Raw genomic sequence first — 72,089 nt, forward strand, 5'->3', positions numbered from 1 at the left:
TAGATATTACTAGGTATATAATAATAATAGTACCATTAATTGACTTCAGATTTAATAAGTAATTTTTAATTTAATCTTCAAAACAACCCGAGGGACTGGATTTTTTTCCACCTACATTTTACAAATTAAAGAAAACAAAAACCTGAGGCTTAGAGTGTTTGCAACTTGAGTGTCTGAGCCGTCTCTCTGCACTCTGTGCTCTTAGCCCTGCTTCACTGTAATATTAAAGTTAACGGGTTGTGTGTTTAATTTATATTCAGATTGACTGAATTTTAGGATTTAGAGAAACGTGCATTTGAATTTCAAACTGTGTTCTTTATTCCCTGTTGCACACTACCCAACAAATCCCCTATTGAATTTCAAAGAATAGTCCAGAAACAAGAGTCTCAAATGACTGCCAGAAGAATTTGTCAAAGGAAGATTAGAAGGCTCTATTAATATTGTTGCATACATTGTATCATATAGCATACATTAAAAATTGTTTCACCTTTTTCAGAATTTCTTATATAAAAAAAGATTTCTAGGAGCTTCTAGAAATACATAATTTTTAAAAATACATCAGATAAATATAAAAAATATAATAGGTATACCTATTATAGCCACAATAACAAAAATAAAAAGATGGCTTATTTTCCTCTTTCAAAGCCACAGAGAAATATACTCATGAGCTATATTTTCTCAACAACACAGCTCAGCTGACTCTGTAATAAAAAAAATCATTAAACTATGATTGATGACATACCGAATAAGCTTATGAACAATACTGAAGCATTTCTTCAGAATGAAGACGTGTCCTTGAAAAATGGAATCAGACCATAAAATATCCTCAGAAAACTACATATGATACACATAATTGAAGAAAAATAAAACAGACCCTGTCTTATAAAAAATACCCTATGTATGGCATGTTTTTATTAGCTCAAACAATTACCCAAACCAGGCAACACTGATCAGTTCTGTAGTTTTTTTCCTTCATGCAATAAATCAGATCAACCCCAGGAGAGAGTGTGTTCATTTTGGTTTCTGTCCATTATGGTGGCAAGAGTCACTCTTCTTGTTTTGTGGTAGTATGTTTGCTTCTGTGTGCAAGTGACAAAAGCCAAAGAAACAAGCCACACGGAGATGTGTGCTTTCACTTGGACCACAGATACTGCTTCTCTCCGTTGGAATGACGAGCTCCTTCTGCACTCATTCCGTTGAGCGTGTGTTTATCTGAGGCTTCACTGGGATCTTGCAGGGGCTTATTGGCATCCAGTTTTTCGAAGTATTTCCATCGGTAACACACACAAACACAGTCTTTCTTAGCCGAACTGTTAGTAGCACCCAAACATTCCAATATTACAGAGGATAATGAGACCAGCCCACGGCTGATTCCCACGCGGCAATCAGCCGTATCTCGACTCTCTAATCTTGTTATCAATTCTTACACCAGCTGTTCCTGCTGCAGTCCTCCGCTCCACTTTTCTTCTGGGTTTGATTATCCCTGGCCAAGACCACACAGAGCTCACAGGCCACACTGGGAGTTTTGTGGTTTATTAAGAAACAAGCTACAACTTGGGAACACAATCAGCAGACTACTCGTATAACTCAAGATCAGGATCAGTAGTACAGAGGCAAGGCCCTCCCTTCTCCAGTGCAGGATAGCTTTCAAAGCGCCTCGCAGTCATGTGGGTCTCTGCTCAGCGCCACCTGGACCAGCCTCTTGTCTGTTAACCCTCAGGCGATGATTATCTGGGTCCTGCTATCTGTCACCACTGGCTCTGCTGCTGGGCCCATCCCAGAGGGTAACACTGTCTTACTGTCTTCGGTGCTCCCCCCTGGATCTGTCCTTCCCGCCTCCCCTCTCTCTGCTTCTTTCCCCTCCTTCCTCCTTCTATCTGCTCCTTTTCTGCCTGTCTTTGCCTAAGTCTCTGTGGGACTAGCTGCACTGACACAACTCCTTGTCAAGTTCAAGGGATGATCTCCAGGCCCAGAAGAGCCACAAGCTAACCAATCCCCTCTTGGTGGGCCACAGACACTTCATTTGCATAGTTAACGATGTTTACCTCTCATACCTTACAAATTATATAAGTGCTTTTCGCAGGAAAGTTCCTGGTAATGACTGCAAAGGAACTTTCATATGGAAAGTGGAATGCCCGTTGGAAGATGTCATCCTCTCTGGTCTATTGCAATCATAGTTAAAATGGTATATGAATCACGAAGACAATGATGGTCTTGATTCCTGCAGTGATGGAAACTTTCCCTGGGTTGGCTGGTCTAGCCGTAGTCTTGATTAATTCCCACCAACTGACTCAGTGGGATCATGCAAATAAGGTATTGAGGAGTCTAGCTCAGGGATTACTCAATTTTGCCATTTCAACAAATATAATTGAGCCACGTTACATAAAGAACAGAAAGAAGTGCCATGAATAGAGCTTGTGTAAGATCCAAGCCTAAATGGCAACTGCCCTGTGTGAAGTGGCAGTGGCACCAAAGACCATAGCACACGACCCTTAAACAAAGCTGTGGGCTTCGCAGGTCACAGGAAGAATAAGACTGCCTTCGTGCAAGAGGCTGGCTTGCAGAACAGAGTGCTGATTGGACATTTATCAGTGCTAAAGAAGCTTTGTAACACTGGCCAACCAGGGCAAACTCAAGCCATGCGAATGAGAGGCAAAGGATCAGAGAGAAATGTTGCTGATGGCGTGGCTGAGAAGTATTGTGGACAAAAGAACTGTATCCTCAATGTTCTTTTATACTAACTTGTAAACTGTTGCCTCTGTTAATGGGCTCCATAATAATGAGTACTATCTGTTAGTTCTATGTGGTTATTACAATATATTATGGACCCCAGCAGAGAAGTAGGATGCCATGGGAAGGATGGTTAGTGTCAGAAGAGGAAAAGAAACGTTGGAAGGTGAAGGCATGTCTGAGCTCTGAGTTGGGTTGTCCTTCCCCCTTGTACAACCAGGGGCAGTCAGATGTGACCCCAACACCATTTAATCTGCTCCAAGTCCTCAGGCATTGTATCCAGTGCTTAGAGTAGCTGCAATATAAGACTCATCTAACTTGAATATTAAATAATAAGTCTCAGATGTTAGTTGTAAAATATGTGTGCTATAGAGCTCTTTGTTGACAACTAAGAAGCTTCCCAAAGCAAGCTTGTATCTCTGAAAACAATGGTTATCAAACGTCATGTTGCATATGAATCACTAGAATAATAATATAAAAATCCTACCCCAAAACTAGTTAACATAACAAAAAAACACTTTCAAAAAGTAAAATTCCTGCAAATCTTGGAATTGTTAGGTTTCTCGGATGAGAAAACCGCCTGAAAGAATTCACGCCGAAGCCTGGTTTGTGATGTAAGTAGGTTTTTATAAAGGACAGAGCAGTTTCAGGCGTCACAGTAATTGAACACAGGCAGTCTCGTGGCACCCACTGCGGCAGCTGCGGGCAGAGAGAGAGAGAGAGAGAGAGAGAGAGAGAGAGAGAGAGAGAGAGAGAGAGAGAGAGAGAGAGAGAGAGAGAGAGAGAGAGAGAGAGAGACAGACAGACCAAGGCCTGACCAGAGGAGCAGCTGGATAAAAGCCCTGAGGGTCTCAAAGTTCTAGCTCTGGGGGCCTTCCGCTGGGAAATGTGGGAACACGACTGCGTGACCCCATTGGCTGAATTAAGCCCACCTGGCCTAGATTGGGGCCCACCCAGGTGTACTGGCTTCCCGGCTCAAGAGCCTGAGTTTGTGCTTGTCCTCTAGCCGTTTCAGCTTCCAACTGCCTGTAGGGGGGGTGGGGGTTGGCATGCAGAGGGACGGGCCCTGGTTTCTGCCGCTAGCTACGTAACAGAATCATTCTCAAGAATCACAAATTCTCAACTGACCTTTATCTAGGTGCCTTAAAATGGTGAATCTTTCCTTGTGATAGGCTGGCATTCTGGCTTTTTGATGTTCAACTTATACTGTCTCCCTCCACAATGATTTTTCAAAAAATTTTCACAAGATTTTGCATTAAAGAACATGTCTTACAGAACACTGGCAGACAAGAAAGGGTTAGAGACAGAGGCATGGTTATGAAGTTGAAGTGAACTATAAAACAGGTTTGCAGGAGACACTAATAGTTACTTATGCCTACACTTTGTTGCTTTTGTATTTTAATTTATGAACAAGTGCTGGTAAGGGGCTAGAGATTATCACCAGGCTGAGATTCTTTCCTGTTTGAATTTGGAAAGATTCAAAGCCCATCTTATTTTTAAGACCATACTTAGAAGCCACTGAAATAATTTCAAATGCCCCCAGTGGTGACACATTTTGGGCACTATTACTTTTAAGTGTTTGGTTTTCCGTCGCGTTTTTCCTTCTGTAGATCCTCCATGTTACTTGGCCTGGGTGATGAGAAGAAACATTAAAGAAATAATATCGTTACCATTTCTCTCCCTGTGGAATCATACTTCTGACATTATTTTTCTGTTGATTTCATTACTGGGAACAAATTTAAAGTGCTGATTAAATGAATTTATTGAGACAGAAAACCAAAAGTGCATGTCCATTGTCGTCAGGCTGATGTGGCTCCCCTATGGAACAGAGTAGAATACCCCCCCATCCTCCCCCCCCACCCCCCGTAGGCTTCCCGAGGCTGTGCTCATTATGGAAGCAGCCTGGCATGTCTTTCTCCTGCAGAACAGCTGGGAGGTTTGAACAGCCGACCTTCCAGGTAGCAGATGTGTGCTTTAACCACTGTATCCCCAGAGCTCCTCATCAAGGCATGAGGTTGAAAAGAAGAAAAAAAGTAGGATGCTAATTCCTCCTTAATCATTCAAGATTTCGTGATCTGAAAGTATGGGGGGAGGGGGGGATCACCTGAGCGATAAAGCGTGCATCGTTTGAATGGATTAAAGTTCAAATCGCTGCAAAGCAGCTTATTTTTCATCCATCACCATGGATACAAAAGGACAGCTGAAGTGCAGGCATCTGACATCACAAGCATGCCCAAACAGGCCGAGAGGGAGCGCATGCAGCCCACAAAGGACAAGAGAGAAAAGCAGCAGAGGGGACAGCATCTTCAGGAGGATGAGCCTCCAATTCAGTGGGGGGTGGATACAATAGGACGAGCAAGAAGGCCCGCTGAGACGCTCAAGACTTCAGGCGGTGTTTACAGACCTTTTAATACCTTCTTATCCAGAAATAGCACTCAGAGGGAGACTGAGAGAGAAGGTATATCAGATTAGGCAACATTCAAAGGGCAGTGCCAGCAGCTTCTTTTAGCTTCTTATTTTATGCTCAGGCTTGAATTTTAAATAATGTTTTAAAGTTTTGACTTGCCTGGCTCACCTAATATTAAAAATTAACCCATCCTCACTTTCGCTGAAGACTCCAGTAACCACTTGAAAGAATCATAAAGGACCGTATCGCCTGGGCAAAGGATGGATTTCCAGGAAACTGATAGCCGGGGAATTAAATGGTTGTTTATGTTCCCATACGATTTCTACTCCGGCTTATTTTTAAATTGTCTTTAAAATGTTATTTCCTATCAAAAGGCATGACCTTTACCAGAAGGCTACTGTGTTAGTACATAAAGACCCGGATTCAGGAACACTGGGCAGGGGGTACCGATGGAGGTTGATAACCAGCTCTCTGGGAAAGGCCTAGATTTGTAACGCTTACTGATTTTCATGGTGTATATACTCCCACCTTGGCCGATTTTGTGCTCCCAGTGTGATGTGACCGGATTGCCCCACTCCTGGAAGCGTCACTCTTGCCAGCCTGCAAGAGTAGTTTCCACCAGTTCATCACTGACAGGCTCAACGCCAGTCCTGACATCAGTGCTTGGTGGGACTTTGAGCATCACATGGAGCTGCAGTTTCTGCATCTGAAGGGGTAGTCACTGCGCTTAGTCTTTGGTTGCTAAAACTGCGTCACAATTAAGACACGTGACTTGAGGGCCACTTGCCAAATGTGGATAAGTGGGAGATGCTGAGCTGTCAGAGTTCTGCAGGACCTCGTGTCCACTTTGACCTTGCAGAGCTGATCTTAACTATCCTAGAGCATCGAAGTTTTTGTGTAAGGAGCCACTTAAAGCGAAGGATCCATTACTGGGGGGGAATTGGAAACCACCTAACTAATTTATCTTCAAGGCATTCTTTCATTTATAAAAATTCATAATTGAATGAAACTAACATGTGAATGAAACACCAACATATTGATGTGCTCACTGTACTTAAAATAATTTTCTGACTTTTTGATGAAATCTTAAACTATTAAGGTTAGGGTTAGGGTTAGGGAAAAAAGGAAAAACAAAGAAATCTTAAACTAGAGAGACACTGACTGAAAGTTAAATTGTATCCATCAACACCATAGACTTTTTTTTTAATTATAGAGATCTTAGAAATAACTACTGCAAGGGTTCATAACAGCTCTGTCAGAGTGCATGCATGCATAAGTGTGTGGTGTGTGTGTGTAGGCAGTCAAACAGGCTGTAATCCACTTATAGACAAGTGCCTCTGCTTCCTGTTTTATTTGAGTCTTCATTTGAAGAAATAATTCTGATATATTAAAAAAAACTTTAATGCAATTTTCTTTGCACAAATCCTGAAGCCAAACTCTAAAGAAGAAAAGTAACTTGCCCCACTACCAAGAAAAGCCGGAGTCAGAATTAGGTTTCTAGATTTCTGGCTTCTAGTTTGCCTGGAGTAACTTCTTGCTACTCGGTGTCTCTGGGTAAATCATCTCAGCCAGCACTTTCCAATGGGCCAACCACCACCTCCTGTGACCCCTGAGCTTTCAAAGGGGAGCTGCTCTGAATTGAGAAGTGTTGTAGGAGTAGGTTTTGAAATCTTAGTAGAAAAACAGGGTGTGCAGAAAAATCTCATTGATAATTTAAAACTGGTGACTAGATCTTAAAATGATAAGTTTGAATAGACTGTGATATGTAAAATGTATTATAAAAATTAATCACACCTGCTTCTTATTTTTATTTAGTTATGAGAAATGATTGTCTCACAAAACTGACCACCACTTACTTGTCTGTCAGTTTGTCCTCCTGTGGTGGCCTGTGCTCCTGTGCTGCTGGAAGCTGTGTCACCCTTATTTCAGTTTCCAGCAGGGTCACCCAAAGTGAACAGACTTCAAGAACACAGAGGACTCCTTTGGAGGAAGAACCCGCTAAACACCTTCTGCACAGCGTCGAAGCGTTGTCAGATCGTGAAAGCCCAAACAAAGGAAGCAGAGCATTATTGCAGATTGTGCCAGAGTATGAGCCCTTCAATCCGAAGGCGCTTGGATTGTGACTAAAGAGGAGCTGACCCTAGGGAGTCGAGTCTGCCCTGGTGATGAGAGCAGGTAAAGTCTGTGGGATAGAGTCTTCAGGACCTGCATTTGCTGACAGGGCCCGACTCCAAGCAAGGAGAAACAGAACTAGGAATGGGTGAGTGTCAATCTAGGAAAATTGGAAATCATCAAACATGAAACAGAACACATAAACATCATGATCCCAGGTTCTAGTGAGCCGCGATAGACTGATATTTGCCATTTTGAATCAGAAAATCACCTCATTTACTATGCTTGGGAGAAACTCAATCAAGAGGAAAGGTGTGGCATTCGTTGTCAGAAAGGATCTTGCTAAACCATTCATGAAGTACAATGCTGTCTGTGATAGGATTATATCTATTCATTTTCAAGGATATCCCATCAACACAACTACTATTCAAATTAATGCAACAACCACAAAAGCTAGTGATGAAGAACTTGAAAGCTTCTACCAACGACCTTAGCCGGAACTTGGTCAAACATGCCATCAAGATGCATTGATAGCAAAACGTAAAGAGGGTCACCTCTGGTGACCTAACACCCCCGAGAGACACGCTAATATGAACAAGCAAAAACAAAACATACCAAAAATACAGAAAATGTTGAAAAACAAATCAAGTCCAGCATGCATCAGAAGGTGGATCAACTGACAAGGTTTTAACTGTTCGAATCAGATTTATGCCTTTGATCACTTGAAATTCTCTTAGGCGGTTTTCTGTGTTTTTGTATATGAAACCCAGGATTGATGATAGAGACAGCAAGCAGAATAAGGGTTTTGGTGGTGGGGTGGGGTGGGGGTGGGAGCTGTGTACAGTTATGGTGGGTGGAGGGTACAAAAGGAAGGCGATCTCAAGGAGTCCATGAAGAGAAAAAATGTTTGGAAACCGATTGTGGTAGCAATTGTACAATTCTGCTTGCCATGATTGAACTATGGAACTATTGGGTAAATGTTATAACTCCCAATTAATAATAGATTTTTCTGGGTCAAGAGGTAGTTCTGGAACAGAACAAGGGCACTCTGCATGGTTTAAAATCAAGAAAGGTGTGTGTCAGGGCTGAATACTCCCACCACACTCGTTCAATCTAAATGTTTAGCAAGTCATCTGAGAAGCTGGATTATATGAAGAAGAATGTGGCTTATTGACATCATGAGATATACAGATGACAGAACCTTATTTGCTGAAAGTGGGGAGAACTTGAAGCACTGGCTGATGAAGATCAATGATTGCAGCCTCCAGGATGAATCACAGCTCAACGTAAAGATGAACAAACTCCTCACAACTGGACCAAAGGTAACATCGTGGTCAATGGAGAAAAGGTTGAAGTTGTCAACACCTTTGTCTTGCTTGGATCCATGATCAATATTCACGGAAGCAGCAGTCAAGAAATCAAAAGACCTATTGCATTAAGTAAATCTGTTGCGCAAGCCCTCTTTTGAGAATTGAAGAGCAAGGATATTTCTTTGAGGAGTAAGGTGCACCTGATCAAGCAATGGCGTTCTTCATTGCCTCACCTGCACGTGTAAGTTGGAATTTGAATAAGGAAGACGGAAGAAGCATTGAATTAGATTACTGAAAGGTCAAACCGATCTGTATTGGGAGAAGTAACACCAGAGTGCTCCTTACGGGCAAAGATAGCAAGACTTCGTTTGAAATATTTTGGACATATTGTCAAGAGAGACTAGTCCCTGGAGAAGGACACGTTGTTCGGTAAAGTAATTGATAGCAAAAAAGGAGGCCCTCATGAGACGGATTGGCTCAGGGGCTGCAACAATGGGCCCAAGCGCAGGACCAATTGTGAGGAAGGCGCAGGCCTGTGCAGTGCTTCAGTCTGTTGTGCAGACGGTCACAATGGGTTGGAGCCAACTTGATGGCACTTAAAAACAACATGAAAAAATGTTAGAGTAAATATGATAGAAATTATATTTCTATTGGATACCCCTGATCTAGCCTTAGGGTCAGTTTAACCTATTAAAAGTAGCAACATATCTACCCTTTCATATTTTTGGGGCCTAGTAAGTATGGTGAGTTTTGTTGAAGTGAAATTCTACAGAAGTATGAGACCGTATCTCAAACTATACTGATGCCTGTTTGGTCACCAACTGTTTCAGTTGCCCACTTGGAAGAAGTAAAGTTTTGTAGAGGTTTTAAAATTTGTGGTTCTACTCCGTACTATAAAGTCATTGTGAGTTAGAATCAACTTGATGGCCAGTGACTAAGGGCAATACAGGGGACGGCACCGGAGACACAGTGTGGGAATTGCACCTGACCTGATTCCACCACACCGAGGCAAAGCACTGGGGGAATGCAGTGGAACAGCAGGGGAATGGAGTGGCAAGGTCCCCAGGGAATGCTGAAAGTGGACTTTGGGGCCAAGGCGTTGTGCCCCAACAGACTGGACTGGAAAACGCTCCTAAGGGCCAGCAAACGATCCTTGAACGAACTACAAGCCTTTCTTTTGTGAAGTGTTTTGTTTTGTTCTTTGTCAGTGGTTTGTTTGTATTGTTTTATTCTCTGGTTGTATACTGTTGCTTTGTTTTCCTCTGTCTTGATTTCGTGCATGTTAGTGTCTCCACAGGTCTGTCTGAATAGGACAGGCTGGATGAACTATCTGGAGGAAAAACAATAGGACAGACAGTTCCGGGGGGACAGACAGATCCGGGTGGGGGAGGGGGAGGAGGGTAAGGAAGTGGTGTTAATAAACACAGGGACAAGGGAACAACATGGGACCCAAAATGGTAGTGAGGGGGGAGTGACATGCCTGATGGGGAACGATCAAGGGTAAGGTTGCATAGAGAAGAGGTATAGCTGTAGCCCAGGTGGAGACGGAGCATGGTGGTGGGGCAGGAGGAAAGTCAAGGGAGAGGGAGGAAGGAGCTGGGAGTCAAGGGACATTTATGGAGGGCTAGACAAAGACGTGTACATGCAAACATATATATGAGGATGGGGAAATAGATCTAATTATCTACATTTATAGGTTTAATATTAAGGTGGCGGAAGGACCTTGGGCCTCTACTCATGCACTCCCTCAATGCATGAATACTTTCGTTAATTAAATTGGTACTCTATGATGCTCACTCTCCCGACACAATTGCTGAAGTCAAAGTGGGTGAACAAGTAAATGTGGTGAAGAAAGCTGATGGTGCCTGGCTATCAAAAGAGATAGCGTCTGGGGTCTTAAAGGCTTGAAGACAAGCGTCCATCTAGCTCAGAAGCAACAAAGCCCACATGGAAGAACACACCAGCCTGAGTGAGCGAGTGATCCCAAAGGGATCAGTTAGCAGGCATCAAAGAACAAAAAAATCATCATATCATTGGCTGCACACCTCCATGATAGGATCGCTGAAGACAAATGGGTGCATAAGCAAATGTGGCGAAGAAAGTGGATGGTGCCCGGCTATCAAAAGAGATAGTGTCTGGGGTCTTAAAGGCTTGAAGATAAACAAGCGGCCATCTAGCTCAGAAGCAAAAAAGCCCACATGGAAGAAGCACACCATCCAGTGCGATCACGAGGTGTCAAAGGGACCAGGTATAAGGCATCATGCAAAAAAAAAAAAAAGAATGTGTGTGTATGTGTATATATATATATGTATATATGTATATATATATTTATATATATGCCACATTGAATGAAGGGGGAAGTGCAGAGTGGAGACCCAAGGCCCAAGAGTCGGCCACTGGAGATCCCCTCATAGAGGGGCTTAGGAGAGGAGATGGGTCAGTCAGGGTGCAGTGTAGTACCGACGAAGAGCACAGTTTTCCCCCAGATCCTGGATGCTTCCTCCCCCCAACTACCATGATCTGAATTCTACCTTGCAGGGCTGGATAGGGCAGAGGTTGTACACTGGTGCATATGAGGGCTGGAGGCACAGGGAATCCAGGGTGGATGATACCTTCAGGACCAAGGGTGTGAGGGGCGATGCTGGGTGAGCGTAGGTGAGTGGGTTGGAAAGGGGGAACTGATTACAGGGATCCGCTTGTGATCTCCTCCCTGGGAGAGGGACGACAGAGAAGGGGGGGAAGGGAGACTCCGGATAGAGCAAGATATGACAAAATAATGATGTATGGATTACGGGGTGCACATGGGGGAGGGGGGAGCGGGGAGGGAGGGGGAAAAAAAAGAGGACCTGATGCAAAGGGCTTAAGTGGAGAGCAAATGCTTTGAGAATGATCGGGGCGGGGAATGTATGGATGTGCTTTATACAATTGATGTATGTATATGTATGGAATGTGATAAGAGTTGTATGAGTCCCTAATAAAATGTAAAAAAAGAAAAGGGAAAAGAAAGAAAGAAAAGAAAATGATTAGGGCAAAGAATGTACAGATGTGCTTTATACAATTGATGTATGTATATGTATGGACTGTGATAGGAGTTGTATGAGCCCCTAATAAAACGTTTAAAAAAAAAAGAATCAACTTGATGGCAATGGATTTAGTTTGGGTTGTTTGTATACTGTGTGTGTGTGTGTGTCCGTGCACACACATGCATGTGAATGCAGGAGTACAGTAATAGTGTAGCCTACAAACATAAAGCTTCCAAAAAACCAGGCTCACTGCTATAGAGTTGAGGCCAACTTACAGTGACCCTGTAGAACAGGATAGACTTGTGAGTTTTCAAGAATGTAGCACTTTATGGGAGTAGAAACCCTGCTTTCTTCTGAAGAGTGGCTGGTGTTTTTGAACTGCTGACCTTGTGGATGACAGTCCAACATGTAACCACTAGTCATCATAGATTCATTTAATCTCCTTGTTTATATGCGTGTATTGAATCCACCCCCTTCGTCTGGACACTGGGCCATCTCCACAGTAGATGTAGATATTACAAGCGGTGAGGAGCTGAGCTTAAACCACAAACTGGAGGATCCTCCTGGGAAAGAACTTTTCTGAGAGGAGAGGAGCCAACCAGAGCTCTTTTGACTGCTTCTCAAATCCAAACAGAGTGGGACTCCTCCATAAGGGTTTCTAGGCTGTAACCTAATTTACTGAAGGATGTCAGCCGGTCTTCTCCGCCTGAGCCACTACTGGATAAGCTAAAACTCTGCTCTGGTGGCTAGCAATGAGTGCTTAACCATCGTACCATCAGCTCCTTATTTCGCCCACAGGACATGAGAAATAAGACCTCTGGTTCACGACATTATATAAGGTGTCCGGGCATAAGTTACACTGCGCTGGGACGCATTAACAGAGGGCATTCCACCTCCACCTATAGTCCCCAAATTTGGCTCTATATAACGAGTTAGTCAGGATCCTGTTAGGGAAATATAAAGCACATGGAGGGTCTTCTATAGAAGGGATTAACACACAGTGCTAAAAGGCTAATGGGGCAAAAAAGAAACGAGAATAACTCGGGTATTTGTAACTGCAGAAATCAGCAACTGCCAAATGACTGAAAGAACAAAGTGGACTCACCAGAGTTTCGGAACTTAGAGAAGGGGCTAAATAAGATTGGTAGGTAGACTCCCTAAGGGGCAATTATTGGAATCTTGCCCTGGGAGCAGCAACGATGTGCTGGATGAGCTGATGTAACTGCTGCTGGCATAACTGATAACAATACGTACATTAAGAAGAAAATCATTTTTTCCCAACTCTTATAGAACAGCCTTTCCCCCATTGTTTCTTTTTGACATAACCTAACAATGAGCCAACTAGTAAGAGAATGTTGCTCCAGCCTCCCAGAAGAAAATACAGGTCGGTGGACTGGCTAGACAGCATCCACTCAACTGTGGCACTGGTGTATGTGAAGGTGCTCCATCAGTTAGCCACCAGTCATTTCTAGGGTCTACCAGTGAAACTAGACAATCTTGTGAGTATGAGACATTCTCTGAAATGTCCCAGATGTTCTTGATGGGGTTAAGTGTACTGGGGTTGGAAGCATTATAAAAGAAAATAAAATTTGGCTGATCCTATCTTTACTTATAGAACAAAAATGTTTGGAAAGCTTAGCATAATCATGTGTTTCTTTTTCTTAAGTGAAATAAAAACCAAGCCATAATCAATGACGACTCTAAGTTTTTACCATCATAGATTAGTTGTTTCTGTTTTAATTCATGGGAATATAGAGACTATGTTCTTTTGTGTTTGACTTCTTTTATCCTATCTTTGAAAATTATCATGTTCATCAATGTATTGGTAATTCCCTCTGCTGATAACTAGCAATACACTATAAGCATAGACTGAAGAGGAACCCGTGAGAGCCTGGGTTTTCTGTCATTGGTGAGACACAGTCTGACCATTCCGTTATCACTTTGTATTAGTGGAAAACATTTGCATTTTCCTTTGCTGACAGGTTTCTGCCTTACACAGGATCCAGCTTACTAGGTTTTAAGGTATTCATTTAAAGCTTCATTCTCATGAAACTGGATAGTTGTTATTTCCTGTTTTGTATAACATGAATGAAGCCTGTATAAACTTTATTAAGTTTTAAAATATATATGTATGTTTTTTATTTCTCCTATGTAAATACTGAGGAATGGAATTTCTGGATTAGGTAAGAAAATGTCCAAATTCATAAGAAATTTTCATCTGCATTTTCATCGGAGAGTTCTGAAACAATTTTATTCCTGGCCTTTACTCAAGGTAAGTGCTTCACACGCATCTGCCCCTCCATGGGAGAAAGAGGAGGTGATCCGCTCCCATAAAGATCTACCACGTCTGAAACCCTAGACAGGGCTGCGATGACTCTGAGTCGACGCGATGACAGCAGGTTTGGGCTTTACCCTCAGTCATGTCTTCTATCGACACTAACTTAGTGAAGAGTGGCAGGTGCCTTAACCAGGCTCCCTCCACGCTTCTTGCTCTTCCATCACTCTCCCAGGTACAGTCAGTTGCTCAGTCCTGTAAATGCTACCTCCCAGAGTGGCTCATGCCACTTTCTTCACTTATTAGACCTGTACTCATTTTCAATTACTTTGACCCATAGTAAAAACAATACATAGCATTCGTGTATAAAACAGGATGCAGTGTAGCAACGGTGAAGCAAACAACTTTCCTCTAGTTCCTAAATGCTTCCTCCCCACCCACTATCATGATCCCAATTCTATCTTACAAATCCGGCTAGACCAGAGGATGTACACTGGTACAGATAGGAACTGGAAACGCAGGGAATCCAGGGCGGATGATCCCTTCAAGATCGGTAGTGAGAATGGTGATACCGGGAGGGTGGAGGGAGGGTGGCGTTGAGAGGGGAAACTGATTATAAGGATCTACATGGGACCTCCTCCCTGAGGGATGGACAACAGAAAAGTAGGTGAAGGGAGATGTTGGACAGTGTGAGATATGACAAAATAATAATTTATAAATTATCAAGGGTTCATGAGGGAGGGGGAAGGGATGGGGTAAAAATGAGGAGTTGATGCCAGGGGCTTATGTGGAGAGCAAATGTTTTGAGAATGATGAGGGTAATGAATGTACAAATGTGCTTTATACAATAGATGTATGTATGGATTGTGATAAGAGTTGTATGAGCCCCCGATAAAATGATTTTAAAAAACAACTGAAATAAAAGTTTCTTAAAACAACATTTATCCTTACTGCACACAATATACTCTGCTATTTCCTACTCTATTCTATATCAATTTTTTGAAAGGTGGTTATAAACCAAATTTTGAATTCATGATTTATTAATGATTCACAACCACAGTTTGATAAGAGGGTAGCTGAAAGTTTTGATCCTGGAATCAGGCAGACAAAGGTTTAAATCTCTAATTTTCTATTTCCTAACTCACCGTAAGCGAAGTGCTTATTTTCTTTAAGCCGCAGCCCTTTTTGTAATGAATAAATAATAGCAATCCTATATTATAAGATTAAATGATTAAAAATGGTGTAGTAAGGAATAAAATTAGTGTGTAAAACCCTGAGCACAGGCTCGGGAATAGAAAGTACTCCACGTTAGCTTTTATCATTACTGATGGGGCCTTCCTGCAGGCGGAACTGGGCCAAACCCAGATTGTCAAGGTCTTTGCTGATCTTTCTGCCTGTAGTCTCACTAGACAGGGTGCCTCTAGGTCATCATTCTCAAATGCGGATCAAAGCAGGCTTGTGTTTGAAAACACAGCAGCCATTCCCAATGGCTTTGAGATGCATCGTAAGCTTCTTAAGATGTTAAGCACCTAGCCTTCTCGTGGCCAGCCATGTTTCTGGGCACTCATGTTCCTGGTAGATCTCCCTTATCACGGCTTCCCGCATTAAGTCTTCTAAAACAACTTATCCTGCTTCACACACACACACACACACACACACTTGATAAAAGGGTAAGTCAAAATTATGTCTACAAAATTGTAGACTTTTTTTTGAACATCGAAATGTGAATTGTTTCTTGACATATCTTCCAAGGAGGTCCACACACTTCGGGAGGTGGTGCTTCCTCCTCCCTCCTCCCTCCCTGGAGAATTCAGTGCTCTCACTTCACACTGTCAGAATGACAGTGTGGGCATCCGGAGGGATTCAAACTACGTTCCTTTTCAATGTTGTTTGCATTTGGGAAACAAAAAGCAGCCTGAAGGGACAAGATCGTGGAAAGTGAATGGGGTCAGTTTTCCCAAGGCATTCTCTCAGGTTAGCCTTGTTACCCTCAAAGAACGAGCAGATGTGCCGTCACAGTGGGGGGCAAATTTCTCATGGAAACTTTCCTGGTCTTTACCTCACTAATGCCGTTTTCAATTTTCTTAAAACGGCTTCATAAGTAATCATGATTGTCCTGTGTCCTTTGAGAAAATCACCCCTTGGGGACCCAAAGGAACAGTTACAATAAGCCTTCTGAGTTTCTTTGCCTTGAACTTCATGGCCCCAGCAGATCCCCTCACAAGCCACTGTTTGGATTGGACCTTCTTTTTATTTGATGGCACCCTAGCAAGACTAATACAAGTGTATTGCTGAGAGATCTTATCTGCAGCCATCCACAGATCACAGACATGTGTATGAACACCTTTGGTATGGAATAAAGCAAGGGTGAGATTGAAATACTTAAACAGCCATTTGCTACCCGAATGACCATCTAAAGTATGAACAAATGATATGCCCAAGGTAGTTTATGAATTCATACAGTTAATACTTAAATAAGAACAATAAGAGGCACACAAAACTAGATTATGAGTTTTTAAATATTAAATAATACCTGACAAAAAACAATAAAATTGTTAAAGATATTTCCAAATTGCTTCTTGATTGGTGCCCTGGCAAACCTCCATTTAGGAGGTGCCTACCTGGGAAATATCCTTCCTTCAGACACAGTCTCTCCTGAAAATGACTCGCACCCAATCTGCATCCCTTTATAATCATAGTACATAGCAGAGTCCGTGGCAGGTGGGACAAACTATTAGCATGCTTAGCTTCTAACAGCAAGGTTGTTAAATTTGAGTTCTCTCAGGGTACCTTGATTGTAAGGCTTGGTGACCTACTTTACAAAATCAGCCATTGAAGACACTGGAACACAATTCTTCTGACACATAAGGGTTTACCATGAGTCTCGTTGACACGACAGTAACTGGTTTTTATTTTCATTTTTTAATACATCACATAGGAAGTACAATCAGGGTGTGGCTTATCTCTTTTGCTCATTAGACAACGAGCTGCCGGAGGACAAGGGCTTTTTGTTTTGTTTTTTTCAATGAATAAATAAAATTTTCTAAATAAAAATTTTCTCATTGAAATTCTGCTATGCCATTTTTCTCTGTATGCTCGAGAGAAAGAGCTGCCTACTTTGGGATTAGGCCTTGGGCTGCTAACTGTAAGGTCAGTGGTTCAAACCATCAGCTGCTCTCAGGGCGAAAGGCAGACTTGGTGCTGCCATAGCGAGTTCTAGTCTCGGAAACCTTAAGGAGCAGTTCTACTCTGTCCTACAGAGCCTCTGAGTCCAAATGGATTTGATGACAGTGAGCTTTATAACAGCAAAGCTAATAAGCATACCTTTTACTCTTGGTAGCTTATTTATTATCAATTAGATATGTAGGCACTAATTTTAACAGAATCCCCAGTGGGTTATTTTCCGGCAAGCCTCTGCTATTAAAGTCATATTGACGTTCTTCCTTCAAATAACCATGGACTGCTATGGTTTCTGTCATGGCTAATCCTGTGCTGGGAAGGATTTGATCTATCCGAAAGACTCCCAGTCATTGAGCTGATTTCCACTCACAGTGACCCTATAGGATAGAGAAGAACCGTCCTTGTGGGTTTCTGAGACTGAACACCTTTACGGAAGAAAAACTTCCTCTTTCTCCTTCAGAATGCCTAGTGGTTTTATCTGCAGCCCAGAAGTCACCAGAACTCCTGATTTGATGTGTAGGTCAATTTATTTATTTATTTTTCTTTCTTTTTTTAAAAAAAAAATCATTTTATTAGGGGCTCATACAACTTTTATCACAATCCATACATACATCAATGTGTAAAGCACATTTGTACATTCATTGCCATCATCATTCTCAAACATTTGCTCTCCACCTAAGGCCTGACATCAGCTCATTTTCCCCTCCCTCCCAGACCCCTTCCCTCATGAACTCTTGATAATTTATAAATTATTATGTTGTCATATCTTGCCCTGTCTGAAGTCTCCCTTCACCCCCTTTTCTGTTGTCTGTCCTCCAGGGAGGAGGTCACATGTAGATCCTTGTAATCGGGTACCCCTTTCCAACCCACCATCCCTCTATGTTCCCAGTATTGCCATTCACACCACTGGTCCTGAAGGGATCATCCGCCCTGGATTCCCTGTGTTTCTGATTGATATCTGAACCTATGTATATCCTCTGGTCTAGCCAGATTTGTAAGGTAGAATTTGGATCATGATAGTGGGAGAGGAGGAAGCATTTAGGAACTAGAGGAAAGTTGTATGTTTCATCGTTGCTACATTGCACCCTGACTGGCTTGTCTTCTCCCCGAGACCCTTCATTAAGGGGATGTTCAGTGTCCTACAAGGTCAATTTATTTTAAAGTGTAATTGTGAACTAACAATATCTGAAAACATGTTTTAAATATTAAGGCAAACCAACATTTGGTTGGTTCCTTTTCATGTAAAACAAAATCAAAACTCCATTTAATTCAAACTAACTTTTAGATGTAATACAGAAACTGTTACTTACCTACTAATTATGAAACAAAACTGTGTTAGTCTGGGTAGACTAGAGAAATAAACTCATAAACACGCATATGTATAAGAGTTTATATACAAGAACAACTGTACATTAAGAAAGCATCCCAATTCAGTCCAGTCTGAGCCCACAAGTCTGCTATTAGGCCATTTATGTCTGATACTGACCTGTAAAGTCCTCTTCAAACTCATGAAACACAAGCAATGACGCTGAATGCTGGATGATCACAGACCATTGGGTAGAAAGTCTTTAGATCCAGTTGCGTTGTAAGCATCTCAGCGCTGGCAGGGGTCTCCACGTGGCTTCTCCAGCATCCAGGCCTGCATCAGTGAAGGTCCATGTGGCTTCTCCTCAGGGATGTCTGGCAGGAAGTAAGCAGAGAGAAAGAAGTCCCTCCTGACTCCAAGGAGGAAACACAGGAGTTGCCAGAATTCTCAGGGGAAGGCCATGCCCACATAAAGGTCTCATTGGTTATATCTTGATTGACAGGCCAGACTCCACCCCTTCACTCATGATCCTCTCAAACTGACACCAGATTATGTAATAACCACACATTACCCAGAAAAGCACAATAAAAGGGTATGTGTTTATACTGTATCAACCCCCCAAAAAGAAAGCAAACTCATGGCCATCTAGTTAGTTGATGCCAACTCGCAATGGCCTTCTAGGACAGGGTAGAACAGCCAAGGGAGTTTCGGAAGCTAGGCCTCTTTGTGAGAGTAGGAGGTTCCAGCTTGCTCCTGTGCAACAGCTGGTTGTTTTGAACTGTGGGCCCTACAGTTAGCAGCCCAATGAGTAACTACCACACCACAAGGGCGCCTTCTAAACTGTACAGGCTGACAGTAACTATCAGATTAGATGAAGTTGGTTTTTAAAAACCAGACCACTCCCTGTATTTCCAGTTTCACTGCTTTTTGCCTAAGCCATCCAGTTTCTTTTAAACAGGTCATATCATTGCTTAAAAGTTAACATGACATACCGACAACATTTTACTTAGAATGAATTAATAAATTTTAAATGTCAAAGAATTTTGGACACCGGTTAGCTTTAAAATGTTTTCTTTTGTTGTCGTTCCACATCACATACATATTTAGAGTCCCTTGGTGGCACAAATAGTTTAGCACACAACTGCATGCCAAAATGTTGGCAGTTCAAGTCTAAGCAGAGGGCACTTAGAAGACAAGTCTAACTATTCACTTCTGGAAGGTGATGACATCTTTGAAAACATACAAAACTGTTCTACTCTGCATCTCTGGGGAGCCCGTGAGTTGGAATCAAGGTGACAACTACTAACAAAAATACCTAGGTAGAACATATTTCACAGCTGTTTTCTTAGAATGGTGTTAAATGGGCAATTGAACTTTAGCTTGTTGCTGTGGGGTGCTGTCAGGTTCATCACGACTCACAGTCACCCTGTCGATGGGACAGAATTTCACAGAGGGTCTCCTAAGTGTCTCTATTCTAAGAGCAGATGGCCAGCGATCTTTTCCTGAGGAGCAGTCATTGGGTTCAAAGCACATTTCAATTAGCAACCTTAACCGATGCACCACTAGGTGTGCCTTCTCAGATGTGATCATTTATCACATGGACATCTTCCTTTTAAAATTATGTCTATTGTAACAACTGGACTACTTACTATTTGTAGTAGACATCCAAGAAATCATTCGAATTCTTTACATCAGGATGTTAAGCACAGTGAGAATAATTCTACTGATGTTTATAGAAAGTTTTAAATTAAGATTACTTGCATTATCACTACATAGTATTATGTAAGATAACCAAAATCTTGCAGATAATGGATAGTGAGCAATATAGAATATTGGAGATATTATAATGTCCTTAATAGATTATTAGGATCATTTATTTCACAAATATAATCTTTAAAAACAGTGAAGCCTAAATCTTCTATTTCAAGTAAAAAACATAAAAATGTGGTTTGTTAGATTTGCTTTCTTCCTGAAAAGCAAAATCTTAAATAATATATAATGAAATGAAATGGCAAATTGTATAATCTTAGAAAATTTTGAACTGATCAAAAATAATTATGTGAAAACAATGTAAACTTATACAAAAACTTCTCATTTGGGGCTAAGCCTTTTACAATTAACTCAATAAACTGTTTTGCTTTTGTTTTTTCATCTTTAGGCAAATTTCTTTTGCCTTTAGTTTTCAGGGTCAAATGAGCTGATAAACCCTATAAAGTTCTTGGAAATGTTAGGTATAAAGACAAATTTGGAAGAATTCTGACTTTTTAATTATCATCTTATCAGCAACTGTACTAGCCTGTAGATAAAATGCCATAAAGGTGTTAGATTTTAATGGTGACTTTCAGAGTTTGGCAGACATAGGTGTGAATCTTCAGAGTGCCATGGACTATTTAAGTGTCTTCTATAAATTCTTTAACCTTCTGAATCTATTTCCTCAAGCATAAACCATGAATAACAATATGTTTCTCTAGTCACGAATGAAGATGGAAGGACATGCCCTGCTTGGCACTTAGTGAGGGCTGAATAAATGTTAGTTTCAATCTCAATTGCTCTCCAGTGCCAGCGACCCTGATTTGACTTTATGCAAAGGAGTTTGTTTTTGCCACTTTCTAGCAATTTTCTCCAAAAGTAAAGTGTTACCTCTGAGGGAATCAATCATAACCAATGAGCTATTTTAACAGGAAGTACAAATATAGATAAACAGATGAGAAAGTATTTTTAATGTCATGTTAGGAATTACTCGTTAATTTGGACTAACAGATGATTGCTATTTTCCAAAGCTATAATGCGCATAGAGAACATATTTAATTACAATATTTTAAGGAAGATTAATCTGACAGTGCAAGTAAAACACAATGAAGACATCAGAAATGGAACAAAGCTGGAAAGCTGAAGTCAAACAAGACACAGAAACTGGATTTCAAATTCAGAGACCTGATTAGCATGATTTGTTTTCAAGAATTGGCTTCTCTGCGGAATGGAGGCAAGATGCAGGTTTTTTCAAAATGAACAATGGTGAGAACAGCGGGGTACCCGTTAATCCTTTCTGTCAATTAAAGAAGCTTAACAATAGCCCTCAATCAACAGAGCGCTTTCTTTTTACCTCATTCGCAACTTATTCAGAACAATTTTTTAAATGGAAAAATAGGTCACAGGACAGCGTTCAAGGAGTTACTGACATGGACTACTGGACGTTTTCTCTTAAAAACATAACGTATTTCGAATACTCCATTCCACCCCAAACACTGGGGATTCAATACTGGCTCCAAAATCGCAAAATCACATTCAAGACAAACTCACAGGGCATTTAAGATTCAGGAAAGCCAGGGCGACTGGGCAAACAAATTAATACACATTCTCCTGAAAAGCAGCCATTTCCGTTAAGATGGAGCTATTTGTTTAAAACGGATTGATCATTACGGACCAAGCTACAAATGTCCGAAAGAACTTCAAGAGAATTCAGCGTGCTTTGCTCTTCTCCATTCAGCGGCCGCCAAGTCCTACACCCGCTTCCTCCCGCCCTCCCTCGGCCGGGCGGCCTCGCCGCACCGCGGCCGCGTCTCCGTGGGCACAGCCCGTCCGGGCGGGCGGGCTCGCAGCACGTCGCTAGGACGCCTCTTCTGGAGGCCGCGGCTCCCCCGGGAGCGGGCGGCCAATGACCGCCTTCGCTTGCACTCGTCATCCCGCCTTCCAGCACCACCGAAGCCAATAGAAAAGGCGACTTGGAAACATCAGCCAATGGAGGCTGCGGGAGAGGCGTCATTGGCTACGACGGCTCCGCGGTGCAGTCTGGGCCTCCGCCTCCGTTACCCTGGAGCCCGAGCCGCCGCGCCCCTGTCGCCGCTCCGGAGCCCCCGCCCCCGCCGCTGCCCCGCGTCCAAACTTTCCGCACCGGGCGCCCTGGGCTCCCGCCCCGCCGCACCGCGCCGCGCCGCGCCCCGCAGGCCGAGGAGGAGGTCCGAGCCGGCGCCCGGGCAGGCGTGGGGCGGGGAGGAGGCGGGACGCCGCGTCGGCGCGGGTGGTGCGCGGGGCGGGCTGGGGGTGGGCTTTGCGGTGGGCGTGGGGACGGGCTGGAGCCCGGGGAGGGGAGGGTCGGAGGTTTGGGGTGCGGGGTGTGAAGGCGGGAGGATGAGGTCGGGAGGACTTGGGGGCCGGGGGGCCGAGGTGAGGGTGAGTCTAGGACCGCCGGGAGGCCTGGGCGAAGGGCTGTCCGACCGCTGGGCATGGAGACGCTTCCAGAGAGGCCTGGGTGATGGGACGAGCAGAGAGTGCAGAGTGGGACGAACTAGGGAAAGTTAGACGGTGCTGAAAAAGTCGGGGGCCCGCGGCGACTGCTGGAACGACGGGAGGGTCGGACCAAAGAAGAGAAGGATGCTTTCGGTAGCTCTGGAGTAATAATAACCGGCGATTAAGACTGTTAGTAGAACAGAAAGACACATCTGGCCGGGCTGTGGGTTTCTCATTTATCGGATGGGGTGAGAAAGAGGTGATTGGCCTAAATTGTGCTTCCTTGGGCATAGGAGCAATGGGTGCTGAGATAATGGTGATTTTTTTGCCTTGGGAGTGCCAGGAGAAGTGTTTTTACAGTGGTGAGGAGTAATGGCCCATTCATTTAAATTTAAGTCGTTTTTTAAAACTAATTTACCCAGCATCAATTTTTTTCCCTTTTGGGGATGAGGATAATGGGCTTATTAAAGAAAAATATTCCTACATATACTAAAAGAAATAAATCAAAATATTGCAGAGTCTGTTCGCGTGAGTTCGGATGTAGCTTGTGTGAGCCATTCACTGTGTCGAGGTGTCTTGAATAGGAATAGAATTGACTGCTATTTCTTAATCTTTCAGGTTACAGTTATTAGGTGCAGTGGAGTGGGTTCTTTCTGACTCATAGGACTCCTATGTACACCAGCATGAAACAAGGCCATCCTCACACTTGTGCTTGACCCCACTGTTGTAACTACTGTGTCAGCCATTTGTTGGACGATCATCCTCATTATCACTGGATCAGTTTTGTTATTCTTCTGGCCATCCATGGTATGTTCAATATTCTTCACCAACACATAATTCAAATGCGGCAATTCATCTTTGATCTTCCTAGTTCATTATCCACCTTTCACATGCATGTGAGGCAATTGAAAATACCATGGTTTCTGACAGGTAGACCTTATTTCTCAAAGTATATCTTTGATTTTTAACACTTTAAACAGGTCTTTTGTAGCAAACATACCCAGTATAATATGCCATTTGGTGTCTTCACTGCACCTTCCATAGGTAAATAAGGATTGTGGATCTAAGTAAATTTGATTGTTGATAGCCTCATTTTTTTCTCCATTTATCATGATGTTGTCTGCTGGCCCAATTGTGAAGATTTTTGTTTTCTTTATGTTGAGGTGTAATCCACACCGAAGGCTGTAGTCTTTGATCTTCATCCGTAATTGCTTTAACTCCTCTTCACTTTCAGCAAACAGGGTTGTATCATCTGCCTATTCCCAGTTGTTAATGAGTCTTCCTGCCATCATCCTGATGCTGCGTTCTTCAAATGGGTCTGCTTCTTACCTTATTTGACTAGCATGCAGAATGAATAAGTATGGGGAAAGGATACATACGTGACACACACCTTTCCTGGTGTAAAGCACATCGTTTCCCTTTGGTGTGTTCATTCCACGTGGCAGATGTACAGACTTTTCCTGAGCACAGTTATGTGCCCTGGCATTCTCATTGTTTGCAATGTGAGTCATAATTTGTTAGGATCCACACACTCATACACTTCCTCAGAAAATGTGAAGAGCATTTTGGCTCCCCTCCTTAGGAAAGTACATGTAGGCACATACATACGTTTATATCTTTTAACTTCAGGTTAAGAATTTTGGGTTAGATGAGCTCTTTGGAATAAAAGTCACTTAAGGTTTGAGGTGGGGTGGGGTGGAGTAGCCTACATGCAGTCAGAAAAAGGGAAGATTAAAAATGGGTAAGGTTCCAGAGATTCCTTATTATGCCTTCCATTGACCTTATTGTACTTATATGTTCTCCCTTTGGGTTACCACTTTCTGATATTTTATTGTTAATCTTCTAAACTTCGAGCTGTTCCTTTTGTATGGTTTCAAATGATTTTTTTCTATGTTCTTTTTTCTAGTTATTTCTTTTGCATTGTTTTCTTGAATTTGTCTAGTTTTTGTCTTATTTTCCTTGATCTTTTAGGATCCTATGTGTAAGTATTAAAATATTAGTAGATAGTTCTGTTGCCATTTCTTTCTCAGGAAAGTTTTATTCCTTATTCTCCCACTACTCTGAGCCATCATGAGCCCTGTGGCCCGGCTGCTAATCTCAAGGTCAACTGTTTGAAACTGGTCCATCCCTTGGGAGAAAGATGGGGCTTTCTACTCTTAGCGCGTTACTGTCTAGGAAACCCATGGGGGGCAGTTCTTCCCTGTCCTTTAGGGTCACTCCGAGTCAGCATCGACTCCATGGCTGTGGTTTGGTTTTTCAGGTTCCACATGATTTGTTATTGTCTGCTATCTCTGAGGCCTTGCGTTGGTTTGTCATGTGTTCGATTGTTTTGCCCTGATTATGTTTGGTTTTGATACACCACTGCAGACAGATGTACGTGTTCAGTGATCACTCATCTGGTGGCAACAGATCCCTGGGCAGGTGTAGACCCTTACTGCCATTTGCTGCCTGGGTGAGGATTTTGCAAATATCCGCAGTGTGGGAGCACCTCTTGCTGTTTGCTGAGTTGGCAAGGTGGTGATGGACTGGGCAAGGGGAGGGGAGCTGCCCTCCTGTGGGAAGGCATTCATGTCACCAATCGCCAGGAGAGCAAGAGGAGAGGAAATGTACTCCTCCAGTCACGTGGTATGGGTGTCTGGGCACATCCTGCTAGTTGCACCTAGCGACTGGGGCCTGAGTGTGCAAAGTGTCCGGAGGCTACCTCTGGTCTTGTGGGGGAGCCCCCTGCTGATACTCCAGGGATCTGTTACTCTGTCCCGAGCTACTGGTGGAAAGTCACCCTCTGGATGCTAGTTCCTTTCCTGCTCTGGATGCTAGAATCTCTAGCCTTCTTGCTCTTCTTCCCACACTTGCCTTCCTTAGATCCAGTTTATATTCAGCTCACCTTGCTTCACTCAAGGTATGTCTACACAGTTTCTCTCGCTTATTGGGGATTCCATGAAAGTACTTTTCAGTGCTTCTCGGGATCCTGCTTTCACACAGGATCACTGCTGGGTTTGTCTTAAGATGCCACAGTGTGGGGATGGCTGGTAGGGTACCTCCCCTCAGTATCTCTTCTTCCTCATTGTGGTTTCCGTCAGTTTCTTTTTTTCAGCCCGTGTTGGTAGAAAGAGTGATGGATGTAGGGGTGGGAACTGAACTCTTGCAACTGTACTGTGGGGAAGGAAAATCCAGCCCCACATCAGCATTGCCCCGGCAGATTTCTGAGACGGTGGCAGCCAGGCCTTTACCTCTAGCCATCCCATCCCACGGCAGCATGCTTCTCAGCTAGGTTCGATAACCCATTGCAATGGCCACACAGAACTCAAATACCTTAATCTAATAATTTTCATCTACCTTTAGGGAGGAGGGGCAATTGGATTTATCTCTCACTTCAGTTTCTTTCCATTCTACTTGTCTAGTGGCCTTTTGTTTGAGCTCTTTCGCTAGTAGCAGTGGTATCCAGGCAGCAATGTTTTACACAAAGCAGCTGAGCACAGGAAAATGACAGGTAATTAACAGTTCCTCTGATTTCAGCTGGGTTTTTCTAAAACTAAGAGCCTTCGTAAAGTCACATAAATCAGGCGATCATTATGGTAATTTACACATAGTGGAGCGATAGCTTAGACTTACTTTCTGCTTCTTTAAAACTGGATAAAGCAAACATTTTGGTGTACTGAGAGATATTCTGGCTAATCATTTTTTTCTGATTTATGTGGAATATATATTGTTTGGGATTTTTTTTTCTCTTAAATGAGGTTTATGTGGATGACAACAAGTATTAGATTTGATTTTTATTATTGCTTTAGTAACCTTGATTTCTATTATTGCTTTAGTAACCTTGATTTCTATTATTGCTTTAGTAACCTTGACCATTTTAGACAGTAAACAGTTCTGAGGAGTTAAATTGAGCAACACTTACCAATTTTTCTTATGTTGCTTTTCCTAATTCTTCAATTACCACTGAGTGAACTAAAGAAAGTATCTTTCTGTCCACCACCTTTTTACAGATAGGCAAAGCAAATAAACAGATATTAACTGCTATATTCATTTGTTTGTTTGTTTAAATCATTTTATTGGGGCCTCATACAGCTCTTACCACAATCCATCCATCCCTCCATCCATTGTGTCAAACACATTTGTACATTTGTTGCAATTGATGTATCCTTAGCCGTGAAGAATATGTTTCAGTTGGAGCAGTTTAGTTGAATTGAGTATGCCTGGGATTTTAATATTTAGTCTTACTTTATAGATCTTACCTGTGAATCTAGGTGACATGTTTCCCCCTACAGTTTTTTGGGGGATATAATTTTCTTTTAAGAGAAAAATAATTTTATTCATTCTATGACAAATTATGGTTAGTCATAGTAGTCACATAAGTAGGGTTGGTAAAACTTTGCTGAAAACTTGCTAGGGTTTCTCAGATTTTAAAAATTAACCCAGAAAGAACAATTGTTCTGAATAAAAATTTTAATTTGTTAACTTTCCCCTGTTCTTAGGAATTTTAGAGATTTGAATAAAACTTAACCAAATATTTCAAAAGATTGAAGACTTTATCATTGCACTTAGTATAGGAAGACAAATGAGACAGAACAGGATGATACCCAACTATCCGTACTAAATATTCTGAAACCAAGAAGCCATAGGGTAATCTTCATCAAAATGGGGAAAACTAAAGACTAGCGTTTCAAAGTGTCATTGAATTCAAACTTTTTTGGAGCCACTGAGCCTGGATGAACCTTTGAAACTATTGCTCAGAGATAATATTCAAACCTTAATCCGTGAATATGCCCTGAAGTTTTCTTTGAACCAAATCAGAAGTGAGCTCAGTTAGAAATGTTTGCCTTGAGCACTGTGGTCTTTGAAAGAAGAATGAATGTTGGATGAAAATGACATTGTCAACACCAAAGGTCGCAGATAGTAAACCAAGTGAACTAAGGAGGCAGTGTCTTTATGTTAATTGGAGGAATGTTTCTGAAAAGGAGCATGAGAATGGTGGTATGACTTGAAGACTAGCCAGTGTCACTGACTTATATGTGTACATCATTGAATTATCTTTTGCTGTGCATAGTAAGACTGTAACCGATGTCACTGACTCATATGTGTACATTATTGAATTATCTTTTGCTGTGCATAGTAAGACTGTAACCGATGTCACTGACTCATATGTGTACATCATTGAATTAGTTTATCTTTTGCTGTGTATAGTAAGACTGTAGCTGATGTCACTGAGTTGTATGTGTACGTTATTGAATTAGTTTATCTTTTGCTGTACATAGTTTCAACAGTTTTCTAAAACGATAACATAAAGGCACAGTAGTGGAAATAAGACAGGTGGAAGATTTAGCTTTAAAGAGGAGCAAAAATAATTCTAATGAAATTTATGGCCTTAGGTAATTTGTGACATTGGCCTGATACTTTGATTTTCTGAAAGGAGTTTGATGACCAGATGATTCCTTAGGGTTCCACTCAATGTTAAATTGTTAATTTATAAAGCTGCCATATTTGTTTTTATTTCTTTAAATCAACTTATACTTTATTAGAAAAGCTAAGCTATTACTTTGCTTCAGTACTGTCTGGTTTTCCCGCTTTTGGTCTCATTTTTCATTACTTTTCCATACACTCGCCTCTTAGTTGGTGTTATTTTGATTTTTTAAAGCTTTTTTAAATCGTTTTATTAGGGGCTCATACAACCCATATTACAACCCATACACACATCAGTTGTGTAAAGCACATTTGTACATTCATTGCCCTCATCATTCTAAAAACATTTGCTCTCCATCTAAGCCCCTGGCTTCAGGTACTCATTTTTCCCCTCCCTCCCCTCTCCCCTCTCCTCATGAACCCTTGATAATTTATAAATTATTGTTTTGTCATACCTTGCCCTGTCCGGCATCTCCCTTCACCCACTTTTCTGTTCATCCACCAGGGAAGAGGTCACGTGTAGATTCTTGTAATGGGTTCCCCCTTTTCAACCCACCCTCCCTATATGTTCCCAGTATCACCACTCATACCACTGGTCCTGAAGGGATCATCCGCCCTGGATTCCCTATGTTTCCAGTTCCTGTCTGTACCAATGTGCATCCTTTGGTCTAGACAGACTTGCAAGGTAGAATTGGGATCATGATACTGGAGGAAGGTGGGTAAGCATTTAGGAACTAGAGGAAAGTTGTATTTTTCATTGTTGCTACATCGCCCGTGACTGGCTCATCTCCTCCCGAGACCCTTCTGTAAGGGGATGTCGTGTGGCGGACAAATGAGCTTTGGGTCTCCACTCTGCACTCCCCCCCTCATTCACTATGATATGATTTTTGTTCTGATGATGCCTGATACCTGATCCCTTCGACACCTTGTGATCGCACAGGCTGGTGTACTTCTTCCATGTGGGCTTTGTTGCTTCTGAGCTAGATGGCCGCTTGTTTACCGTCAAGCCTTTAAGACCCCAGGTGCTATATCTTTTGATAGCCGGGCACCATCAGCTTTCTTCACCACATTTGCTTATTCACCATCTTTGTCTTCAGCAGTTGTGTTGGGAATGTGAGCATCATAGAATGCCAATTTAATAGAAGAAAGTATTCTTGCATTGAGGGAGTACTTGAGTGGAGGCCCAATGTCCTTCTGCTACCTTAATACTAAATGTACAAATATACTCACACAGATCGATTTCCCCATCATATATAAATATATTTGCATATGTACATGTCTTTATCTAGACCTCTATACATGCCCTTTGCCTCCCAGCTCTTTCCTCTAGTTCCCTGGACTTTCCTCCTGTCCAACTATCATGCTCAGTCCCCACCAGGGTTTTAGCAATTCCTCTTGGTTACATTATCCTTGATCACGCCTTACCAGGCCTCCCACACCCTCTCACCACCGATTTGTATCACTTGTTGTTCCTTTGTCCCTGGGTTTATTAACACTTCTACCTTTCCTCCCACCTCCCCCTCTCCCATGTGGCCCCAGAACTGTCAGTCCCTTTGTTTTCTCCTCTAGATTGTTCATCCAGCCTATCTTATTTAGACAGACCTGCAGAGATAATAACATGCACAAAAACAAGACAGAGCAAAACCAAGCAACAATATACAACAAAACAATGACAAAAAAAACACAACAAGAAAGAAAAGCTTGTAGTTAGTTCAAGGATCCTTTGTTGGCATTTAAGAGTGTTTTCTAGTCCAGTCTGTTGGAGAAAGTTCAAGGATCCTTTGTTGGCATTTAAGAGTGTTTTCTAGTCCAGTCTGTTGGGGCAAGTTCAAGTATCCTTTGTTGGCATTTAAGAGTGTTTTCTAGTCCAGTCTGTTGGGGCACCACGCCCTGATCCCAAAGTCCACCTTCAGCATTTCCTGGGGACCTCGCCGCTCCATTCCCTTGCTATTCTGTTGCACCCCCTTAGTGTTTTGCCTCGGTGCGTGTCTCTGGTGTTGTCCCCTGTAAGACGAGGGGGTCAGTGCGGGGCGGTTATCTTGATTTTTTTTGTGGTGTATTTTTTCAGTAGTGCTGTTAGCCAGGTAACGGTGTTTCTACAAGGACTAGGGGCAAATTTGTGTTAAGATGAATGTTCACTGATGTCGAGGTTTCCATTCTGTAGGAAACTAGGTCGTCGATTGCTATATTTCCAAGGAAAACTTGTTAAAGTTATGAAGAATTTTAACATAATATAAAATTTTTAATATTTTAGGTTACAATACAATGTAAAAAAAATCTGAGCTTTGGCAAAGAAAAGTTTCCTGAGGCTGTTTAAGTTTGTTATCGCTATTAAGAAAATGTGTTCCTATTGTTAGGCGCTGTCAAGTCCATTTTGTGACAGGGTAGAACAAACAGCCCGATAGGGTTTCTATGCTGTAATCTTTTTGTTTTTGCCCCCAGTTTATTGGGAGCTTTTACAGCTATTACAACAATCCCCCATTCCGTTAGATCAAGTGTGATTATACAGTTGCTGCCACCCTCATTTTCAAAACCTGCCCTCTTTGCGAATAGACCTTCAGGTCTTTCTGCTGTGGAACAGATAATCCCTGCGTCAGCAGAGACATGAAAACAAGCGAAAAGTATGTAGTCTTCTCAGAGGACTCAGTCAAACAGGAAGATCATCATTCTTAAAACTCAGCGTGAAAGGGGTCTTGGGAATGACTATACTTACACAATTTTAAACCAAATCATATAATTTAGAGAATAAATTGAATAAAATCTCTTTGAAAATAGGGAGAAAAAAGAGAACAGAATCTGTAGACATCCCAGAGAAAATGAAAAGGAGAAATGATCATAAAACAAATATAAAAATATTCTAGTGCTTAAAGATTATTAATAATGAAGTCCAAGAATTTATTGATTATACTTTGTGTGTTAGACTAAATATATAGCCATATGTCACTTAATATCCACAATGTGTCCAGTGGAATACAATGTTAAAATGTTAAATGATTTTTTTAATATTAAATGATTTGACGTTGTTTGGACACCATATATATTTGGTCAGTCTCCATATTATGAATGAATTCCATTCCTAAATCTCTCTTTAAAATCTGTCAGGTTTATACATTAAGTGGAGTAGTTAGGTATCCAACATGAGTTGGCCGGGTATTTAATATGACATGTAGTATGTAATATATCTTTCTATGTATAAAATACACTAATAGGTACGCTAAGAGTATTTATAACCTAGTAATACAGTAATAATAATGTTAGCAGCTCAACATCTAACATCATGGCCTGTTAAATAGCAGCATTTGTGTTTATGATCAATCTTCAGATCCATGGAATCAAATTTAGTTTTTATTTATTGAGAAGGATTTTTATGTCAGGTGCTTAGCATGTTATGTTACTTAACTCGACTATGACAGTGTCTTTTCTCCAACTCCTGAAAAGATCTATATGTGCAGTTAAGAACAGGTAAAATTGTATTGTCTTTTAGAAAAGTGTAACCAGCAGGTTTTGCTTTTAGGAAACTCATTATCTGTAGAAATAAAAAAGATGTTCCATGTATGACGGTGTAACTACCCCCTTCCTTATGTACAGGGAAGGAGTATATCTTCTACCTGCCAATGTGAATTCAAACTGCTGGGCTTAGGGAGAAATCGTATGTCCAGAAAGGAATACTATCACCAGGATCAGAAGACTATGAAAATGTTCTTCAGTTTGGTCATGTACTCCTCTGGAGAAAAGAATCTTTGAAATTATGTGAATAGAGACTTTCCTAAACAATGGGAGAAAGAGCAGGAAGTCCAGATACTAATCAAGAAAGAAATTCAGACAAACACCATTTCTCTTACTGTTTATCTGCTTTGGAAACTACACCACAGTCTTGCAGCCAGTCTTCTGGCCAGTCTTCAGTGGCCAGTCCCTCTTCACCTGCAAGTGTTAAGGAGAAACATCCTAAAAGATATGTTTCGGATAGCCAAGTACATCACCAAGGTATGTATTCTGTAAAAGAACCTAATGAAACGAGGAGGAAAAGGGCATTTATAGAGGTCTAAATACAGGCGTGTGCAAATGTAAATAAAAATATATATATATGTGATGGGGAAATAGATCTATGTGCATATATTGATAGGTTTAGCGTTAAGGTAGCAGATGGACATTGGGCCTCTACTCAAGAACTCCCTCAATGCAAGAGTACTTTATTCTATTAACCTGGCATTCCATGATGCTCACCATTTGGACATGATCACTGAAGACAAAGTGGGTGCATAAACAAATGTGGTGAAGAAAGCTGATGGTGCCCAGCTATTAAAAGATACATCGTCTGGGGTCTGAAAGGCTTGAAGGTAAGCAAGTGGCCATTTAGCTCAGAAGCAACAAAGCCCACATGGAAGAAGCACACCAGCCTGTGCGATCACGAGGTGTTGAAAGGATCAGTTATCAGGCATCAAAGAAAAAAAATCATATCATTGTGAATGAGGGTGGGGAGTAGGGACCCAAAGTCCATCTGTAGGCAACTGGACATCCCCTTACAGAGGATCTCGGGGAGGAGACAAGCCAGTCAGAGTGCGACGTAGCAGTGATGAAGCATACAACTTTCCTCTAGTACTTTAATGCTTCCTTCCTTCTACCTTACCAATCGGCCAGACCAGAGCATGTGCACTGGTAAGATAAGAACTGGAAACACAGGGGATCCATGACAGATAAACCCCTCAGAACCAATAATGAGAGTAGAGATACCAGGAGGGGAAGGGGAAGGTGAAGAAAGGGGGAACCAATCACAATGATCTACATATAAGCCCTTCCCAGGGGGACAGACAACAGAAAAGTGGGTGAAGGGAGACAGTGGACAGTGTAAGACATGAAAAAAATGATAATTTCTAAATTATCAAGGGTTCAGGAGGAAGGGGGGGTAGAGGGAGGGCGGGAAAAAATGAGGTGATACCAAGAATTCAAGTAGAAAGAAAATGTTTTGAGAATGATGAGGGCAACGAATGTACAAATGTGCTTGACACAGTGGGTGCGTGTATGGATTGTGATACGAGTTGTGAGCCCCCAATAAAATGATTAAAAATAAATAAAATAATTTTAAAAATAATAATCCTATGAACTTAGAAAACTTATTTTGAGTGTTTAAGGAATGATTATAGAATATATACTATATATATATCCTAGAAATGGACTGATATATCTTGATATATTTTTAATAGATTTATATAAGTATTCATGGTACTGTGTATTTACCCTTAGTTGTGTTTGAAGTCATATATAGAAAAACATAACATAGCTAAGCTTCTGGTCATATTTTCTCTTTTTCCTAAGCATATTTGTCAACGGCTTCCTGGGGTACTGTAAAGGCTGAGAACCCCCCACAAAATACTTTTGTGTGTGTCCTTTTTAAGTCATGAAGTGTATTGTTATAAGATGGCTAAAAGCCATTTTTATAGATGGAGTAAAATTCTTTGGAAGTACAAGGCTATTGGCTTTTCAGTTTCCTCTTTCAAAATTGTCTTATTTGAGGGCTGTCTCATTTGAATTTGTGATTGGACGTACCATCTGATATTAAACTTTACAATTAAGAACATACAAATCTTTGAGTGAAAATTTAGAGAATGCCTATTTATTCCCAAGAAACAATTTCTTTAGTGTTAGTAGAAACATTTTCATTTTCCTCCTCCCCCAGAGCAGTTTAGGAGGCCACCCCTGAAAGGGACAGAGCTTCTTGTCGTCAACAGCATTGCCACCTTCTGTTTGATGTTATCTTCTGTATTGCATTATGTGGTGATTTGCCTGCGTTAGACGGAACAAGCCCACCTATGCCTTGACCTGGGAGGGGAAATGTGACAGTTAGTACACTGAGGGACAGTGCCATCAGTCCTCGGGACACCACTGCCTTGACTGCCTCTCCCCCTGCAGCCACCATGTATTTGGGGTCACTTGTGTTACCCCTCCAACAGCGTCAGAGGGTTTGATCTGCATCCCCCAGACCTCTCGGTGATGCCACGGATCCGTGGGGTGGAACGTGAGCTGTAGCTTTGTCTTCCATTGCGTGTGATGCTGCAGGAGTCAGTTTGACACATGCTAACATTTTTATGTTTTTGTTTTTTTATAATTACCAGTTTCATTCTTGTATTCAAACATATATAGCTGAAATTCCACCTTATACTCATATCTTTAAAATGAAACTATAATGTGAACCTGTAAATATTGTTATTCTGTGCTTAGGAGCCTCAGTGGCTTAGTGGTTCCAGGTCAGGCTGTAGTCCTCAGGGTCAGCAATTAGAAACTCCCAGCCACTCCACTGGAGAAAGAGGGATCTTTCTATTCATGTAAAACGTTACGTTTGGGAAACCCACCAGCAGTTCTAACCTGGCCTCAACGGTGGCTATGAGTTGACATTGACCTGATGGCAGTTAGTTTGTTTTGTTGTTGTTTATTCTGTGCATAGTTTTGTTATGGGATTAGAGCATCCATGACTAGGCAGATGGGCAGGGAAAGGTTAGATATCCTTGCTTTTTCTTTGTTTTCTTTCTTTGGAATGCGTTTTCTCCTTGGGTGGAAAAAACAAAAACCGCAGTCCCCTTGGAGATTGATCTCTGATGTGGCAGACTTCCACATGTCTTTTTTAAAAGACTGCTATTTGGTTTAAGATTAGTAATCTTTAAGTACAACCTTAGCATTATTACTTAAAGTACTAGTACATAAATCAAGTAAAAATAATTTCATTATTCCAAATTTTATGAAATGTGATTGATGCGTATGAAAGACTTCAGATACTTTTATTTTATAGGATATAAATTTTGCTTTTTGTCCTATTCTAAAATTTGTGTTAAAAGTTTTTTATTTGAATATATTGACCCAATCCTAGGAGAAAGCATTTAGAATGCTAAGCGTTTTCCATATCAATCACTAATAAAGGGGATGTAAGTTCTTATTTATATAGAGTATTTGTGTAGTACTTTGAGTTTCACACAAATTGTTGAATCCTCAGAACAACATAGTTATATAGGTAGTGATATCCTTCTTCTGTAGAAAGGGACAATAGACTTGGAAAGGCTTAATTGAATGACCCAAAGTGTTATTTGTGGTAAATCAGTACTACAGACAGTGTATAGGTTACTGTCGTTTGGCCAACTGGAAAAAGGACTGCAAATGATTTAGAGTAAATATAAAATTGCACATTTCAAGTAAGCCTAAATATCTTTATACTTGAATGTCTCAATGCATTTTTATCAAGGGGTCACTGTGTATCACTGCTGATGCTGAGGATGCCTGTGTTTGAATGACATCTTATATAGAAAGGTAAAAGTTATTTAAAAACTGGATACTGGCATCTCTTAAAACAATGTAATTTCACATGACCTATTTATGCATAATTTTTGATGGCCTGAAATATTCTTTACATAGTGGAAACTGATTTTTTAAAGAAAAAATGCTAAGGATCGTCTGTTAGTATGAGTCAATAACGAATAAACGCTAGTACATTTGGTACACCTTTCTTTACATTATGACTGTTTCCTTTCTAGCCCCTCAGAAGTCAAGCCCCAAGGGCCTCCCCCACAGGAAAGCAGTCCGAGTAGGATATCGCTCCCAGAGCCTCAATAGGGAGCAACTTAGGAAAGATCCTGATGTTGTCACGAAGCGAGTTCTTTCTGCAAGACTGCTAAAAATCACTGAGCTGCAGAATGAAGTGACTGAACTCCAGGTCAAGTTAGCCGAGCTGCTAAAAGAAAATAAAGCTTTGAAACGGCTTCAGTACAGACAAGAGAAAGCCCTGAATAAGTTTGAAGATACAGAAAATGAAATCTCCCAGCTTATACTACGACATAACAATGAGATCACTGCACTCAAGGACCGCCTCAGAAAATCTCAGGAGAAAGAACGGGCAACTGAGAAAAGGGTCAAAGATACCGAAGGGGAACTATTCCGGACAAAATTTTCTCTAAAGAAATTGAAAAAGATCTCTGAAGCTAGACACCTACCTGAACGAGATGACCTGGCCAAGAAACTGGTCTCTGCAGAATTGAAATTAGATGACACTGAGAGAAGGATTAAGGTAAAGTTTCTAGAACTTAAGTCGTGCTGCCTCGCGTTGTTTTTCCATTGGACGATTGATAGCCTTGGTTTCAACTGCTTATTACTATTTGGCATTTGCTTGGAACCTGGAACTATTTTGAGTATTGTTTTATGAGTAGAAAGTTAGGAATACGGTTTTATATGTAAGAGCAAGATGCAAAGGACTCTGTTACATTAGGTGCTGTGGCGGCACAGAGCATTAACCACGAGGCTGCTAACTGAAATGTCTGCATTTGAACCCACCAACTATTCTGGGGGATGAAGTAGTCAACTTCCATACATATTGCAGCTTGGAAGCCCCGTGGAGCAGTTCATTCTCTACTACAGAGTCGCTAGGAGTTAGAAGTGACTCAGCAACAGGGAGGGGGGAGAGGTGTTGCATTACTGGGCCAGAAGTTAATATGCTTAACTGACAGTTTTGAAAAGTATTCTACTTGATTATCTGATTGCGTGCCTAAAATGGAAAATAATACTGTAAAAGTGACATTTGGGGAAATTGTCTGAGAGTTGTCATGTGAGTAATGTTTTCTGTTTTTATTTCTTTATATGTTGTATAATCAAGTTGTACCAACTTGATTAAGTTGGCGATGCTGCGTCTTTTGGGAGAGGATGTGCTCCTCCTCTTCAAAATCAAAACTAAGCATTAGTGAATGGGAGAGGTTGAATAAACTCGTTTAAAATTATAGCATATCTTTAAGGGAAAAAGATTCTCTTGAGATGGATACAGGAAAGAAATATTATCCATGACCACTGCACATGACTCTCCATGACTATATATTTGCCGCCTCTAGATGAAGGTAAGTAAAAATGTGCCACTACTAGGGTTCCAATCCGTTTCATGCATGGAGTTTATTTCACACAACACATGTTTAAGCATGTCTCTAGATCAGTGAATGGGTACAGAACAAATTCTCTCGTTGGTACACTTAGTCTCACTAGGGTGCCTTGAACAACCTAGTCAACACAGTGGCTTCTATGGGTCTCCCTCACAGTGGCTTCTATGGCTTGGTATAGGCAAAGAGGCCAGCTCAGAAGGCTAGTGCGACTGTATTTGGACTCCAAAGGAGCAATGTTGGTAGATTTCTCTTAAAGGACACGGGATGATAATGGGTACTTACTATGACGGAAATGTTAAGAAAATGGAAAGCTACATTGGTGAGAAAGACCAGGAAAGTTGCACTGAGGATTGTTTTCCCAGCGTGACGATGCTATCTGCCCATTCTTCAAGGGTAGCAAGAACTGGTATGTAGGAATTTTATCTCTCTTAGCACTGATCTGACCATTTTAACCATTTTTTTTGTTTCCCAAATGCAATATTTCAATGAAAGACAACTTGAGTCTATAGGATGCTCAAACTGCTGTTTTTGTTGTTTAAAATTCATTTGGGATTAATACATATACCAAATCCGAAGTTTAATCAAGTCCAGCAGAACTGTACATTGGGTGCCACAGTCAGTTTCCACACATTGTGTTTTTATATGGTGCCATTGATGCTATCACCCTTTTATCCCGCCACCACCTCTATGTCTCCTCCCCCAACCCATATTCCACTTGCCAACTCTATAGGTTCATTAGTCCTGGTTTTCATAACCCCCAAATTAAAAAGCATATATTGCAAATTCAAGAGAGTGACCCCCAATGACATAGCACTCCTGAAATACCCCTAATATATACAATCAAAAACCAAACAAAACAATACAACCAGAAATATATAAGATTTTGGAAAGCAGATCAGGTCCTGCATGCATCCTAGGGGAAATCTGTTGATGAAGTTTAACTGCTCAAGCCAGGCTTCTGCCTTTGACCTTCTCTACGCCACTCGCCAATGCACTCCATTTAATGACCACTTCCATCCTATCCCTCAATGGTGGAGAGAGAGTTCACTGGTTGTTTACTTCTTGTAGAGCTCCACCAATGAATCTTGGGATCCCAGATCATCCGTAGCCTTCTGCAAACCAGATTCTCAGACTTTAGGCTTTGATACTAATCCTGTCTTCGACTTCAGATTATATGAATGACAACCCTTCCGTGACTGATGATGATGTGCTTCTTCAATGTGGACTTAGTTGACTTCACACTTAGATGGCTGCTTGTTCGGCGACAAGCCTTTAAGACCCCAGACACTATTCTGTGTGATAGATGGGCACCATCTGATTTCTTCACCACATTTCACTAAATCACCCAACTCCTCCATGTGCCCTTCATGGAGGCGAGTAACCAGCAGAACTAATTGTTATTAAATTGGAACTGTGATTTAGTGTGAGCCTTATACAATGGTCCTAGTTCTGTTTGTTTGTTTGTTTGTTCTTTCAATTTTCTGACTTGGGAATCTACCCGGGTGTCATGTCGTTGCACCGTTCAGTCCCATCAAACAGAACTGTACCATTGCTTCCCTAATCAACCCCCAAACACCCTCTTGGGTGCCTCGTTGTCATCTACCTTTTATCGCACTTTCCTCCCTTGCACCCCTTCCCCGGCCCCCTTGTTCTACTTGCTATCCCTATAGGTTCATCAGTTCTGGGTTTCATTTACTGAAAAACAGAAAAACGTCATTTCACAACTTCAAGAGAGTAAGTAATTCCCTACTCCATAGCATCTCTGTATTTAAAAGCAATTCGAATGTCATCCTTTGTGAATTGTGTGTTTCAGGTTGTTTGCCCACCTTCTCAGGGTATTATTAGTTTTTTTTCTTGCTGTAGACTTGTGAAATACTGTAGATTTTAGTAGTTAGTCCTTTCTTTGTGTGTCATTACTGAATATCTTTTCCCAGTCTGTGGGCTTTCTTTTACTTTCTCAATGAAATCCTTCGATGTACACAAGCGCTTTGTTTTCAGTAGTGCCCCCCCCCCAATCTGTTTTGTCTTCCACAGAGTGTTTCCTTTGTTATCTCTACTAGTTCAGGTAGTCGCTGCACTAAGGCACTTAGATTTTTTCTGATTTTCTCATCAGTGACGCTGATCGCTCTGGGTTTTACATTCAAGTCTTTGATTCACCTTGTGTTTGTTTTTGTGCATGGAGTGAGATAGGGGTCTGGTTTCATTTTTCTCGAGGTGGATATCCAATTTCCCCAGCACCATTTAGAATTGTCAGAAAAACATAATGAAGCTATTTACACAACTTTCTCGTGCAGTCTTAGTATCATAAATCCATCAAAGGAAGTTTGAATATACATGTTTTTCTCTTGAAAACAAAAGTGGTATTCAAATTCCCTTGATCCTAGAACTGCCCTAGGATCCGCAGCACAAAATGTCATTACATTAGGTATTTTAAGTATTTCTTGTTAATAAAGTTATTAACTCCCACTGTAACCTATTTTCAAAAATAATAATTGATTCAGAATTATCTCCTATTTGGTTTATTCAGAACTAGGTTCAAGTTGCCATTATTGGACCAAGTGATGTGGCTGGAAATTAATTAATGCTTATAGTCTCGTTTCTTGTTGTACCTTCCTTTGATGGCTAGGTATCTGCTCAAAAAGATTTTCTGTTCTGTGAACCTCCAAAACCCAAATCTTGAAACCCCACCCGTGTGTCTTTATGGTAAATGGCATTGGTTTTGATTAGAGCAAGAGGAATAAGAGCCAGGCTGGGTCCACTACCGAAGACAGATAGACCTAATTGTTGACTTCCACGTTGTTTTCCTTTTATCCAGCTCAAAGAAATAATTGAAAATATGTAGCTCATTGAAATGAGTTCAGTCTCCACATTCAGATGAATTATGCCTCAGAGGAGTGGGGCATTATTAATCAGTGAATTTGATGAGATTTCTTAAGGTTTTATTTGATTTTGTGTTTGTGACATTTGACACACTGCCTAGTATAGAATTAAGCTTTCTTAAAAGAATGAATGGGTGGAAGGATGAAATAAAATGACATTCTTGAGAGACTCCAAAATAGAAAGGATATCTAATTTGATGGATGGTACAAGATTGACTTCATCTCCCTAGGTTAAATTCTGGCCCAAAATAAGCAAGATGAAATTTAATGTGGTTAACTATTAAGCCCTCATTTTTTTCCCTTATGTGCCTTGAGTATTGCATGGGAAGCCCAGGCTTAGTAATTCAATTAAAAGAGAATTTCAATTAATGACCTGTTATCATTAAGCTGCTTGAAAATTAAACAGAAAGGAGAAAAACTTAACCCAAGCTTTGTAATGCCCAGGCCCTAGAAAATAATATAATTTTAGTAGTCAAGTTACATCCTTAGTAGCTAACTAAGTTTTAGGTAACACACTGGCATGCAAAGCACAAGCAGGATAGCTGGGAGTTCTGAAGGCATCTGTATAAGAAATAGTGAACAGAGAAACACAGAACCTTGGTATGGTTAATGTTGCTTACGCTAGTATTGAAAAGTCGGTCCTATGAAGGAGGGAAGATCCCTGGGTTTAGTGTTATGAATTAAGCTGATACCCACAGGCCAGGTGTAAGAAAGTACCAGCTGCTCGTTGGGAAAAGGACAAGGCTTTCTACTCCTGTAAAGAGTTACCAGCTCAGGTATTAGAGCAAATGAAGTTAGTAGAGAAGAAGCACTAGGAGGTGGAAGAAGGGAGAAAGTGATGGCGGGGCAGGAGGAGACAAAAGGAAACAGGCAAGCTCTAAGAAGCAAAGGCATAGAGAGGGAGATTAACAGAGGTGTGCCCTTAGGTAAATACACTAATCCATAACAATAGTGGTATGAGCCTATGTACATATGTTTATAAGGCAATACACTGAGGCTGCAGACAGGCCTTGGGCCTCAGCGCATACCTTCCCTCAATACAAGAACACTTTGTTCTAACAAACTGGCATTCTGTGATGCTCACACACACCTCACGTACACAGTCGCTGAAGACAAAATTGTGCATAGCAGATGTGGTGAAGACAGTGCCCGGGTATTAAAAGATAGAGCGTCTGGGGTCTTAAAGGCTTGAAGTTAAACAAGCGGCCATCCAACAGTAAAGCAACAAGCCCACATGGAAGAAGCACACCAGCTGCTGCGATCATGAGGTGTCATCGATGCTGGGCAACAGGCATCAGAAGATTCACAACAAACAAACAAAAATACATTGGTGAAAATGGAGGGGGTTGCAGCAGAGACTCAAAGCCCATCTATAGACAATGGAACATCCCCCCACAGAGGGGTCTCAGGGAGGGGATGAGACAATCAGGGTGCAGTAGGACACTAATGGGTCATGTAATATATTTCTGATCCGTTGAGGTCTCCTCACCCCATGCTATCATGACCCCAGTGCTGCTTCCCAATCTAGACTAGACGGGAGCATGTATAGGCAAGAGATGAAACTCACAACACATGGAACCCAGGAGCAGGAATGGAAATAGACACCAAAAGGGTGGGGGAGAGGTGGGGAGGGAGGGGGACACTGATAGCAATGAATGGCTCATAAACACACACCCCCATCCAGGGGGAAGAACAACAGAAACCAGAGGGGAAGGGAGACAGTGGTCGGTGTGAGACTTGAAAATAATGAACAATCTACATTATGTCATGAGGGTTGGGGGAAGTTGGGAAGGGAGGGAAAAAAGGAGCAGATCCCAAGGGCTCAACGGAAAGTAAATGTCTAGAAAAGAACGATGAAATATATGTACTAATATGTCGGATACAATTGATGTATGGATTGTAACAAGAGTTGTAAGAGCCCACAATAAAATTATATATATATATAAAAGTTACAAGCTCAGAAACCCATAGGAGCAGTTCTCCCATGTCCTATAGGGTCACTAAGTCAGAATCAACTCCATGGCAGTGAGTTCTGGAAGAGGAGAACTACATTTTCTTCTAGATGTTCCTAAGAGCAGTACAAACTTAATGGTTATTAGTGGGAAGCTAGTTTTAATTCATTCTTAAGAAAGCTTCCTAATAATGAAAATTAAAATGTAAGTGTGCGGAATCTATATCTTCTGAATTGACATTTACGGATCTGTTTTAACAAATAAATATTCTGATTTAAAGTTATATCTTTTAAATGTATTTTTAAATTCCTTGTTTGCATAAGTATCACATGTGCATTAGAAAAAACTAGAAAACAGTAAATAAATAAAATAAAAACAAAATATTCTATGACCTGGAGATCACTTCATGTGTATCCTTTTGCATCTTTCTCAGTGAGAGAGTATATATTATATATTAAGTATGATAAAATAGCCTCTTATTACTGTCATGCTCGTATTTTTGTTTTAAATCATGGGTGGTGATGATGATGTTAGGTGCCATCAAGTTGGTTGCAGTACACATCGACACAAAACACTGCCCAGTCCTGTGCCAGCCTGATATTCCTCTTGTTTGACCCCTAATTGTTGCAGCCACTGTGTCAATCTCTCTTGTCAAGAGCCTCCCTTGTTCTGCTGCCTTTTGGCTTCATCAAGCATGATGTCCTTCTCTAAGGACTGATCTCTTCTGACAGTATGTCCAAAGTATGGGAAATGAAGTCTTGCCATTTTTGCCTGTAAGGAGCTTTCTGACTATACTTCTTCCAAGACAGATTGCTGTATTCTTTTGCCAGTCCATGATACTTTCCATTAAATTTTGCATTTTTTAAAGTCGCATGTGCATCTTTTTTTCTTCTGTTGAAATGATAAATGCTTTATTCTAATTTAATTAATTATCAGTGTGGCCAATTATTTGTATATCTTTAATGTTAAACAATTACTTTATTTTCTGTGATCTAAGGTAATTTTAAGATGCCCTGGTGACATAGTGGTTACGTGTTGGGCTGCTAACCACAAGGTCAGCAGTTTGAAACCACCAGCCGCTTCACAGGAAAAAGCTGAGACTTTCTGCTCCTTTGAAGATTTACAGTCTCAGAAACCCACAGGGGTACTTCTCTCCTTGACAAAAATTCTAATTCATTCGTTTTCTCAAGTAAACAGCTTCTGCTGATCTTATTTATTTTTCTGGTTTTCTAGTTCAGTAATTTCTCTCCTCTCTCTCTTTTTAAAAATTTTTTCTCTCCTGTCTTTGGGTTAACCTTGTTCTTCATTTAAATAATTGAAAATAATCTAATTTATTCATTCTTACTCCTTCATTTATCTATTTCGGATTATAAACAGTCATTTAGTGCTGTTTCAGCTTACTCTCAAAGCTTTCAAATTAAGTGCTCTTATTACTGTTCAGCCCCCCCAAAATTTTGTAATTCCTGTTATGATTTCTTTATTCTATGGATTATTTAGAATTGTGTTTTTCATGTCAGTATGTTGATTTAATGATTGTTTGGTGGCTATGTTTTTCTAATATTGTTGCATAGTACAAGGAGAATGTGGATGGTATAATGTTGATTCTTTGGTATTTATTGAGTCTTCTTTTGAAGCATGGCATATAAGCAGTTTTGTAAATGTCTTATGACCAGTTAAAAAGAATGTTTTGTATGCATGTGTTGCAACGTTCTCATTACATTCACTAGACGTGTTCATATTTTCTGTCGTTCTATTCAGTTAATTTTGTCTTGTATAATCCTGTTATTTACCATCTTTAGAAACCGTGTTATTTCTAGGTTCAGGACTCAATCTAAAACATGTTCTGAATTGACTCTACTTGATTTCTAGAAGGTTTTTCCTCTTCATTATTAAGGAATGTCGTTATCCCTAAAAATGGAGTCCCTGGTTTGGTGGCTAACTGTAATATTGTAGGTTCGAATGCCAGAGGCTCCTCAGAAGAAGTACCTGGTAAACTGCTTCCAAAGGCCACCATTGAGCGCATTATGAAGCACACGTCCGCTTACATGCGTGGGGTTGCCATGGGTTGAAAACAACTCAATGGCAACTTATTTTTAATCTCACTATTTTCCTCTCAAGACCTGTTTGATTCATGCCAGTTTTCTTCTGGTTACTATCATCTTACACAAATAGAGCCCATGCCTTCCCCATTGGAGATATTTTTATAAGCGGGCTATTTTTACAAGCTCAACAAGCTTATGAAAATGCTGTGCAGTGGCAGGGTGCAGTTGGCAAGGAGGACCAAACCCATGCCAAGCATGGTCATTACTTGTGTAAAAATAAAATTACGGTAGTATTTTTACCCACCATATTTTCCCTTTTCTGCCTTTTGTAGCAATATGTATTATATTTGAGCTTACACAGTATTTAACTAAAAAAATAATCCAGTGTAAAAATATCGCAGCAGTCAAAAGTTATTCATGTTTGTTGTGATTACTGAGATATTTGAGCCTATTTGTGTTATCTTTAAATTTAAAGATAACACAAATAGGCCCAAAACATTAGCTTCCTAGGACTGCTGTAACAGAGTACTCCAGATGGAGTGGCTTAAAGCAACAGGAATTTAGTCTTTCACAGTTCTGGAGTATAGATTTTTAAATCAAGATGTGAAGGCAAGTTAAAATTGCTGCTACAAAAATCATAGAAAGCTATTTTTAAGACTCGCAGTGTGAAGCTATTGTTTCTCAAAAGAAGTGTTTCTAACTTTCCATTTCTGAGCTCTTTGATTTATACCATGTGAGCTGGCAGTTTGGGGATCCTCTAGTGATTCAAAAGCATGTTCTTTTTCAATTTTCTTTAAATTTGGGCAACAGAAAGAAGCCTGAGAGGGCAAGATCAAGAGTAGAAGCTATACGCAGTAAGATTTCCCAAGGAATTTCTCTTAGGATGGACAGCCCTCACTGCCCTCCAAGAATGAGCAGGTGCAAAATAGTCCATAAAGGGACTGTAAAACGTTCATGAAAAAAAAATCTCTTTAACATTCAGTTCCATTTTTTCACAAACTTTATAAAAGTTCATGAAACTCTTGCATAAATATAAGGGCACTCACAGATCCGTTAGAGAAAAAAAAAAGAACAAAATGGCAAACACTTTGTAAAAGTAATAGAGATGGCCCCACTGAATACTCGCCCTCATGAAGAGATCACTGACGATATGGGTGCTAGAGCAAAGTGTGAGGAAGAGACCAGATGGTGCCCGCTGTCAGAAAGAATCGCACTTAAGGTCTGGAAGGCTTGTCTTCAAACAAGCAGCTATCTAAATGAGGCATCAACTAAGCCCACATGGAAGAAGCACACCCACCTGTGTGATTCAAAGACTGTAAATAATAAAATCCAAATCCAAAGCGGGGAATGTTATCAGAACTTAACTTGTGAAAGCCCAGCGTGCAGGAAGCCTAAAATGTGTTTGCAGGGTCCACACGTGGTTGCGTGTCTGAATGTAGTCCAAGGATGTGACTAGCGTTGCTGCCAGACAGAGCATGTGCAGGTGGCTATGACAGGTGTTGTGAGGTACAGTGTAACACCTCCTTTGATCTCCCTTTTGACCTAGTTCAAAGTTGTTCCTGTTTCTAATACTTTCTGCCTTCTTTTTGATTGAGATTTTTCTTTGTTTTTGTTTGTTTGTGTGTGTGTTTTGCTTCCTGTTTGTCCTTTGTATGATATTCTGTATATGCAATCCAGGATAGATAACTATATCGAGACAGTAACTAGGTTAATAATTACCTAGGGGCAAGGCAGGGGAGGGGGAGGGGAAATGGAGCGTTAACAACAGAGTAGAAGGAAAAAATGTTCTCAAATTCATCATGGTGATGATTGCAAAACTCTAAAGATCCTTAATATGATTGAACAATTAAGTTGCATGAGCTGTGAAGTATGTACCAATAAAACTTTTTTTCAAAGTTTAAAGAATATGGATGGTTACTAAGTATATAATTAATTTTGCTAGTAATCAAAGAAATATAAATGAAAATATTGGGATTCTTTTTCTTTTGACCAATCCAGTAGATTATACAGAATAATATCCAATTAATTGCATCAAGAAACTGTGGTAAAGTAGAGGTGCTAGATTTTTTAAAGAGAACGTGAGCTGTTAAAACCTGTCCAACAGACATTTTGGTCTTGCATCTCAAAAGCCTGAGCACTTCACAAATAGCTACCCTCTTAAACATGTACCATAGATACTCGTGTATCAGCCGAGGTTTCAGCACATTTTTAATGTCATCTTGGTGGTAAAATTAGGTGCCTCGGCTGATAAACGGATTGGATTATACTTAAGTATATATGCTACTTCTAAATATTTAACCCAGAGGAAATAGTAAACGTTATGCTGAAAGTAAAATTCACTAGGATGTGTAACCTGTATGCTAGGATGTTTGTCAAAGGAATAGCTGGAAAGTGTTCCAATATTGAGCAGCAGAGTTTTGTTAAATAAATTAAGGTCCCTCTCAGAATATGACATTGTTGTTGTTTTTGCTAAGTACCATCACGTTGGTGCTGACACATGGTGACCCTGTACACCACAGAGCAAAATACCGCCCGGTCCTGCACCATTCTTACAGTTGTTCTTATGTTTGAGCCCATTGTTGCAGCCTCTGTGTCCATCTATGTTGTCAAAAGTCTCTCCCGTTATCCTTTAGCAAGGACGAGAAAGCCAGGCTTTCTACTCCGGCGAACAGTTACAGTCTTGGAGACTCGCAGGCGCAGTTGTATCCTGCCCTATAGGGTCGCTGTGAGTCAGCATCAACTCTATTGGCAGTGAATTTGTTTTTTGTTTTGTTTTGTTTTTTGAGTGTGTACTTTACCAGACAGGATGCCCTTTTCCAGGGAGTGGTTTCTTCTAACAACATATCCAAAGTATGTGAGGCAAAATCTCACCCTCCTTGCCATGAAGGAGCATTTTGGCTATCTTTCTTTCGAGACAGATGTGTGTGTTCTGTGGACAGCCCATGGTACTTTCAGTATTCTTCACCAGCACCACCATTCAAACAATGTGATTCTCCTTTGGTCTTCCTTCTTCTCTGTCCAACGTTCACATACATAAGAGGCAATGGAAAAGACCAGGGCTTGGCTCAGGTGCACCTTAGCCCTCAGAGTAACATCCTTCCTTTCAACACTTCAAAGAGGTCTTCTGCAGCAGATTTACCCAGTGCGGTCCATCTTCTGATCTCTTGACTGCTGCTTCCAAGGAACACAAAATCCTTGACAATCTCGGCCTTTTCGCCATTTATCAGGATGTGGCCTATTATTGCAGTTGTGAAGATTTTGTTTTCTTTACTTTGAGTTGTAATCCATACTGTAGGCTACAATTCTTGAACGTCCTCAGCAAGTGCTCTGAGCCCTCCTCACTTTCAGCAAGGTGTGTCAGCTGCATGTCGAAAGTTGTTAACAAGCCTTGCTTCGATCTTGATGCCACATTCTTCTTCATATAAGCCAGTTTCTCAGATTCTGTGCTCAGCACACACTGAGTAAATGTGATGAGAGGGTTCAATTCTGCCGCATGCCTTTCCTGACTTTAAACCATGCGGTATTTCTTTTGTTCTGTTTGAACAACTGCCTTTTGATCCATGGTCAAGGAAGTGTTGAAATTACCTTTCTTCTCAAGGGTATCCATAGTTTGTTATAGTCCACATAGTTGAATGCCTTTACACAATCAATGAAACACAAGTGAGCTTCTTTCTGGTATTCTCTGCTTTCAGCCAAGACCCCTTTGACATCAGCAATGATATCCTTTGTTCTAAGACCTCTTCTAAATCTAGCTTGAACCTGTGACAGCTCCCTGCCAATGTACTACTGTGACACTGCTGGATGCTCTTCAGCAAAATTGTACTTGCATTTGGTATTCACGATACTTTTTTTTATAATTCTCACATTCTCTTGGTATATTTATATGTACAAGCAAATAAGCTAATGAAATGTGTGATGACCTAGAGTCAGAAAACGAAAATGGGAGAACACCCACAGCATATCTTAAACTAAAGGAATGAAAAAAAATTCAAGCCTCGAGTTGCAATATTGAAAGATTCGGTGGGCAAAATAATTGAATGATGCAGGAGGCACCAAAGTAAGATGGAAAGAGTCCACAGAGTCACTGTGCCCAAAAGAACTAGTTGGTACCCAGCCTTGTAAGTGTGTTTACTTGTATGTGGGTAGAAAACAAATAGCATACTGTTCCATTAAAAGTGAGAGAAAGAAGAATGTGGCATTAAAATATATCACAGGAAGCCATTTATGAGATTATTTAGTAGGAGTAAGTTCCAAAAAGTATCAAATTAAATATACCATTATATACTTGTGTATAAGCCCAGTTCTTCAGCACATTCTTTATGCAGTTTCTGTGGTAAAATTAGGTGCCTCTGCTGATATTCAAGTCGGCTTATACCAAATATTGACGATGATACTGCTTTTATTTTTTAAACTTTTTGCATTTTTAAGCTTTCATGGACATTTTGTTACATTTACAATGGAGTATTTTATGCAGAAAAGGCTTTTATTTAATCCAGAAATTAGGAATTAAGTTATTTTAAGACAAACTATTTAAACATTCATCTTTAAATACCTTGAAGTCTTTTTGAAGCCTATAGGAATAATTGTTGTTTTATTTAGAGCTGTATAGTGGGTGTAACTTTAGTTGCCTCTAATTATTGAGCTACTATATGGCAGTGCTTAATGATTTGCCTGCTCCATGGTTTTCAAAAGTCTTTGTTGCTCACCCTCCTGTGGAGCCTTCTCACTGCCAGTGCAGAAGGGAAAGGCGATGTGGTCGGTTCTGCCTGCTCCTAGCCTTTAACCTGCATAGCAGTTTGACTCAGTCCTACACAGGGGCCCCTGGGAACCGGAGGCAACTCAAAGCCTCGAGTTCAGTTTGAGTTTTAAATGATACCTCAGGCAAATGCTTCAGAGTTTACTTACAAATCATTGTGAAAAACAAGGAGAGGAATGATAGAGTAGATAATTCAGTAAATTCTTGGTAAATCTGTTCCCTAGTTTATGTGTGTGAACATTTAAACCTCTCTTGATTAGTATGTCTTTTATAGTACCACTGAAAAGACCATTCTGACGCTGCTCAGTGCTGTGTTTTTCTGGTTTATTATTTTTTTCACTACTTAACAAAATGTATTTCACTCACAGGAACTGTCAAAAAACCTGGAGCTGAGTACTAACAGTTTCCAGCGACAGCTACTTGCTGAAAAGAAAAGGGCCTATGAGGCTCATGATGAAAATAAAGTTCTTCAAAAGGAGCTACAGAGACTGTATCAGAAATTAAAGGTAAGTTAAAGTAAAGTTGCTTTACTTTGCCTTGTAATGCTAGATGAAACCCTGTCTTTTGAAACAGTGGCTGTTACTCACTCGTTTTTGTAAGATGGTACCGATAACAAGATCCTGATATTCTATTTGGCTCTTTGGAGGAAAGGGTTCACTAAGACAGCCACTCCAAAGCATACCAAAAGTGAACTGCCCGATGCGTTGTCAGGGGTGATGTGACTGAGATAAATTATGAAGCGCTGGGAGAAAACGATGGCCGGGGGATTTCCTGGGTTGCATGGTTGAATAGTCCAGTATTTCCCTCAGACAGCGTCCTGATTTTAAAGTTGTATCAGACAGTGCCCTTCATTTCAGTTTAGAGTCCTCTAATCAGAATTCTTTAATTCTGTTAGAACGGCTGCCCCTCGAGGTTATTGATGTGTTAAAATTGGGTACAAAATTGATTGTTTATATGAAGGGGCTTCATAAAGGTCATGAAAACACATCAATTTTCTTTCCATTCCATTTTCCACAATCTTTTTGAAGCCTCTCATACATGATCTTGCATAGAGTTTTCATTTTTAATCAAATTATCAGAGCTGTAACCCCCCAGTGAGCGAGAACACCCATATTAAAAAGGCGTGGTCTCATTTTTCACTCATCGGTAACTTGGGACCCACCTTTGAGAGACGTAGCTAATTTGTCTCTGACTAAGCTGGAAGCCAATCGAGACAACACGAGCTCTACCAGGTAGAAGTAAATAGAACACAGGCCTGGCCTTGTTTGCTCTCATTTTCTTTTCTGCCAGGGCATAATGGCCTTTGGAATTTTAAAATTGTACAAATGTCTACCTGACTTAAATGTACTAGAATAATTTCTTTCTATAGTTTGAAAGTTATGAAGGAAAGTTAAGCCAGGTCGGTTTCAGTTTGATAAGGAAAATCCAGCTAACAAGGTAAGGGTTTTTGTGTAATGTTTAAGTTGGAGTACACATCCTTGATTCATTGTATTGGGTTTATTTTCAGGAAAAGGAGAGGGAGCTGGATATAAAAAACATATATTCTAATCGTCTGCCAAAGACCTCTCCAAAGAAAGATAAAGAATTGTCACTAAGAAAAAATGGTATAGTGACTATTATTGTTGGAAAAATGATACTGTGAATATTTATTAATAATAGTATAAATTAATACTGAATTAGGACAGACTTTTGAATTAAATGTGTTTGGTATCATTTAAATTTCCTTATAATTAATTTTCAAAAATGTTATCAATATTTTCCATTTTATTCATGTGCTTGTGTGTGTGTGTGTGTTTATCCTTAACTCTGTTATATATTTTGTCATTTTCATTTACTTTCCTGGAGTATTTTATTTTATATTTTTATTAAAAGATCATTTTACTGGGGGCTCTTCTAATTCTTGTTACAATCCATATTATCAATTGTTTCCAACATATTTGTACATATGTTGCCATCGTTCTTTTCTAGACATTTACTTTCTATTGAGCCCTTGGGATCAGCTCTTCTTTTCTTCCCTCCCTCCCCCTCATCACCCCTTGGTAGATTATAAATTATTATTTTCATGCCTTATAACAATCATTGTCTCCCTTCCCCTCTGGTTTCTGTTGTTCTTCCCCCTTTGAGAGTGTGTGTGGTTGTGTGCCATTCATTGCAATTGGTTCTCTCTTTTTCCCCTCCTCTCCCCTTCTCCCCCCCACCTTTTGGTATCGCTATTCCCATCCCTGTTCCTGGATTCCGAGTGCCGTGAGCTTTATCTTTTGTCTGTGCCTGTGTACAGGCTCCGGTCCAGTCCAGAGTGGGAAACAGCACTGGGGTCATGATAGTGGGGGGTGAGCAGGCCTCAAGGAACCAGAGGGATATTGTGTGATCCATCGGTGCTCCTGGACTGTTTTCAAGCAAATTCCAAATATTCATTTCATTCAAATGAAATGAAATTTACGTTGGCATTATATATATCTTTACTTTGTTTTTGTAAAGAAATATACTTTTAAAACATAAATTTTATGCCACAATAGAATTTACAGTTAGATTTGTCTTAAATCCCAGAATTGCTAGTGACAAAAAATAGTGGTGCCAGTTAGTATTCTCTGAGCAAAACATGCATGATTGCATTTTAATGACAAGTATGTACTAAAATATATTGTACCTTTGTTTGATATGATGAGGAAAATCTTTGTTTAATTTCCATGGTAGCTGCATGCCAGAGTGACTTTACAGACCAATGTACAAAAGAAGTGCAAACAAATGAAGACTTTGAGCAGGAAGACTTTCTTGTGACCTCACAAGCAGTTACGTGTTATGAAAACAAGTGGGAGGAACGTGTTACTTTGGTGAGTTTAGCAATAGGATTAGGGACCAAACTCTAGACTTAAAGTTACTCCTGGAAACAGAATTTCAAACATCAATGAGAGGATTAAATGGGGACCTGGGTTACCTTTCAGCATTTTTTTTGGATAATAACAAGTGATGAAGTTTATAATGTTCTTTATATCTACCCTGTCACTTTACGGGGCATCAGACAATGGTAGTTGTATTAGTGAGCTGCAGGCTACGTTGCTGCTGCGAAGAGACCCAGAAGACAGGGATTCATGCCAGGCGAATAGTTTGCATCCCTCACAGTCGACTGAAGAGCAGTGCGTTAGCCGGGACAATAACAGCTCTGTCCCGTGCTTGTGGTCCTCTCTTCTTGCTCTCCCGTTTTAAAGAGTGTAGTTGTCCTCTGTGGGCTGGGTATGGGCTCGCCTCTCTCATGGGAAGGGAGAGCACAGAAACAGAGGGTGAATAGCTTTTGCCCTTATGCACTCACCCTTGGCACACACGTCCCATTGACCCTGTGTAACTGGAAGAGAAATTATCAAATGTAGCTACCATGTAAGCAGCCCTGTGTTCTACTAAAACTCAGTATTCTGTTACTACAAGTAAGTCGTGGAAACTGGATACGAGAGAGCCGTTCATAGTCTTTCCTAATAACAACTTTTTATTTTACTTGCATTTAAAAATGCACATACATATACAAAAGGAGCCATGGTAGAAAGGGATTTTAAGTTGAAAGTACTTTTGTTTGATTTAAGCGCTATAAATTGTTTTAATTTGAAGCTTTGAGCGTAGTAGAAATCCTGACTGATTTCCTGTAGTCATTACTGCATAGGTTCACCATCATCTCACTTGGCCACTGTAGTTAGTTAATAAATAGCCTTGTCTCAGCTAAATCAATCAGATTTTTGGGGGGTAAATGTACAAAGCAAGAAACTTTTGACACTTCTCCAGAATTTTTTTTGGTTCTCTTCTATACTGGTTTTAATATGTCTTATAAATGAATGCTTACAATTTTAACTAAATAAGTGTTTGAAGCATCTTTGAAAGGTAATAGTTTGGTTGATTATTTGAAAATTTGCTTTTATTTCAAAATTAGTTGGTAATCATGTCTAATGGAAAGGTAATCTATGACATCTGAGTAATTTCCCCCTAATAATAGGATCTGGAGCCCCAAGAGAGAGGTAAGCATGAAGCAGCAGATATTATGAATCCAATTATAGAAGAAGAAGAAGAAAAAATCATAAAAGAACTTGATGCTATAAAACAGGAGGTTGAGACTCTGGAGAATGGTAAGAAAAAGGGTTTCAGTAAGCGATGAGTCGTTATTCCCTGGGCAAGAGCTGGCTTCCTCCGGCGTCTTCTCTGATAGGAGTAGGCTTTATGGAAACAGGGCTGGGTGATGCGGTAGTGGGGAAGCACAGCCTTGGAATGGATCTGAGGACAGGGAGAGTCAGTTGCTCCTCTTTGACTTTAGGGAAAAGGGACAGTGACTTTCAGAACATGTAAATGAGCGAGCAATCACACGAAGGAAAATGCACGTGTTTTGTTTATTACCTACGGTTGAGGAGACATGTCTGGAAAATAGCCCACATTAGTGAATTGGTGTTGATACATAGTAGTTTATCATTTATGTATAAAATCAGTCAATTGTGAAGTCCTAAATATAGGAAAGAAAGTTGGGACTTTCTTGGGAGAAAGAAAACTCTCTACCCCTGGGGAGTGACCGTCTCAGAACCCCACAGGGGCAGTTCTACCCTGAGCTATGGGGTTGCTGTGAGTCGGCATCAACTTGTCCGCAGTGAGTTGGTTTTTTCTTGTTGTGTTTTTCATACTTGAATATACTCCTGTCATTCTTCCTTGGTTTTGTACGTAAACTAAATTTTATAACGTGTTCAATCATAAACTGTAAATTACAGTTTCAGATACTAAAATGAAGTTTAGGAAAAATGTTCCTTCTGAATAAAATGTTGTAAAGCTATGGGGACGAAGGGTTGTTAGCTCTGATCTACTGTATTGATTATTTATATGGTAGCTGCTTATAGAGAAATCTCCTCCTTTAGCTGTTCATGAAGTAAATTTATGACCCAATTGTTGCTTAAATTAATATGTATGTGTATACATCTATATATGTTGATTTGATTTTTTAAACAAATGACTATTGATATAGAAGCTATATTTACATCACTGTTGGTTAATGCCCAGAGTGAGATATTGATTTCACTTTTAAACTACAGAATGAAAAATTAAATATTGGATCAATTCTAAGTCATAAGAAAAGGAATAAAGTAACAGAAGATTGCCATTTTTTTGGTCTCTTTTTACTGATTTTATTCCTGAAGATGATCATAGAGATCATAGAGACCTGGGATGATCATAGAGATCAGGGAACCTGTATGCCATTTACATAAGTTAGCAACTTTATAGTGTTCTTGTATATATTAATATTTTTAATTTTTCATTTGGAAATAACTTCAGAATCATTGAAAAGTAGCAAGAATAGACAAAGAACCATTTAAGAGTAAGTTATATATCTTATGCCTCATACCCTTAAGTACTACTATTGATGACCCAATTTATTTATTTAGTTTAAAACAAGAGCATTTTCTCATATAGCCCATTATAATGTTCATCTTTGAGAAGTTTAACTTTGATTACAATTCATATATATCTAATCTGTCATCCAATGTCATTTAACTTTTTTCAGTTGACACAATATATCATTCATAGCATCATCCCTACTTGAAAGATATGATCTTGAATTGAGTTGTCATGTTTCTCTAGTCTACTTTAATGTGGAATAGCATATCAGCTTTTATGTTCTGTGATGTCAATAATTTTACAAATGCAGGCTAATTTTTAAATAGAATCTTCTGCATTTTAGGTGTGCGTGAAGCTTTCATAAGATTCTACATCTTCCAGAATGTTACATAAGACTCAGGGCTTCTTAGATTTTTTTCTACTAGTAACCCCGTTTTACCAAAGAGACTTGCAGCGTGAGCCCGTGCTGCGGAAACGGCCCCTCGCGGCAGGCTCGCCGCCTCTGGACGCGGTCTTAGCGGCAGAGAACGCTCATACTGGAGGCGCCGCGCACTGCTGTCTAGTTCTCGCGAGCCCGCGTCCAGTGACATGACCCTTATTGGGGTTGCGGCCTACATTGCTGTGACTTCCTCAAGACAACAACATCAAGGGTTTTCATTTATTTTAATTCTACATATCTTTACTCCATTCGTTCATCTGTTTGTCTGCCCAGGCATCCATCATCTACCATGTAGTGTGCAGTACTGTATTAATGATGGCAGAGAATTTTCTTGCCCACTCATATTTAGAGCGCTTTTTAAACAATAGATGTAGATGGTAGATGCAATATGCACTACATGTCTCCTATTTGAATCCTATAATATCAAGTATAGAAATGAACTTTATGATGTTCATCTTTACTGCACTTATCTAGTCAAAATTACAGACTGCTGTTTTGTTAAAGATAGTAACTAAATTTTCTTGTTTAATAATATTGTCTGCCCTAAAATCATGTATTTATATTTTAAATTTCATACAGAATGGGAAAGAGAGGAATTTGATAAAAAACAAAGAGAAAATATATTTTTACTGAAAAGAGAAGAAAAGCCAGAGTTGGAAAGTGGAAGATACCAAATGGAGGCATACCAATTTCAGGACATTAATAAATTAGGAGAAGAGGAGGAAGAAGAAGAAAGACTAAAGAGAGAGATGCTTCTTGCTAAACTGAATGAGATCAGTCAAGAGCTCGAAGATTCAGGGAACCGAAAACACCCTCCTCTGCCGCTGCTGACAAATTCTGAGTCCAAATTAAACTCCCCAGAGAAAAGCCCCAAAGCACACATGTCCTCCGAATCGTCTGAGCGGTCGTTGAATGGACATGATTTGCAAGGCCTTTTCCACTACCGAAGTATCAAAGGAGAGGACTGGAGTCCCAGAGCCACGCGAAGCGAAGCCTCTCCAAACGAGCTCACATTTGGCAGCTATGTGCCTTCCTTTGCCAAAACATCCGGGAAGCCTAATTTATTTGGTCCAAAAAGTGGCATTTTGGAATTCCCAAGTAATGCTATGGAAAAACTTAATACAGACAGTGTGGGCTTAATGACCAGACGAGAGAAAAAAGCAAATCTGATGGAGCAGCTCTTTGGTGCCGGTTGCAGCAGCACCAAAAGCAGTGAGCCCACTTCTCTGGCTGCCGGCAGAGGAGACTTTGCTCCCCTCAGTCTCCCCCCTGGGGGTCAAAGCAGCAGAGGCCGAGAGCAAGATGAAGACGATGACTTCTTCCTCAGTGAAGGGAAAAGTTTTAATCCAAATAGAAGCAGATTAAAACCTGCAAACAATAGACAAACAGTGAAAACAGTTGAGTCTGTAGAAGATGAGATTGAAGAAGTAGCACTGAGATGACTGACTATATATTTTCCTATTGTAAATATTAAAATATTTTAGTACGGTATTTATTATAAAAATTTATACTTGTTAATGCTGAAAGTTCTTAATGTTTTTAATAGCTAAATGCAAATTTTTAAAAGTAGATCATATCTACAGCCACATAGTTAGCTTGCCAAGAATGAGAAAGCCTTTTGAGTGAAATTAAAAATAGGATGTAATTTACTTTTCACTTGCAAATCCGCTTTCCCTCTTCCTCCAGCTCTCTGGGAAGTTTCACTCTGTGGAAGGGTATATTCATTTTCTCCTGATGTATTTTTGCTCATTAAAAAATGAGTTTAAAACTGGCTTTCCACTGGCCTTTGAGTGGAAATTAAGGGTTTGAGGTTCTGAGTTGGGAAGAGTAGCTCCCATAGGGTAGAAAACAGTGCTGTGTGGGAGCCCTGCCCTTGGGATCAGGAGGGGTGGGTCCCTGTGCCTGGTGAAGCAGAGCCCTCTTCAGTGCTGACAGGCAAAGGGCAGCATTGGGGTTTTCTCACCCTTTGGAAATACAGGAAGACAGTACACATTTTCCAGTTAAAATGCCTTAAAACCGCTCAGACACAATGGTGATCGCATTGAGGTTGAATTCAGAAGGCTTACTTTCTGTTAGCCAGGGCAGTTTTCCCTCGTCAGGGTTCACCAGGGGAGGCTTGTGAACAGTGTAATCAGTAATCCTCGCCCTCCCACATCCTGCGTGTGTCCAGGGATGTGAGATTTCATACCAGTACAAGGAATAGAAGAAATATCATTGCATTGTAGAAAGATTTTCAACTCAATTATGTTTCCAGAATAATATAATTTGGAAATTTTAATATGTACTTTTAATATTTGAACTGACCCTCCAACCAAGGAGACAGCAGCATAGTGTTATTGGACTCACAGGGCTAATTTTAAAGCAGTCTCAGACAAAGTTTGCATTAGGGCTTCTGCCATGTAAAGTCGATTGGATGGTTTCTTAGTGAAATACATTGGTCTTTTTTTGGGGGGGGGGGCCATTATAATTCAGCCACAAAACTGTCGATGAGCTTGGATTTTGTAGGTAATTGGTCATTAAGCACTAACACACAGCAAAGAAAAAACACGAATAAGAAGCAGACTGGAAATAGTGTTTCAGGGATGGAATGAAAATTTATAATGTCAGTACACCTAAAATGAGCTGCTGTGTCAGAATTTTTTAAAATATGTATATGCTCGTAATTTTGATTTCTGCTGCCAAGCATACATACTAATGAGGACTGGTGTTTTGTTTTACCTGAATTCTTATAAATGCTTATTATTGAATTTCATTTCAGTACTTTTTGACAGGACTTAGACTGGTTGGGCTATTTTAGGTCTCAGTTCAAACATTTTTCACCTGTCATCTTCTAGTTTATGTTACTATCATTTATTGGGAACACAGTCTCCCCAAAGTGTTGGATTGTATGAAGAAATGTTCTTAATAGAGATTTTTATGTCTGATATAAATAAGCATTGGATATTTTATAAATCATTCCAATATATGTAAAACAATCTTGTAATGCAGTTCTTGATTAAATGTAATTAATAAATAATGTTCATTTTGTGAATTTAGCTGCTAATTTTTCTGCCAAAAATTCTAATATTTAGATTGTTTCAAAATTTATTTTTTAAGCCTTTTAAATAGTAAAATCTTATGTTCAATTCATTTTAAGTGGTCTTTTGCTTTTTTCTACCTAATGTTTTCAAAAAACCTTTTTTAATCAAAAGTTTTCTATCATTTTATATCTAGTAAGACATATTTACTTAAATTAGACCCAAAATTAACTTATGGACAGAAACATTAAAATTGGAGGTGAAGATGTATATGATAGGTGTTCATGAACAAACCGTAGAGAGTAAATCATTTTTCTAAAGGTCAAGTAAAATTAATTATTTGTACTCAGAGCCTCTTATTAATAAAAATTAAAAAGATACCGTGAGTCTGTATTTGATCCCTAAGGTTACTCGGAAAATATACCATGGAAACAGGAACCACAGGGTTAATCTTTATTTCATTATTCACCATTTTTCCTTTATCTCTCTCATGCCTTATCCATATTTTTAGTTCAAGTAGATGAATTTGCCCTAAGACAGGTTAGATAGTTTGCTACTCTTATCAGATAATTATAGTTTTAATTAGTTCTTTCAGCCTTAATAGCTATCTTAATGGCACATGCTGCTCATAATATATATAAATTTTAAAAGGTGTTAGTAAGGAGGGTTAAATTGAATTATGAGTTAAACCAAATTGTTACGGGGCTGACTTGTGAGTTTCTGATACTCCAATCATCTCCTTTCTCAGAAATAGTAAGAAGCTGGTTTCCCCCATTGGGTGTTCATTGGATACAGTAGACAAATCTGTCTTAAGAAAAGAGAATCTGTAGTATGGTAATAATGTGTTTTTTTAGAATGAAAGAAAATACAGTCGGATTATGAACACAATCAGCCTCAAAAGCTTTTCTATACAATAAATGCCCATCTCACAGTAAAGCCTTCTTTTCTATTATTTGAAAGAACTCTCCCTTGATTAAACAAGCCTCCAGTTACTCATTAAGTTCTTATTGAATGCTTCTCAGGTGCCTTGCACTGAGTGAGTTAGGTGCTAAGAAAATGTAAGACCAACAAGGGCCCCAGGGAGGCCTCATGGAGGCAGTACCGCAAAGCGAACAGATAGCACAGTGGGGTTTGAAAGCACATGGCTCACACCAGCCTCCGCAGGATCTCCCTGGCTACCTTAGACCGCAACTCTCAGTTGAGTAGGTCTCATAAATCGAGGGTAAGTCAAAAATTGCCACGAGGGTTCCAGTTTATGTATGGCGTGGGTTTGTTTTTTTTTCAAACAAGATGTGCTTAGACATGTTTCCGTGATCAATGGATAGCTGTCGACAAGCCCCCCCCCCAACACACACACAAACACACACATGCATACACAAAAGCCCAATCAGAACAATGTCTTCATAGGGGATCTGCTGAGCCAGTTAAACTTAAGGCAGAGATCTCAGAGATTGTTTTGGGGACTCCCAAGGGGTAATCTGGGTAGATTTCCTCAATGGACATAGGATGACAATAAGGGCTTATTAGGAAGAAGTTTGATGAGAACTGCATTAGTGAGAAAAGGGCAGGGAAGCGCTACAGAAGAGTTTATTCCCATCACAATAATGCACCTGCACATCCCCATGGTAGCAAAGCCTGCCTATGAGTGTTTGTTGGGGAGGCTTGCTCCATCCGCCCCACAGCCCTGCTCTGGGCACTTCAGACTTCCCCCTGAGCTGGACGTTGCAAGGGAACATGGCTTTGAGTTTCCTGAGCATGCCCAAACTGCCCTCCTCACGTGGTATACATGGAGAGTGCAGAGAGATGGAAACATGGCTTTGGAAGAGGGGGTGTTGAGCAACAATAGTTTCACATTTTAACATTTTATTTAGTAAAGTTACCTTTGTAGCAATACTTTTTATGGTTATGAAGAGTAAACTAAAAACAGGCTAATGCTGGTACGCTACAGACAGTAAACTGAGCTCTTCTATTGTTGAGTGCCTTCAGATCGATGCTGATTCCTGTAGCCGGAATGACACCCTGCCTGATCCAGCACCATCCTCACAGCTGTTAGGTTTGAGCCATTGTTGCAGCCACTGTGGCAGTTCAGCTCTTGGGGTCCCCTCCTCTGCTGACCAAGCGTGATAGCCTTTTCCTGGAGCTGGGCTCTCCTGGTAACATGTCCCGTAGTTACAGCTAATGACAACTTTGTCTGCCGAAATAGTACAAAAAGTAGAGTCCAGGTATCTACATTGACACTATACTTTGTACAAGATACGAGCAGAAAAGGATCCCAAAGTGGAATTTCATTAACTACCATAAGACAGCTGCACTGCATACATTGTGCCTCTGGGGTCCACACTTAGAAGTGTCCTTACTTTATTCAGCATTAAATGTGCACAAAGCTTGACACGCTTATTTCCTTGTTTACTGAAGAGTAGAAAACCCCCAAACAGTTCAGTGACATTTGGAGCTCATCATGGGGAGCGCTGCTGCCCCCACAACCAAATCCCTGATTGTATAATATTAGGGTTTGCACTGCAGCGCTCCACAACATCCCTGTGTGTCCTTGCATAAATTACAGCAAGGGCCAGTTTCCTCTGTACGCTGGGGCTAATGACAGCTCCTACCTCATGGCACTTGGACAGCAAATGAGCTTCTATGGGACGTGTTCAGAGTTGGAAGCACTTACATGTTTGTTGTTGTTGCTGCTCTTTGGAACAGATGACTGGGAAAAGGTAAGGGGCTCCAGAAATCATCTTGTTAGGTACATGGAGTTGCTCCCACCTCATCGTGACCCTGCATTCAACAGAACACTGTCAGGGTTCAAATACTGTGCGAAGACTGCTCCTCTTCCCTTTGCTGGGTCCTACTTTCAGGTAGACCTCACTTGGGAAAAGTTCTGCAATTGATACTTCAAGCATCCTTCCCTCAATTGGCAATACCGAAGGGAAAGAGAAGGGCTGCCTTCTACCTGCCAGATGCTTGATTGGCCTCATTTGTGTTGGGTGCCCACCTGGACATTCCTCTTCCCTCACTTCAGGAATTGATTCGGATTTTTGTGGAATGGGGGAGATGTGGGTTTTTCTGATGGAACTATACACCTAAAGGTTATTTCCTAAACACATCAAAAAAAGTTTTGGAAGACTTAATGGAAGGAGCATAAGGTATTTTACTCAATAACCCTTATTCCCTGAAACAAGTAAGTTGTTTGTTTAATGAGACATTACAGCCATATGGAAGCACACGGGTTATTCTAGAATACTGTAAGATGGCTGTCCAAGAAGTTTACACTGCACTCATCAGTTCAAAGGCTGAGAGCCAGATACTTACTCTCCCATACCGCACTGTGAGTATCGAACCTCACATGACTGAACGTAGTCTCTCCCATTCGTGAAACAGGGGTGTAATCAGAGTGGAGTAGAAAGATCACTGACTGGGACTAGGGAGCTGGACTGACATTTTTACCACTTAACTAATTATAATTTTGGTCAGATTGTTCAGCTTTTATTAAGGCTTATCAGCTCTAACATGGGGTTGATCATTTCTTAACAGGATGGTGACGATTAAATGAGATGGTGTCCTTTTGAGACTATAAGCGATACCCGTCACTATAGAAACCATCTTCTAGTCAGCATTTTATGTGTGATTTTTGCATTGGGATTCCAAACTACTTTTTTGTTTAAAACAACAGAAGCTTGCCAATGTGGACTTTTAAAGGTTAAGGGTATGCCAATTTACCCCATAATTTTCAGCCTTCTATTGAAATAACACTTGCCCTTATAGGGCAAGGTAAAGGTTACAATGTCCACGAGAAGGATAAGAAGGTGTTTTGCGGCTCTTTGACAAGTAGCCCGTGGGAGCAGCAGTTTACACACATAGTTTTGCTTCACTGGCTGTTCCCATGGAGGAGCAACAGATACAAATCAGGAGCCCAGCGCTGCGGTTGAAGGCAGCACATTAGAATTCAGAATGAAACCTCCAGACTGGTGGAGCTAGGGGGTGTGCCCTGAATATTCAGCATGGCTAAGGGTAGTTGGCGTCTTTCTTTGACCTGAATATCAAATTGAAAAATCGCTGACCCTGTTCATATTAGTCCTGGTTAGACACTTTTTGTACAATCTTTAACAATACCTCATAGATTTCCAATATTCCTTTTTACTCTAAAAAGCCCAGGAGTTACTGCTATGCATAATCAGGTAATTGTGGATACTGAAAACTAATGGGTATACCTGGTAACAAAGGTACAATGAGGCATCTTCTATTAAAAAAATCATTGCCATCGATTAAAAAAATCTTAAATCTTTAGCTTCAATATTTGCTTCTACTTTATGTAACATCTATAATCTTTACTCTGCTAAGCACTTAGAGCTGCTCCTACAAGTGTCAGCACAAATGTGTACAACCTTCGACCAAGAACTTTTTTCAGTAGGAAAGTATACCTAACTGCACCAAGGACAAATGAACATACACACACATACACACACACACACACACACACACACACACACACACACACGCCCTGCCTCCAGGACATTTATTAGAGATGCTCATTCTCAGGTCCTCCAGGGGATTCTGCTGCAGCTTGAATCTGAGAAGAGACTCTAAGGCAAGAATCACACTGAGGAAGTGCGGGGCTTCATATCCAAACCTGGCTCCCAGCGGGGTTTGTGCATCCGAGTGTACCACTGAAGGGTTGAGGTCAAGGTGCTCCTCTGCCCAGTATGTGAATCAGAAAGTACAACTGGCGCTGATCTGTACTTTTCAATTCTCTAAAGGAATATTTGAACCAGTCCGGAAAGAACAATCACCATCCACAAGATCGAGGGCATCATACTCATCCCTCAGCATAGCCTGTAATCCCTGACATTCAACGAACCTTCCAGAAAAACTAGTCAATCTAATTTAAATGTGATGTCCTTCTGAGCACCAGGGTTCTGGCCACTGCTAAAATGAGTAAATGAAATATATCAATTTTTTTAAAATTTGAGAAAAGCATATGCGTGTTGTGACATGTATGCTTCACTCACTGTTCTGGTGGGTCCTTGGTGTGCTTGAGGTCTCAGGAACGAAAACTGTCTAAAGTGAATTAGCCTACATAGAGGGAATAAATTTCCTAAAGGCAAAAATAAGAGCGACATGTTTATCCCTATTATTTCTCTTTTGTCTAGATTTAACTGTCATTTTTACTTTTATCTGTAAAACCTTTTTGAGGTGAATCAGGTGACGGTTTACAGAGAAGATCATCGATCTCACATTCAACTGAGACAGGCATGGAAGAGCCTGGATGCCTGCTCCCCCACATCTCAAGTTCGGATGACGTTGAAGAATGCCCCTAAGCCAACACATAGGGGCGCAATCACAACCCACATCCAAGTAAACTTTAAACTTGTGGTATAGTGCAATAACCAAGTCATGTTCAAGTTCCTCTAACAAAAAGATGTTTCTCTCCTCTGTTAGAACAATGGGTTTGAATTCCACTCTCTGATCAGTATCTGGCCAGCTTCTGGACCCAGAACTTGGAGAGAACCAGACACCTGTGGTTTTGAGATGAACCCAAGAGCAAAGATCGCCCAGGCAGAGGACTTGAACCCAAGGAACCATCTCCCTGGTTCCAGGGGTTATTACAGCATCCCATAATAAGTAATGCTATCCCCAAGAAGCTTTGGTCATAGTCCCCATTTTGAGCATCTGCTGTGTGTGCACTCAGTTACCATAACCCCACACGTGTAGACTGGATTCATGGAACTCTCCAACTCCTTTCATGAGCAAATACAATGTCATTCCTGCCCAACCTCCCTTGAAAACATCCCCTTGGTCCTCATTTGGGGAGATGTCTTGGGCATTGCCTTGGGCCCCTCCACGTCTCCCCTTGCAAAATGTTCCTCTAGCCAATCGATCTTCTCCACATTCACCCCTTGCAAGGTACCTCTCTCTCTAATCTTTTCGCTTGTGAAGTAGGTTTGCTTCCTTGTTTTGTTACACTTACTCAGCAGGGAAAGGACCTTCAATCAGCGCTTGCTCTGGTAACAGCAACCCATGCAGGCTTTGGTTCAGCTCATCCATTACAATTCCTTCAATGCATTAATCATTCCAGTTTCTCCTTTTGTTTCCGATTTCTGTTCACCTCCTTTCATAATCTCCTGAACTGTGTCATTGAATATGTAAATGCTGCCTTTAAAAAATCTTAAACGGCTTATTATTCGATTACAGCGGTGAAGTCAGTTCCAGACCGAGGGCCACCGCCTTTAGAGCTGTCACTTGTCTCTGCCCAGTAAGCCTGGTCTCTTTCATGATTTTGAGGTTTGTTCCACATTCTGCTCCCGTACTATCCAAGACCTTATTCTGTGATCCTTTTCTCGATGGTTGGGAGAGGCAGTGGGGCACTGTCTAGTCTTTCTGGTCTCAGGGTTGTGGAGACTGATGTTTGCATGGTCCACACGTCCGTCCGCGGAACTAGCTGCTTCCAGATGCCTTTCCAGTTTCATCACTCCTCTTGCCTCCAAACAGGCAGAGGCCAATGGATGCCCTTTAAATGGTTGCTCGGGAGCTTGTAAAACCCCAGTTGCTACTCACGGACGGACGTGGGATGTAGACTTTCACCCTCATTAATCCACTTCTCCTGTGTCCTCTCTTTATATGCATGTGAAAGGGTATGTAAACAAGAATTTACATATACATCCAGAAGAAAGGTTTACTTACAGACACAAAGTAAGCTATATTCCCACGAGTCTGGATTTCATTTCCTCTACACAGTTTCCATACGTTGTTCTCTGGCTTTCTTGATTTACATGTCTTATTACCAAAAAAAAGAAAGAAAAAGAAACGCATCTTGGATAGATCATTTTGTTTGTAAGCTGATGATGTGGTGCAAGTAACAGGCGGGCACAGTAGTGGTCGTGATCGTGAGGTGGGAAGAGTGTAGTGGGCGGAAGTGGTGGTGATGAAAATAGCTCTAATTCCACGTGTGTATTCAAGAGCTTATTTCTCTAGGGCTCAAATCCCATCAAGTGCACCTCCACTTGCAAATGTATATTTGGATGGACCAATAGAAATGCAGCAGGCCTGCAAGTTTTGAATATATCCATAAAGTTGTGATTATCCCAATATAATTTTACCCCGAGACTAGCAATTTCTGAGAATAATTGATATATTGATTCTGACATTCCCACTGGAATCACAACTTCACTAAATTCCCTGCTGGACAGTTCATTAATAAACATGTTCCAGACCAGTGAGTCCTCATTTTCATTATGATGTTCTTCCGATTTTTCTCCTCACCAACAAAATTCATTTTCAACTGTGGCTTAATTTCTGTGTCTGTTTTTAAATATCTTTTTGATTAACTGCTAAATTTGATGGAGACCAGCAGCCTAATTAAATCGCTGTGCATTGTCAGTCGGGTCTTTCCTTAGCTGCTGAGAGGTTGCTAGGATACATTCTTAAAGATACTATTCTTTTGATTAACAGCAAAAACGAGATTGCCCAAGTAACATTTTATTAATTCATAAAAATACAGGTCAGAATTGCATTTAAATTTATAGCATGATGAATGCTGTATGTCCTTAGATGCTTTCAGCATTACTGAAATGTGTTTAGGTACACTTACAAAGAATGTGCTTTGAATAACAATTTAGTGGATAAGAATTAGTTGTTTTTTCTTTCCTTTTTTTAGGGAGAACATTCCTTTGTGTCGCTCAATATATATGGATTTGAAATGGAAAGAATTCTGAATTTTAAATGACCACTAAGGAAACTCATCTCCATTGAGTCTGCAGCCCTGCAGACATCCTGTTGAGATTATGATGATTATTCAGGGGTGTATTCAGTTCCAAAATTTCATATAAAACGCTGTCATTGTCTCTGATTTTGAAATTGCAAGTCTGAAACCCGGTCATTTGCTGTATTCTATATAAAAACCGTGGCGGCAGAAATCTTTTGAGGAATATAAGTTTGTGGTGTCGCAACTTCACATAAGCCACAGTTTGAACCCGCTGTGTGGAAATACTACCTTATCTTAGTAAATAACACTAAGAAATATGTATGTCCACGTGTATTTTTATATATGCATCTTATAAATGTAGCATCAGATTTTGTTTCATGTGTTATCTTAACATGGGTTCATAGAGGAAAGGTAGCAATATTAATAACATTAAATCAAGAAGTTTCCAGAGTAAAACAGCTCTATCCCTTTAGATGTGAAATGGACAGTGATTGCAGAGGTTAAGAACTGTACAATGGCTTTAACTGGATGACATTTCTTCTAACAATGGCTTTACGGCTGATAGTCTAAAAATAATGGCCTGAATCGACTCAGTGTCCAACAGCAGTCGTCCATTTGTCCATGCATTTAATAAGCGTTTATTGGGCTCCTTTGAGATATAATGTATTAGATATAATGCAATTTACTAGAAGTCGTCAAAGGACTTTCAGATGCAATATGACACAAGATACTCATTTTGGAACGGTCAGTCCTATGTAGAAGATGGATTGAACTGTTCAGTAATTAGAGATAAAAAATAATGAGAGCAAGAGTCAGTGAAAATACCTTTTGGATGTATCATAGAATCATTTCTAAGAGAACTGATAGCACTTGGCCATATCAGTTGGATGTGGGGAGAGGGAGCAGGAAGGGGCCCGGGATGGACTGTGTTGGGCTCTGGGCGAAAAGCGCCCGCACTGGGTGAGGGTGCAGGTGGGGTAAGCAGTCCCATTTCAGACACACTAACTTCGCTATGGGATGTCCATAAGGGCCTGTCTGGAAGATGGAAGGAAGATCAACATCAGTGATATGAATTCTGAATTCAGTCACACACACGGACTTTGCAGCCACGGGTGTCCACCAGGTGACTGGGTGAGTAAAAAGTGTGGGTACAATGAGTCAAGAAGGTTGAAGAAACGGTCATGTAAAATTCTACTTCAGAAAAGGGGTTTTCCTAAAGACCATTTTCTCACCTTGCTTTTGAGTCATCCGTAGCTGAACGGTGCAATTAACAATGCTTATGAAGCACGGCCTTTCCCTGTAGTTGCCTCTCTTCAAATCTTCTAAGGCAAGAGAAGTATCGTTTGAATAGGAGAGGCTATCGTTTGGAATAGTATTAGGAAGAAGAGGCCTTGACCTTCCATAATTTGCCACTGCTAAACTTTCTAAAAGGGATTAAAGACATTTTAAGTTATTTTTCCATTATCACAAAGAAACAAGCTCATTGAGGAAACAGACAAAATACATAAGCAAAAGAATATGCAACCCACCTATAATTCCACCACTCACTTGCAATGACTTCGATTCTGCATAATCATGTCCCTTTCTGGACTTTGCTCCTGTTCAGTTGACAAACATTTTCCTGCACACATTGATTGTTGCGGCTTCTCTTCATTAAACTTTTTTTTCTAGTTGTTACCCTCCGTGGTTCAAAATAAAAATAATATGACAACAAATACAACGATTTTTTCTTCCTATCTTTGTCACTCATGGAATAGTGATACATTTGTACATATAACTAACCATTTTTATTTTGGGTTTCTAGGGGAGTCTTCTAGAATTTACGCAAATTAAGGCTATATGAATTCTTATTCTTTTTATATACTCTTGTAGACTTTGATGCCCCCCCCCACATACACATGTAGCATATTTCTTGGTGCTCTTTCTTATCATTACATATAAAGCATTCATGTTTTTCTTACAGCTGCATGATATGCATTATTATGGAGATATCACCGTTACTCTGCTTTAGAAAAAAGAGCACTGTCATTGAGTCAATTCAGACTAAATATAATGAGCACTGCTTCTTTTGGTTTCTAAATCTAAATCTTTATAGAAGCGGACAGCCTCTTTTTTTCTCTCTTGGAGCAGCTAGTTGGTTTGAACCACCTACTTTTGGCTAGCAGCCCAAACCTAGCCCACAGCACCACCAGGACTTCTTGTTAATTTTCTTAAAGAAAACAAACAAACAAACACACACTGCCATTCAGTCAATTCTGAGTCACTTTGACCCTAAAGAATAGATTACATCTGCCTCTGGTTTCTGAGACTATAATTTTTTTATGAGAGTGGAAAGCTACCAGGCCCTGACTAATGGACTTTAGATTTGCTTCTGGTCTTTTGTTATTACATTCAATACTTCACTGTATGAAGATTTTGTACATATAATTTCACATGTATATAAGTATATCTGTAGGGCAAGTTCCTAGAAGTGGAATTGGTGGCTCAAAGTGTATAACATTGGTGATTTTAACATCCTATCAAATTATACTTCATGGTTTTAACCACTTAACATACTTCACAGCAATATAAATGCCTATACTGACCATCTAATGGACATTTCATTGTAGTCTTTTCTTTCACCATTTATTCTTTCACTACTATTTGGATATGTAGAAGTTATTCTTTTGAGTTTTCATGTTGTAATGGTATTAATAATGATAGTTTTGCTTCCTTGTATCCATTTTACATATCTTTATTTTCTTTCTCTAAACGAAAGGGTCCTACCTGAGCATGATGTTATACAATAATAGTTATAGTGGGCATAACTCTCTGGAACATATTTTTAGTAAGAATGCTTCTATTGTTTCCCCTTTAAGCATAATGATGAGTTTTAGGCTGAGATATATTTGCTCGGCATGTTAAAACTGATATAGACCTTTTCCCACTAGAGGTTTTTTTTTTATCATGAATGGTTTGTTCATTTTTTTTCTTCTAATTTTTTTATTGCGGCTTATTAAGGATCCCTGGTGGTTCAATGGCTAAGTTCTTGACTGCTAATCAAAAGGTCCCTGACTTGAATCTACTAGCTACTCCCTAGAAGAATAAACCTGTGTTCTGTCTTGTTTTGGTACTTATTATTGTCTCTGCATGTCTATCTAGATAAGATAGGTGGGATAAACAATCCGGAGGAGAAATAAAATGGGACTGACAGTTCCAGCAGGACACGGGAGAGGGAGAGGTGGCAGAAAGGAAGTAGGTGTTAAAAAGGGAACAAGTGATCTAAAATCGAAGGTGAGGAGGGTGTAGGAGACCTGGTAGGGCTTGATCAAGGGCAATGTATCCAAGAGGAATTATTGCTGCTTTTCAGGAAGAGAAATCAGAGCATGGAACACTGGTTTCTTGAGACGGGCTTCATTGCTGCTCCATCCCATTGCTAGAACTCACTCACAGGACCTGGCTGCACGGAGGTTAGAATAATGTAGTTCAAGTGTAAACCCACGAAGAAGTGAAAATAGATTGGGAGTGGGGAATAGTTACTATCTGTGCTGTGTAAATTTGGTCATATTTTGAACACTTGAGTATATTTTAATTGGTCCAACAGTAGTAGCATAGCTGAATGAAAAATAAAATTTATGTCTTGATGAATGTACAGCAGTGAAGTCCCCTGGGAATACCAAAAATAAACTGTGGAGGCCAGGGCGTGGCACCCCATCAGACTCAACCAGAAAACACTCCTAAAGGTCAACAAGCAGACCTGGAGCTATTTATAGGCTTTTCTTTCTTTGCCCTTGGTTTTGTTGTTCTTTTCTTTTCTTTTGCTCTGTCTTGTTTTTGTGCATGTTATTGTCTCTGCGTGTCTATCTGGATAAAGATAGGTGGGATAAACAATCCAGAGGAGAAAACAGTGAACCAATGGTTCAGGGGGCGGGGGGGACATGGGAGAGGAGGAGTGGGGGAAAGGAAGTGGGTGTTAACAAATCCAGGGACAAGGGAACAACAAGTGATCTAAAATTGATGGTGGGGAGGGTGTAGAAGGCCTGGTAGGGCTTGATAAAGGGCAATGTAACTGGGCAGAATTACTAAAACCCAAATAAAGGCTGAACACGATTGTAGGACAACAGAAAGTAAAAGGAAATAGAGGAAAGAGCTAGAAGGCAAAGAGCATTTATAGAGGTCTAAATACAGGCATGTACATATGTAAATATATGATAATCTATGTACAGATACTTATAGGTTTAATATTAAGGTAGCAGATGGACATTGGGCCTACACTCAAGTACTCCCTCAATGCAAGAACACTTAGTTCTACTAATCAGGCACTCTATGATGCTCACCTTCCCAGCATGATCATTGAAGACAAAATGGGTGCATTAGCAAATATGGTGAAGAAAGTTGATGATACTCAGTTTTCAAAAGATATAGCATCCGGGGTCTTATAAGGCTTGAAAACAAACAAGTGGCCATCTAGCTGAGAAGCAACAAAGCCCACATCAGCCTGTGTGATCATAAGGTGTCGAGAGGATCAGGTATCAGGCATCAAAGACCCAGAGCAAAAAAAAAATCATATCAATGTGAATGAGGGGGAGTGTGGAGGGAAGACCCAAAGCTCATCTGTAGAAAACTGGACATCCCCTTACAGAAGGGTCACAAGGAACACAAGCAAGTCAGGGTGCAGTATAGCACCAATAAAACATACAACTTCCCTCTAGTTCTTTAATGCTTCCTCCGAAATCTACCTTACAGATCTGGCTAGACCAGAGCATGTACACAGGTACAGATAAGAGCTGGAAACACAGGGAATCCAGGATAGATAAGCCCCTCAGGACCAATAATGAGAGTAGAGATACCAGAAGGGGAAGGGTAAAGTGGGCAGAGAAAGGGGGGAAAGATCACAGTGATCTACATATAAGTCTTCCCAGGGGGACAGAGAACAGAAAAGTGGGTGAAGGGAGACATCGGTCAGTGTAAGATATGAAAAAATAATAATTTATAAATCATCAAGGGTTCATGAGGGAGGGAGGGGAAAAATGAGGAGCTGATTCCAAGGGCTCAAGTAGAAAGAAAATGTTTTGAAAATGATGATGGCAACGTATGTACAATGTGCTTGACACAATGGATGGATGTATGGATTGTGATAAGAGCTGTTTGAGCCCCCAATAAAATGGATTTAAAAAAAAAAAGAAGAAGAAGAAACATATGGCAGTCTGCTTCCATAAAGATTACAGACTAGGAAACCCTATGGGTCAATTCTAGGAATCCTATAGAGTCTTTATGGGTCATAATCATATAAGGAATGATATAAGATAATGCCTTGGGTTTGCATTATAGATAGGATAATGGGGTCTAATAATACAGTGAATTATAGTTGTAGAGTGTGTTTGAACTTTTTTCATGAATTCTGTAAGTTTTCCATTGTAAAATTGACAGTCATGGTGTTTGGTACACAGAAGACATACACAATTATACCCTCACTGTGAGTTGTGCCCTTTAATTTCAAGAAAGTCCTTCTTTGTATATCAGTTAATGCTTTTTAATTGGAATTTTATTTTTCAAAATTAAGATTTTGATCCTTTTTGATTTGGCCAGAGAGGATGGCATTTCTAGGTATTTCTTTTGAGCCTTTCTGGATCACTTTGTTTTAGATCGGTCTCTTTTAAAACATGATGGTGTTAAGCGCCGTAGAGATGGCCCCACCTCAGGCACATCTTATGGGTAACAGAACAGAACATTGCCTGGTCCTGTACCAGCCTCACAATTGTTATGTTTAAGCCTGTAAACATAGTTGGTCATTGCTTTATAGTTCAGTCTGAAGATCTTGGAATAGATCAAAAACTAACTTTTCATTTATAGCTATTTAGATAAATCTGATGCTTATTCTGTTGTATTATTTTATCTACTCTGCTTTTGATGGTTAAAAAATTAAACTGTGTGTGTGTTTTCTCTGACATTAAGAAAGATTTGTGTGTTTTTCTAATGTCGAGTGCACCTAGTGCTCCATCTTGATTGGTATTCATTAGTTCCCTCTTTGGTGATGCTAAAACTTACATTCCTGTCCCCGAACTCTTTCATCCCACCAACAGGTTTTGTTTGAATATTGTCTTGCCTTACCTTACCTTTATATTTCTAAGTATATTGTATTTATATTATATTTCTTTATATTATGTTCTTATTATATTATAGTTCATCAGCTTTAATGATATGCTTTAATCCTAAGTTATTATAGACAAAGCAATTAGGAACCTTCTATAGTTTGTTTTTCTTTCCTAATTTGTACTGGATTTCTAATTTCTATAATATCAAGGTATCATCCACATGGTTTTTTTGGTCTTAATTCTGTAGTTAAATGTACTTACTGCTCATGACCTGTCTTTAACAGTAATATTCCTAGTCATCTCTTGGTTATCTGAACGTCACTCAGCCACAGTAGGGATCTTGTCGTCATTTGACTGTTGAATTTGGCTCCTGATCCTTTCTGGAGACTCGGCTTTCCAGGATGAAACTCACTTGCCTTGGGTCATTCAAAGGGAAAAGTGAGTCCAAGATAAGCTTTTTAATTAGAAGTGATTCTAGGAAACCGGACTGAGGGCCAGGGAGAGTGAAACAAAGGAATGAAGGAGCCTCTCTGCTACATTATAGTATACATCCCTGAGTTAACCATCCTTGGGGACTGGTGGTATAATGTCTTTTCATTTGTCGCCTACCTCAAGACAAAGGGAAGTAATGTTTCTTCATTAGCCCCCATTGCCTATTGGCTGAGCCAATAAGGCCACTCCCACCCCCACTCCCATCCCTTCTTGGTTGATAATCTTTGAAGGGAGCTATTGATACTTTGGTGGAAGCATTTGGCACAGATTTGGCTGCCTTCCGAGGTGAAAACAAAAAGATGTGAAATGATACCTGCAAGCCTTCTGTGCAAGGAGCATATTTTAAAAATAATTTTACTGGGGGCTCTTAGAACTCTTATCACAATCCATACATATATCCATGTGTCAAGCACATCTGTACATATGTTGCCATCATCATTTTCAAAATATTTCCTTTCTACTTGAGCCCTTGGTATCAGCTAATGTTCCCCATCCCTCCCCTTCT

The 72,089-nt window shown here is 40.4% G+C and overlaps 1 protein-coding gene and 1 long non-coding RNA gene across 4 annotated transcripts; one reads left to right on the forward strand and one right to left on the reverse strand.

Moving 5' to 3' along the window:
- Positions 1-832: 832 nt before the first annotated feature.
- Positions 833-22,033, reverse strand: LOC142452858 (uncharacterized). The gene is made up of 3 exons (XR_012785350.1): positions 21,644-22,033; positions 18,524-18,717; positions 833-4,359 (listed from the first exon to the last, which is right to left on the reverse strand). It is a non-coding gene; the product is annotated as an uncharacterized LOC142452858 (long non-coding RNA).
- Positions 22,034-23,102: 1,069 nt separating this feature from the next.
- Positions 23,103-57,443, forward strand: LCA5 (lebercilin LCA5). Of its 3 annotated transcripts, none has more exons than XM_075554855.1 (8): positions 23,103-23,377; positions 31,562-31,957; positions 35,491-36,020; positions 48,874-49,011; positions 50,013-50,109; positions 51,200-51,336; positions 52,482-52,611; positions 54,879-57,440. In XM_075554855.1, the coding sequence occupies exons 2-8, from the start codon at positions 31,747-31,749 to the stop codon at positions 55,739-55,741; spliced, it is 2,106 nt and encodes a 701-aa protein (XP_075410970.1). In that variant the 5' UTR covers positions 23,103-23,377; positions 31,562-31,746; the 3' UTR covers positions 55,742-57,440. The 3 variants fall into 3 exon arrangements, with proteins under 3 accessions (XP_075410970.1, XP_075410971.1, XP_075410969.1); XM_075554856.1 differs by lacking the exon at positions 23,103-23,377 and adding an exon at positions 25,768-26,060 and having other exon boundaries at positions 52,482-52,503; positions 54,879-57,443; XM_075554854.1 differs by lacking the exon at positions 23,103-23,377 and adding an exon at positions 25,772-26,060.
- Positions 57,444-72,089: the final 14,646 nt, after the last annotated feature.

The sequence above is a fragment of the Tenrec ecaudatus genome, chromosome 7, assembly GCF_050624435.1.
Source record: "Tenrec ecaudatus isolate mTenEca1 chromosome 7, mTenEca1.hap1, whole genome shotgun sequence".
In the NCBI taxonomy this organism is placed as follows: domain Eukaryota; kingdom Metazoa; phylum Chordata; class Mammalia; order Afrosoricida; family Tenrecidae; genus Tenrec; species Tenrec ecaudatus.

Bases quoted from the DNA above. Each gene is read 5' to 3' on its own strand.
- LCA5 (XM_075554855.1), top strand. From the start codon at position 31,747: ATGGGAGAAAGAGCAGGAAGTCCAGATACTAATCAAGAAAGAAATTCA. The intron at 31,958-35,490 runs GTATGTATTCTG...TTTCCTTTCTAG, and splicing joins TAGCCAAGTACATCACCAAG to CCCCTCAGAAGTCAAGCCCC. The intron at 36,021-48,873 runs GTAAAGTTTCTA...TTTCACTCACAG, and splicing joins ACACTGAGAGAAGGATTAAG to GAACTGTCAAAAAACCTGGA.